Source organism: Leucopleurus acutus (assembly GCF_964270905.1).
Source record: "Leucopleurus acutus genome assembly, chromosome: 20".
Classification (NCBI taxonomy): Eukaryota; Metazoa; Chordata; class Mammalia; order Artiodactyla; family Delphinidae; genus Leucopleurus; species Leucopleurus acutus.
Genome location: NC_139162.1, coordinates 12,575,089 through 12,638,719, shown reverse-complemented (window position 1 = coordinate 12,638,719; position 63,631 = coordinate 12,575,089). Strand labels below are relative to the sequence as shown.

Here is a 63,631-nt window from a genome sequence, read left to right as displayed (position 1 = left end):
AGTAAAAATGGACTTATTAACACATGTTATGAGGGAGAAAAATAAAATTGGATCCGTATCCAAGGTAAATACCAAAGAGATAAAATATTTAAATGTAAATAAATGAAATCATAAAAGTATTAGAAGAAAACGGCCTTTTTTGAATTAATGTGTTGATCCAGTAGATTGCTAATCACAGGTATAAAATTTCTGTTATGTGAAATGAATAAATTCTAGAACTCTACTGTACAGCACTGTGCTTGTATATAAGTACACAGTGCACTTAAAAATCTGTTAAGTGGGTAGATCTCATTTTAAGTGTTCTTACATTTAAAACAATTTTTTTAATAAAAATTTTTAAAGATCTAGTAGACAAGTAAAATGATGAAAGACCCCCCTTTTTTTTTTTTAACTAAACAACAAGTATTGCTGAGGCTTCATTGCCACGTTCCTTAGAACCAGAAATGTTTGGTTGACAGTTCTCTGATTTGTGTTAATACACTTTTATTTCAAAAAGTACTTTTGTTCCTCCATTTACTACCCCACTGTATCAGTTAGCTATTGCTGTAGTTTAACAAGCACCTAAAACTCCGTGGCATAAAACAATAAACATTTATTCTTTTATTTGATCTCTTTTTTTTTAAATTGAAGTATAGTTGATTTACAATGTTGCATTAATTACTGCTATACAGCAAAGTGATTCAGTTATACATATATATACATTCTATTTTTAAACTCTTTTTTGGCTGCATTGGGTCTTCGTTGCTGGGTGTGGGCTTTCTCTAGTTGCGGTGAGCGGGGGCTACTCTTTGTTGTGGTGCGCAGGCTTCTCATTGCGGTGGCTTGTCTTGTTGCGGAGCATGGGCTCTAGGCACGCGGGCTCAGTAGTTGTGGCTCGTGGGCTTAGTAGTTGTGGCACACGGGCTTAGTTGCTCCATGGCATGTGGGATCTTCCCGAACCAGGGCTCGAACCTGTGTCCCCTGCATTGGCAGGTGGATTCTTAACCACTGTACCACCAGGGAAGCCCTCCATTTTTAAAACATTCATTTCCATTATGGTTTGTCACAGGATATTGAATATAGTTCTCTGTGCTATGCAGTAGGACCTTGTTATTTATCCATTCTATATATAAAAGTTCACATCTGCTAACCCCAACCTCCCACTCCATCCTTCCCCCAACCCCTTTTCCCTTGGCAACCACCAGTCTGTTCTCTATGTCTGTGATTCTGTTTCTGTTTCATAGATAGGTTCATTTGTGTCATATTTTAGATTCCACATATAAGTGACATCATATGGTATTTGTCTTTCTCTTTCTGACTTACTTCAGTTAGTATAATAGTCTCTAGGTGGGTCCATCCATGTTACTGCAAATAGAATTATTTCATTCTTTTTATGGCTGAGTAGTATTCCATTCTAAATATGTACCACATCTTTTTTTTCTTTAGATTTTTTAATTTTTATTTTTATTTTTATTTTTGGCTGTGTTGGGTCTTCGTTGCCATGTGTGGCCTTCTCTAGTTGCGGCGAGCGGGGCTACTCTTTGTTGAGGTGCACAGGCTTCTCACTGCAGTGGCTTCTCTTGTTATGGAGCACGGGCTCTAGGTGTGTGGGCTTCACTAGTTGTGGCAAGCGAGCTCTAGAGCACAGGCTCAGTAGTTGTGGTGCACAGGCTTAGTTGCTCTATGGTGTGTGGGATCTTCCCGGACCAGGGCTCGAACCCGTGTTCCCTGCAATGGCAGGCGGATTCTTCACCACTGAGCCACCAGGGAAGTCCCCCACATCTTCTTTATCCATCCGTCTGTCAATGGACATTTAGGTTGTTTCCATGTCTTGGCTATTGTGAATAGTGCTGCTATGAACATAGTGGTGCGTGCATCTTTTTGAATTACAGTTTTGTCTGGATATATGCCCAGGAGTGGGATTGCTGGATCATATGGCAACTCTATTTTTAGTTTTCTGAGGAATGTCCATACTGTTTTCCACAGTGGCTGCACCAATTTACATTCCCACCAACAGTGTAGGAGGGTTCCCTTTTCTCTACATCCTCTCCAGCATTTATTGTTTGTAGATTTTTTAATGATGGCCATGCTGACTGGTGTGAGGTGATACCTCATTGTAGTTTTAATTTGCATTTCCCTGATAATTAGTGATGTTGAGCATCTTTTCATGTGCTTTTTGGCCATCTGTATGTCTTCTTTGGAGAAATGTCTATTTAGATCTGCCCATTCTCTGATTGGGTTGTTTGTTTTTTTGATATAGAGCTGCATGAGCTGTTTGTATATTTTGGAAAGTAATCCCACGGATAAAGAAGATGTGGTACATGTATACAATGGAATATTACTCAGCCATAAAAAGGAACGAAATTGGGTCATTTGTAGAGATGTGGATGGGCCTAGAGACTGTCATACAGTGTGAAGTAAGTCAGAAAGAGAAAAACAGATATCGTATATTAACGCATATATGTGGAATCTAGAAAAATGGTATAGATGAACCAGTTTCCAAGGCAGAAATAGAGACACAGATGTAGCGAACAAATGTATGGACACCAAGGGGGGAAAGAAGGGGCAGGGCGGGGTGGTGGTGGGATGAACTGGGAGACTGGGATTGACATATATACACTAATATGTATAAAATAGATAACTAATAAGAACCTGCTGTATAAAAAAAATAAAATTAAAAAGAATTATAATAATTTAAAAAAAGAAAAAAAGAAAGTAGTCCCTTGTCATGTCTGTCTCTTCCTTTGCAAATATTTTCTCCCATTCTGTAGGTTGTCTTTTTGTTTTGTTTAAGGTTTCCTTTGCTTTGCAAAAGCTTGTAAGTTTGATTAGGTCCCATTTGTTTATTTTTGTTTTTATTTCTATTGCCTTGGGAGACTGACCTAAGAAAACATTGATATTATTCATGTCATTTATTCTTTTTTGTGTTTGTCTTGTTTTGTTTTTTTCTTTGGCCGCATGCGGAATTCCCCCAACCAGGGATCAAACCTGGAAGCATGGAGTCTTAACCCCCGGAAAACCAGCGAAGTCCAGTAAACATTTATTCTTGTTCATGAGCCTATAGGTCAGCTGGGTGATTCTTCTGGTCTTGGCTGGTCTCACTTGTGCATTTTTGGTTAATTTGGGGGGTTGGGTAGGCAGCTCTGCTGATCTCAATTGGAATTTCTCATATATCTGGGCGTCAGCTGGCTGTAGGCTGGTCTAGAAGGGACTCAGAAGGACAACTTGCTCTCTTCCACGTGGTTTCTCGTGTTCCAACAGCATTCTAAGAGAAAGCAGGAATCTGTGAGGGCCAATATATCATTATTTTCATAGCTTTGTAGCCAAGCAAGTCACAAAGCCAGTCTCAATTCAAGAGGCAGGGAAATAGACTGCACCTCCTGATAAGAAGACCTGCAAAGTCAAGTGGTAATTGAGGCCACTCCTTTTCCATAATGACCTCTAAATCCCACTGAGATATCAACTACTTCTGATACAGAAATAAACTTCCTTCAAGCTATTTAGCAAAATGTGACCCACGGCTGGACACAAAGAAATGATAGCTTGTGTATGAAGAACACCTCAGTGTTCTTCAGGATTGCTTTCCTGGAAAAACAAAATACAAAACCAATTTCCCATGGCATAAAAAAAGCAGTGTAGGGCCTTATGCAGTAAAGGGTTAACTTAGCAAGTGTGGGTTGTCTAAACCTTGTACCTTCCAAAGGAAGGCTTGACTGTTGCCCAGCCCTTGGGAGGTAACTTCTAACCTCTAAGCTGGTAGAATATCCTGTCTGATAAGAGTGTTTTTCTTTACCTGGAGACCTTGAACCAGCCAGATGCTTTATGCTGGGGCCCTCGGTCCACATGGTATCAGCTCGACCTGGGGAGGGGCTGGAGACTAAGGTCAGCCATGTGGGCAGTCAGACATGCCCATAGCACCAATCTGCAATAAAGACCCTGGACACCAAGGCCTGGCTGAGCTTCTGGTTAGCAATACTCCATGTGTGATGTCACATACCATTGCTGGGAGAATCAAGCGCTGTATGCATGACACCACTGAGGGAGGACAGATGGAATCTTGTGCCTGGTATCTCGAGGACCTTGGCCTTTGTGCATTTTTCCATTGCTGATTTTAATCTGTGTCCTTTCACTGCAGCAAACTGTAACCATGAGTGCAGCAGCTTGCTGAGTTCTGAGTCCTTCTAAGGAAAAATTGAACCTGAGCATGGTCTGTGGGACCCCCTAAAACAGTCATATTATCATTTTGAAGCCATAGACAGATTATCTTTTTCAGAATTAAAACTTGTTGGCTTCTCCAGGCTTTTGTTTTTCCGTTTGTAAACAGGTATTTGGACCAATAGCCTCCTGATCTATTCTATTTATGGATCTACTTATAAAATAGGGGAAGTTTTGATGCAGTTGCTTTATTTTGTAATAATACTTTGTCCAATAATACTCAAACCCACATCTTTCTGACTTGTATGAAATTATCTCTAAATTCTCTATAAAAAACAATGCACCCAGTAATAAACCTGATTCCAAATGACTATGATTTTTTTTTCCCCAAGGTGGGATAAATAGGATATTCTTTAGGTGTCTCTCCACAAGGAGGAGATATAGCAAGGAACTAGCTGGAGTTCTTTGCAGTCCCAAGACCCGGCTAGCAGGAAAGAAGAACTGAAGGAGCAGCTACCTACTTTGGTGTTATGCGGGGCCACCACCGTTCCCCTGAGGTGGGCAGCCCTGAAAAGTTGGATGGTGCTGGAAGCTACCCACTCCAGCAGGATGCAGGATGCGTAGGCAGCACTTGGTACACTCAGGTGGACAGGACTACAGAACTGCATGATACTGATAGTAGCTGGGTTTCAAGCGTCGTTACTACTTGCCTCAGTCATTCATTCATTCCTCATCTATACCAAGCACAGTGCTGGAAAGGCCTCAATAAATGAGACAGACAGTCCTTATATGCCCGGAGGATCCTTGATGAAGACTTCTAAGCCATTAACCATGTAAGATCGCTTCATTCACTGAGGTGAAAGATGCCCTTGTCAAACACTCAGTTAAGATAACTAAATTTTTCAAGGTTCAGGTTGGTTCCGTTCTCCAGAGTTAATTTATGTTAAAAACAAAGGAAAGATAGCATGAGATATTCACTTTGCTCCAAATAAGGAGAATTTTTGCAGGCTCCCTACTTTGTAATTTTGTTTTGTTTTTTAAATATTTATTTTTTATTTCACGCCAGGTTTTAGTTGCAGCACATGGGATCTTTGTTGTGGCACATGGGGTCTTTTTTTTTTTTTTTTTTTTAGTTGCGGCATGTGGGCCCTTTAGTTGTAGCATGCGGGCTCTTAGTTGCGTCATGTGGGATCTAGTTCCCTGACCAGGGATCGAACCCGGGCCCCCTGTGTTGGGAGCACAGAGTCTTAACCACTAGACCACCAGGGAAGTCTGTGTAATTTTGCCATGAAAAAAAAAAATAGAGGCCACTTCTCAGAGCCCCAAATGAGGAGGGAAAGGCTGTGATTAGATATCATTCCTTTCCATCATCTCAGGTATATAAAAGAGGGAGGCAGGTCGACTGGCTGGGAGAAATTGGTGACCAGATGGAGTGGTATTGTCAGACACTGGAAATAATACAAGGAAAGGAACATCCACTGGTAGGTGTCTGATTGTGGAGTCTTGGAATCATGGTTATAGGGATTATGGAGCCTAATACGTGATTATGGAGTCTTGGCTCAAACCTCACCTGCTGAGTAAAGTCTTCTCTAGCCATTCTACTCAAAACTGCACACACACCCCGACACTCCTGATACGACCCTCTTAGCAGTGAACTCCATCTGACATGTTCTATGTTTTACTTATTGTTTATTGCCTGTCTCCCTAAGTAGAATGTAAGCTCATAAGGGGAGAGAGCTATAGGTCGCTCACAGCTGTGCCCAAGCACAGTGCCTGCCACCAGCAGGTGCTTGACAAACGTTGATGGCAGGAATGCTGAATAAAGGAGTAGAAAATAATGATGCTTGGGGAAAAAACCTGAACCTCTCACTCAGAAAAAGAATTGTTCTAAAACCTGGCAAGGAGTAAGGAATTGCTGTTAGAATTTGGCCAAAAATTCTTCTTAAACCTTGACCTTCTCAGGTTCTGAGTCTAGATGAAGTAACAGAAAATTGATAATTAAAATTTAAGGTGATCAGGAGAATCCAGACTGTGTGGAAGTTCTTCAGAATAGACAATCCAGTGTTTTCAGCCTATAAATGGCGAAGAAAAAACAAAAAAAGATATGGAGGGGGGGACCTATGTATTAAAAGACATTAATCGTGGGATGTGGATTCATTTGGATCTTGAGTTTTTAAAATTTGAAGAAATGTTCATGGAAACAATTTGGAAATATGAACAACAACTGGACATTTGAATACTATTAAGGAAACTTCTAAAATATTTTAGGTGTGATAATGGCGCACAGTGACTGTGCTTTACAGTGTGATCCACAGGCCCCTGGGGTCTCCAAGACCCTTGCATGGGATCCAGGAGGTCAAGGCTCTTTTAATAACAACACTTCGGCATTATTTTCCTATTTCGTTGAGTTGACATTTGCACTGACGGTGCAAAAGCAGTTGGTGGGGGAGCTTGCTGGTGCCACAGCAGGATTCCAGACAGTGGCACCAAGCGGCACTGGAAGTCACTACCTATTTTTTTTCTTTTGGCAGCGCTGCGGCCTGCAAGATCTTAGCTCCCCAACCAGGGATGGAACCCATGTCCCCCTGCAGTGGAAGCATGGAGTGCTAACCACTGGACCATCAGGGAATTCCCTGGCAGTCACTGCTTTCTGCCCTCTCACGCAATTGCAGGAAAGAGGTGCCAGTTTCACTTAAGAATGACCTTAATGGAGCAGTAAAAACGATTAATTGTATTGTCTCAACCTTTGAGCGCATGTCTTTTTAATATTCTGTCTGATGAAACGGGAAGTACATACAAAGTACTTCTGTTTCACACACAGAAGCAAGACGTTGTCTCCAGGAAAACCACTTGTGCGGTTGAGTCGTGAGCTGAACTAGCTGCTTTTCTCATGAAACATTTTTACTTGAATGGCTGACAGTCAAACAAAGGCTGGGTGTTTGGCAGACATTTTCTCAAAAATGAATGAAGTGAGCTGTCATTTCCAGGAAAACAAGTGACTATATTTCTTGCCCAATGATAAAAGGAGCTTTCAAGTAAAAATTTGAATTTTGGCAAAAACCTGATTCTGCTTCCCAATACTTATTAAAGCTTTTCTGATGAGACCAGTGGTGATATTATTATGGTCATTTGATACTATTTGTAATAAAATGTATCAACATTTCAAAGATCTTTATGACTCAGTAAGCCAGTGTTTTTCAAAGACCAGGGCATGATGTTACAAAATCATGCCTGGATAAATGATCCATTCAAAGTACAAGAAAGACCAATGGATTTTAATATAACAGAGTATACAAGTTCTTTGATAAAATCATATGATCTAGGGTCTATGACCCATGGGAATGTCATCTGAGCACGTAAACAAAAATAAAATTTTTTGTCAATATCTATGAGCTAACCACACTGTTATTTATGAGGTTTGGGATATTTGCTCCACTTTAAACAGTCACTATTATAACAGTTTAAATCTCTTTACATCCAATAACAGTGCCATACAAGCATGTACTTACTGTTGGTGCCAGTGCTTGTTGGAACGGAAGTGGATATTACAACATGCTCGGAAGATCAAACAACCACTAGGACATGCTGGGTAGTTGATTGAGAAGAGAGTGAAACCTTAGTGGAAGTTCAAAAAAATTTAAAGCAACATTTAAATTAAAATATGCAATATGTTTTTTTAAAAAACATCCTCTATACTTTTCCTTTATTCCTAAGAGGAAGTTAATAGAAAATAATGTGGTTTTGAACTTTGCACGGTCTTCAGAAACAGTCCATGCACACAGTACTCTATGCTGTTATGCATAAGGCAGTAGGGAGTTTATTTTGTGTGTTTATTGGGGGAAGAGTGTATATTTCTTCTTTTTGTACATTTCAGTATTTAGTCTTTATGCATAATTTTTACAAAAATAGGATCACACTCTACATACTCTTGTGTGATCTACATTTTTTCATTTCTCAACTCATTAGACACCTCCCCCATGGAGTTAGTATACATTATCATTTTCAATGTCTCCCCAAATTCCATTTACATATCAACTTAATTATATCTATTGAAAGATTTTTAGACTGTTTCCAGTGTTTTGCAGATATAAGCTGTAATGTGAGAACATTCATGTATATACATCATGTACAAGATTAAAATCTATGATAATTAAAAATTTTTAACTTTTGATACAATGAGGACTTCAGAAAGATTTTATGTACTATAGTCCCACCAGAATTGTATAAAAAATTTTTCCAAGTTGTTCCAGTCCTGGGTCTCATTACCCTTTTAAACACTGGCCAAACTTATAGGTCAAGATGATATTACATATGTTATCATATAGCTTTTCTTTGATTTTGAGTAGAGAGAAAACATTTTTGATAAATTCTGTGTATTTCATCTTTAATTGGTTCTTCATATACTGAGCTTATTTTTCTTAATGGGGTTAAATTAACATATAAGAGGAGTTCATAAATTAAGACTACCCTTTTTCTTCATTCATGTACCATGTATATTTGCCCAGCTTATTTGTCTTTCACTTCGTTTATAGCATTTTTTTCAAAATTTGTCTCTATAGTTGAATTTGTCAGTTATTTCCTTGATGATTTCTGCCTTTGGTGTCATAGCTTCTCACCCAAATAATATAAAAAACATTCCCTTATCATTTCTTTACAACTACTTTGATACTTTCACTTTAAAATTTAAATCGTGAATCTGGCTTATACTTAATTGTCCTAATATGCAGTCTTAGGAGTCTAACATTTTTTTCCTCCAAATTGTTAATTAGTTGCCCAAGAACAATCATGGAAAATTCCAATCTTTCACAAGTGCTGTGAAAACAGACACTAAATTAGTACATACACTTGAGTCTTTTTTTTTTTTCTGGAGCCAGTACTAAAAAGTTTTCATGTTTTAGCTTTGTAATACATTTTTATATCTAATAGTTATTAGTTTCTCTTTTAAAAAAATATCCTGAGTATTCTGTTTTTCTTTCTGATGAAGTATGGAATTATTCCATCAAACAAAAAATAATCAAAAGGGTACAAACAATAAATAACAGAAATACCTTGCTGAGACTTTGAGTTTTAGTAATTTACAGAGTTATGCAACAATCACTTCAACCCAGCTTATTATTTTTTAAAATTCTGGTAAAATATATATAATATGAAATTTACCATTTTTAAGTATACAATTCAGTGGTGTTAAGCACATTCACAGTGTTCTTTATCCATCACCATCATCTCTTTTCAGAACTTTTTCATCATCCCAAATAGAAACTCCCTACCCATTAAACAGTAACTCCCATGCCTTCCCCCACTCTTGTCCCCAGCAATCTCTACTTTCTGTCTATGAATTTGCCTATTCTAGATACTTTATGTAAGCAGAATCATACAATATTTGTCCTTTTGTATGTGGCTTATTTCATTTGTATTTTCAAGGTTCATCCATGTGGTAGCATGTACCAGAACTTCATTCTTTTTTTGACTGAATAATATTCCACTATATGTGTATACCACATTTTATTTATCCATTCTTCTGTTGATGGGCACTAAGGTTGTTTCCATCTTTTTGCTGTAGTGAATAGTGCTGCTATGAACATTGATGTACAAGTAATATATCTGAGCAGAACCCTATGATAGGGTCTTCCCAGGAGAGAACTGCCCCCACCAATGTCCTCTGCCTGCCTCTTGTTTGTAGAAAACTTTAGCCTTGTAGGCCTTCCCCAAGTTCCAAAGAGCAAATTTAATCAGAGAAGTGAGAAAATACAAAAACAAAGAGAAACAGTCAAGCAAGGCAAAATAATAATTGTTAGGCCACTAAACAAACTCAAGGACCTTTAGTTCCTTCGCAAGGGCTATAGATAACATTTTGAACCATATCCTTGAGCTATTTCGCAAATCCTGAAACCTCTGCCAGGTGGAAGAAGTTAACTACATGTTGACCACAAGCATAATAGACCCCAAACTGGTTGAAACCAGAAGGTTGATGATGTTGACGCCTGATTACCTCACCACCAATCAATCATAAGGATGTCCATGAGCTGATTACTCCACACCCCATAATCCTCTCCCTCACCCTGTCTTTAAAAATCTTTCCCTAAAAGCCATTGGGGAATTCCAGTGTTTTAAGCATTATTCACCTCTACTCCTTGCTTGGCCTTGCAGTAAACCCTGCACTTTCCTTCACCACAGCCTGGTATCAATAGACTGGCTTCACTGTTTGCATACAGACCCAAGTTTGGTTCAGTAACAGTAGCTTTTTGAGACTATATGTTGTTTTAATTAAAAACTAGTTGCTACCACTACACACCTATTAGAATGGCCAAAATCCACAACACTGACAACACCAAATGCTGACAGGGGTGTGGAGCAACAGGAACTCTCATTCATTGCTGGTGGGAATGCAAAATGGTACAGTCATTTTGGAAGACAGTCTGGCAGTTTCTACAAAACTAAATATATTCTCATCATAAAATCTGACAGTTGTGTTCCTTGATATTTATACAAATGAGAAACTTACTTTATTTCCACACAAAACACTGCACAGGGATGCTTATAGCAGCTTTATTCATAATTGTCAAAACTTGGAAGCAACGAAGATGTCCTTCAATTGCTGAATGGATAAATAAGTGGTGGTACATGCATACAATGGAATATTAGTCAGTGCTAAAAAGAAATGAGCCATCAAACCATGAAAAGACATGGAGGAACTTTAAGTGCATATTACTAAGTGAAAGAAACCAATCTGAAAAGGCTACATACTGAATGGTTCCAACTATGTTACATTCTGGAAAAGGCGAAAGTGTAATAGGGAAGAAATTTCGTATTCTATTACAAGTTAATCACTAAAGGGATGTTGCCTATAAGCTTAAATTATACATAATAGACCATCTCTGGGAACCTCTGCCTCCCAGGTAATGTGTATTAAGCTAAAATACCTTTCTTCAGCTCACAGGAAACATCTTGACCAGGCCCACCTGTGAATGACTGCAGGAAGAAGAAATTAACATACCCCCTCCAGAGGCTGAGGGGAACCAGGAAGTGTTTGACCCTACTCCCTCCCTTTTTTTAGTGTAAAAGAAGTCTGAGTTCTAACTCAGGCAAGATGGTTCTTTGGGACACACATTCATCTTCTTCTCCGTCTGCTGGTTTTCTGGGTTAAGTCGCTATTTCTTGCCCCAAGAACGTCTCTTGATTTATTGGCCTGCGGTGCAGCTTGGACTTGGTAACAATCCTAGGAGTACAGTAAAAAGGTCAGTGACTTTCAGGGACTCAGGGAGAGGGAGGGAAGGATGAATAGACGGAGCACAGGGGATTTTGTGGGCAGTGAAACAATTCTGTATGATACTATGGTTGTGGATACCTGTCATCATATATTTGCCAAAGAGGTATATATTTGCCAAAACCCATAGAATGTTCAACACCCAGAGTGAACCCTAGTGTAAACTATGGACTTCAGGTGATTTGTCAGTGTACGTTCGATCGTAGCAAATGTACCACTGTGGTACTGGAGGTTGATAGTGGAGGAGGCCATGCATGTGGGGGTGCAGGTGGTATAGTGGAACTCTATGTTCCTCATAGACGAACATCTGCATCTCCTCATATTTTACTGTAAACCTAAAACTTAAAAAAAAAAAATTTGCAGCACATGGTATCTTTATGGCCGATTTTATTATTTAAAAATATCAGAAAGGTGTGAACTTAATGTTACATAGTTAGCTTTGAAAAGTGAGATTATGGGTAATATTTATTTTATACATATTTTCTAATTTAAATGCTGTTACCATAGATTACCTGTGTAATCTTTAAAAGCCAGGATTTGTATTTTGGGGTAGGTAGTGGTTATAACTCATAAACCGCTCTGGTGGAAGTGAAGTCCAGGCCAAGGGATTATCTTGGTCGGCGCTCATCCGACCGGCTAAACAAGGTGAAGACTTTCCTGAGAGTCCCTACGGTGAGGCCCTGCAGGCTTATGGGAAATGTAGTCCCGAAGTTCGATGGACCACCCCTCGGAGGACCCTGGGACGGCAAGCAGCCCCTGCATCTGCGCATGTGCAATGCTGCGAGCGCGCCGGTGGCCGCCCTTCCCCCACCTCCCGCCGCGAGTGGGTGACAGCGCTCCGGTCTCCACGCGTCTTAGCCGCCCCGCGCCGTGACCCGGCCTGGCACTGAGCCACGAGCGGAGGCTGTGCCCCTCCAGGTATGAGGGGGCCTGCCAGGCAGCTCCGCGGGGTCTGGGGGCCGAGGGGAAGGAGATGAGGGATGGGCTCGTGCCCGCGTGGGGTGGAAGCCCAAACTTCGGTGACTCGCAGGCGGCGGCGACCCTCGGGGTGGTGTCCGGGGCAGCCCGGCCCTCTCCTCGGCGCGGGACCGGCTTGGCCCGCCTGGCCGGACGTGCGGGGGCGGGAACGGCCGAAGGGGAGGGCGGTGGCGAGGGCCAGCCTTCCTCCCTTTGTCAGGCAAAGCGTCTCCGACCCGCCGCGAAGGTCTTCGGCCGCGCGGCAGCAGGTCCTGAAGCCCGGCGGGCGGGCGGGCGGGCGCAGGGCGAGGCTGGGGGCGGGGCCGGGCGCACCTGGCAGCGCCCGGATGCCGCGTGCGGCTGCCCAGGGCCTCGCGGGGTGGAGGGAGGCTTGAAGGGTTTCCCAAGTTTCCTGATGCGCAAATTGCTGAATGAGTAAGACCTGTGACCTCTTTGCAAGAGCCTTTTCAGCTGAAGTGTTCACCCAATCCTCACACCTACCCTGTGTCTTCGCTTAGTTCCTCAGTTTCAACAGAAGGAAAAGTGAAGGCTTTGGTGAAGTGATTTACCCAAGGTCACACAGCCAGCTGGTATTTTGTCATATGAATGGGAAATATTTTTTCATTTGCCTTTTAATTTTGCTCATTGGTGGTTTTTGCCATGGAGGCGTTTTGAATTTCTTTATGGTTGAATTTACTGCTCTTCCTTTTTATGACACCCAAAAGACTTCACTACTTTGAGATTATACAAGTTTTACTAATGATTCCCACTGGTACTTTAGAATAAGTTATATTTTAAAGAAATTTGTTGGGACTTTTATTTTTAAGATGTTGGAGGTAGGAGTTTATTAATTAATTTATTTTTGCTGTGTTGCGTCTTCGTTTCTGTGCAAGGGCTTTCTCTAGTTGTGGCAAGCGGGGGCCACTCTTTATCGCGGTGCGCGGGCCTCTCACTATCGCGGCCTCTCTTGTTGCGGAGCACAGGCTCCAGACGCGCAGGCTCAGTAGTTGTGGCTCACGGGCCCAGTTCCTCCGTGGCATGTGGGATCCTCCCAGACCGGGGTTCAAACCCGTGTTCCCTGCATTAGCAGGCAGATTCTCAACCACTGCGCCACCAGGGAAGCCCTGTTGGTACTTTTTTTTTTTTTTTTTTTTTTTTGCGGTACGCGGGCCTCTCACTGTTGTGGCCTCTCCCATTGCGGAGCACAGGCTCCGGACGCGCAGGCTCAGCGGCCATGGCTCACGGGCCCAGCTACTCTTCGGCATGTGGAATCTTCCCGGACCGGGGCACGAACCCGTGTCCCCTGCATCGGCAGGCGGACTGTCAACCACTGAGCCACCAGGGAAGCCCTGTTGGTACTTTTATTATGATCCAGTTAATGATTACATTTAATTAGGGGGAATGGACACCTTTATGATGTTGGATCTTACTGTAGGCCTTCCCATTTGTTCCTCTTTCATTTTTCCCTCTTGCCAGCATTTATAAGTTTTTTCGTAAAATATTCGCATTTTTATTAACTTTATTCTTATGTAGTAATTTATTGCTATTGAAGATGGAATTTTTTCCCCATTATTTCATCTTTTTTCTCTTGAGTTTGTTGATATTTCCCACTTTTCTTATTTTGTGTATTTGGGATTGCTCCTTTTTCTCCTTAATTAACATAGCTAATGTTTATCAATCTTTTTGTGAAAGAATAACTTTTTTTTTTTTTTTTTTTTTTTTTTTTTTTTGCGGCACGCGGGCCTCTCACTGTTGTGGCCTCTCCCGTTGTGGAGCACAGGCTCCGGACGCGCAGGCTCAGCGGCCATGGCTCACGGGCCCAGCCGCCCCGCGGCATGTGGGATCTTCCCGGACCGGGGCACGTACCCGTGTCCCCTGCATCGGCAGGCGGACTCTCAACCACTGCGCCACCAGGGAAGCCCCAAAGAATAACTTTTTAATGTCTGTAGCATCTGTAGTAACGTCTCAATTATTCTTGACATTGGTTTTTTTTTTTTTTGGGCTGCATTTGGTCTTCGTTGCTGCGTGCGGGTTTTCTCCAGTTGACGCGAGCAGGGGCTACTCTGACGTGCACAGGCCTCTCATTGCAGTGGCCCCCCCTTGTTGCGGAGACTGGCTCCAGGCGTGCGGGCCTCAGCAGCTGTGGCACATGGGCTCAGCAGTCGTGGCTCGTGGGCTCTAGAGCGCAGGCTCAGCGATTGTGGCACACAGGCCCAGTTGCTCTGCAGCATGTGGGATCTTCCTGGACCAGGGCTTGCACCCGTGTGTCCCCTGCATTGGCAGGAGGATTCCTAACCACTGCGCCATCAGGGAAGTCCCTTGACATTGGTTTTAATGCTATAAACGTCCTCTAAATACTGTCCTCTAAATACTGCTTTAGCTGCATTCCTCAAATTCTGGTATGTTTTGTTTTCATTTCCATTCAATTCTGTGTTTGCTTGTTTTTTAAAAACTTCCCTTGTGACTTCTTTTTTTACCCATTGGTTATTTAGAAATTTGTTATTTAATTTCCAAACATTAGGGGATTTTCTACATCTCTTTCTATTATTGATTTCTAGTTTAATTCTGTTTTGGTCAAAGAATATACTTTGTTATGTATTTCAGTTCTTTAAAACTTGAGATTTGTTTCATGGCTAAGGATATGATCTACCTTGGGGATTTTTAAAAAATATTTATTTATTTATTTGGCTGTTCCGGGTCTTCGTTGCTGCATGCAGGATCTTTTTAGTTGCGGCATGTGGGCTCTTTCTTGTGCCATGCAGGGTCTAGTTCCCTGACCAGGAATTGAATCTGGGCTCCCTGCATTGGGAGTGTGGAGTCTTAACCACTGGACCACCAGGGAAGTCCCTGGGAATGTTTTTTATGTACTTTAATGACTATTGTGCTGTGTTGGTGGTAGAGTTTTCTGTCAATGCTAAATGGGTCAGGGTGGTTGATAGTGTGGTTGAGTTCTTCTGTATCCTTACTGTTTTTTTATCTACCTCTCTTGTCACCTACTGAGAAAAGAATATTGAAGTCTCAAGTTATAATTGTGATTTATCTATTTATTCTTTCACTTTTATCAACTTTTGCTTCTTGTATTTTGAAGTTCTTTTGTGCATATACATTTAGGATTGTTATATGTTCTGGTGATTCGATACATTTATCATGTGTCATTTAGCACAGTGACATGTAATATCACACTTTATTCCTGGTAATATTTCTTATTAAGTCTACTTAGCCTGATATTAATCAGTCCAGCTTTCTTTTGATTAGTGTGTGCAAGGAATATCATTTTTTATTTTTTATTTCCTCTTATTTTGGCTTTGCCTTGCAGCATGCAGGATCTTGGTTCCCCAACCAGGGATCAAACCTGTGCCCCCTGCATTGGAAGCGTGGAGTCTTAACCCCTGGACTGCCAGGGAAGTCCCAAGGAATATCATTTTTTATCCTTTTATTTTTGATCTAGCTATTATTGAAAATTCAATTAACAATCAAGAAGGAAGAGAATTTTATTTGAGCCAGCCTGAGGATTGTAACCCAGGAGACAGACTCTAAGAAGCTCTGAGTACTGTCCTGCCTGTTAGAAGTTGAAGGCACAGTCATATACATTTTTTGAGACAAAGGATCATACATCAAAATGACCTACTGACATAAAGTTCACCAATATACAGTAGTCCAGGTAAGCACTTACAAAGTGAGCAGCAAGTCATCATGACCCCCTGACAGAGTTGAGAAAGAATGTTAACCTTTTAAGAAGTTACATTGCTAGCATCAGAAGAAAGAAAAAAGATCTTTATGGTTGAGTAGGCATTCCCATCTTTGAGAAGGTCTGGTTAATGTGTAATGCGGCTGGATGTTGCACACTAAACAGAGAGGGAGGAGGCCCAAAGGACAGAATTTTACATTTAAATTTCTTGTTCTGTCTTAAAATTTTATTTCGTCACTATGTTTTTATATTTAAAACACATTGCTTTTACTTTATTTTTAGCTGTGCTGGGTCTTCATTGCTGCGTGCGGGCTTTCTCTAGTTGCAGCAAGAAGGGGCTACTCTTCATTGCAGTGTGTGGGCTTCTCATTGCGGTGGCTTCTCTTGCTTCAGGGCACGGGCTCTAGGCATGCGGGCTTCAGTAGTTGTGGCATGTGGGCTCAATAGTTGTGGTGTGCGGACTCTAGAGCACAGGCTCAGTAGTTGTGGCACACGGGCTTAGTTGCTCCGGGACATGTGGGATCTTCCCGGACCGGGGATCGAACCCGTGTCCCCTGCATAGGCAGCCAGATTCTTAACTGCTGTGCCACCAGGGAAGTCCCAAACACATTGCTTTTTAGACAGCACGTAGTTTGGTCTTTTTTATCCAGTTTGGCAACCTTTGTCATTTAATTGGTGTGTTTGTACAATGAATTATTGACATGGTTGGGTTAAAATCTACCATCTTACTAGTTTTCTTCTACTTGGCCCATCTGGTCTTTGTTCCTATTTTCCTCTTTTTCTGACTGCTTTTGGATTTAGTGGTAGTTTTTCATGAATCCATATTTTTCTCCACTATTTGGTTATTGTTTATACCTCTAAATTTTTTTGTGGTTGCCCTAAGGTTTAAATAAACTTCTTGAGTGAATCACAGTGAACCTTTAAATATAGTCTGTTGTTTGTGTGTAATGTAAGATCCTTAAAACAATATACTGCCATCAACAATTTCATCATCTCATCTATGTGCTATTATCGTTATATATTTTACATATGCTATAAGTTCACAAAACTTGTCTACTCTTTTTGCTTTAGACAGTCAAGTATCTTTTAGATTGATTAAAAGTAAGAAAAAATGTCTTTTATATTTCTCTTCATTTTAACCATTCCCAGAGATCTTTATTTCTTTGTGTAGATCCACATTTCTGTCTGTTATCATATTCCTTCTACCTGAAGAACTTCTTTAAATATTTCTTGTAGTACAGGTCTACTGGGAATGAATTTTCTGTTTTTGTTTGTTTGAAAAGGTTTTTATTTTCACTTTTATTTTTTGAAAGATGTATTTGCTGGGTATAGAATACTGGATTGGTAGTTTTTTCTTTTTTCTTTTTTTCTTTTTCTTTTTTAAAGCACTTCAAAGATGTCACTACATTGTCTTCCAGCTTGTATAGTTTCTGATGAGAAATTCTCTGTGATTCTTTAATTCAGTTCCAGATCACTGCAATAAAGCAAGTCACATGAATATTTTGGTTTCTCAGTGCATATAAAAGTCATGTTTACCTTTACTGCAGTCTATTAAGTGTGCAATATCATTACGTCTAAAAAACAATGTGCATACCTTAATTTAAAAGTACTTTATTACTAAAAAATGCTGACCATCATCTGACAATGCAAAGTTACCACAAACCTTCAATTTGTTTAAAAAAAAAAAAGGCAATCTGTGATGAGCAATAAAATGAGGTATGTCTGTATGTAACGTGTCAGGTTTTTTTTCTGGCTGCTTTCAAGAATTTCTCTCTAACTTTGGTTTCCATTGGTTTGAATATGGTATGTCCAGGTGTGTCCATTTTATTTTGTTTTTTGATATTTATCCTTTTTGGATAAATTATCTGAGTTTCTTGGATCTGTGGTTTGATATCATTCAGTATTTTTGGAAAATCCTTGGTCATTATGTCTTCAATACTTCTTCTGTCCCATTTTCTCTTCTTTTGGGATTCCAATACATTTTTTTGAAGATTATTTATTTATTTATTTTATTTATTTTTGGCTATGTCAGGTCTTAGTTGCAGCACACGGGATCTTTCGTTGCAGCACGCGGGCACTTCGTTGCAGCACATGGGCTTCTCTCTAGCTGTGGCATGCAGGTTTTTCTCTCTCTAGTTGTGGTGCGTGTGCTGTGTCGTTTGCGGCACGCGGGCTCTCTAGTTGAGGCTTGTGAGCTCAGTAGCTGTGGTGCAAGGGCTTAATTGCCCCGCGGCATGTGGGATCTTAGCTCCCCAACCAGGGATCGAACCTGCGTTCCCTGCATTGGGAGAAAGATTCTTTACTACTGGACCACCAGGAAAGTCCCTGGGATCCCAATACATTTTTGTTAGGCCATTTGATATTGTACTACAGCCCTTGGATTCTCTGTCCTTTTTTTTCCCCCTTTGCTTTCTCTTTGTGTCTCAGTTTGGGTAATTTCTTTTGACCTATCTTCAGATTTACTGAAAATTTCCTCAACTCTGTTGTAATACCTATTGAAGGTATTCTTTCGACTCTGTTACTGTGTTTTTCTTAGCATTTCCATTTTTTTCTTGAAGTTTCCATCTCGAAATTCTCTGTTCATTCATTTTGTAAATCTTTTCCTTTAAAGCTTTAATATATGAATCATAGTTTTAAATTCCCTGTCCAATAATTTAATCAATCATGGTTTCTTTTGACTGTTTTGTCAGTTGATAGTGGGTTGTCTTTGTCTTACCTTTTCAGATATTTCATGTTTGATTGAAAGTGAGTGCTGCCAGCATGATCCTTTTTGCCCCTTCTGAACAGGCAAAAGGACTAGCTCAGGAGGTAGTATTTTCTCAGGTGATGTGTAAGGATTTCCATACAAGTCATTCTAGAAGTTCTGAGGCAGGTCAGATCTTTAATAACAATACCTTTCTTTTTCCTCTATTTCAGTTCTGCCTTCATAGTTCTCTGCCTTTACCCAAAAGCTGTAGAAAATGAACAAATCCCAGGTGAGTTGTTTGTTTATTCCCAATTTTATTTTTCTGTGCATTTGAGGAAGTTTATAAGGACCTAGAAAATGAAATAGAAAGGTATAAATGAGTAAAACTCAGGAAAACATAGTAAGAATAATCAATACCAGCAGCCAAAAAGTAAATCAAGTTAATTAAGTGTCTTGCATTGATTATGAATACCATTTCCTTGGTTCTCTAGTATTAGGTCTGAATAAATTTTATGGACCTTCATATAGATGGTGTTTTGAACAGTATCTCCAGAAAAAATAATTAAACAGCTTATTATTTTGTCTCTGGTTATTTCATATAGCATTCTTCAGGGTACTATAGTGTGTATTTTATTTTTCTGGTCAGATTAGCATGATGCTAGAGAACTCACTAAATATCCGGATGTGTATTTAAATTCTCCCCCTAATTTCCATGAGTTCCATTGTCATTACTTTCTTGAATGGCATTGCAGAATGTATTTGTACATATTTACACAAGTATAAGTACAGGTTATTATAAGATAGCATATTAATCATACTGTTCTGTTTATATGTGTTTTGTTTTACTTTTAATGAACAGACTTAATTTTTTAGAGCAGTTTTGGGCTTACGGAAAATTTAAGTGAAAAGTACAGAGTTCCCATATACTCCTTTTCTCCCTCTGCACAGTTTCCCCTGTTACTAACATCTTGCATTAATGTGGTATACCTGTTACAGTTGATGAACCAATATTGATACTTTAAGTAAAGTCCATAGTTTACATTAGGATTTGCTTTTGGTGTCATGCATTCTGTGCATTTTGACAAATACATAATGACGTGTATCCACCATTATCATATCTTACAGAATAGTTTCACTGCCCACAAAATCCCCTGTGCTCCATCTACTCCCCCACTTTCCTTGAGCACCTGGAAACCACTGATTTTTTTTTTTCTTTTACTGTCCCCCTAGTTTTGCCTTTTCTAGAACATCATACAGTTGGAATCAGTCAGTATGTAGCCTTTTCAGATTGGTTTCTTTCACTTAGTAATACACATTTAAAGTTCCTCCATGTGTTTTCATGGCTTGATAGTTCATTTCTTTTTATCACTGAATAATATTCCATTGTCTGGATGTACTACCATTTATTTACCCATTCAGCAATTGAAGGACATCTTGGTTGTTGCCAGGTTTTGACAATTATGAATTAAGCTGCTATAAACATCTCTGTGCAGTGTTTTGTGTGGATATAAGTTAATCATTTGGGTAAATGCTAAGGAACACAATTGCCAGTGTGTACAGCAAGAATATGTGTACTTTTGTGAGAAACTGCCAGACTGTCTTCCAGAGTAGCGGTAACATTTGCATTCCCACCAGCAGTGAGTGAGAGTTCCTGTTGCTCCACATCCTCGTCAGCATTTGGTGTTGTCAGTGTTGTGAGCTTTGGCCACTTTTTTTTTTTTTTTAAAGGGCTTCAAATGCTTGGCTTTTTATTTATTTATTTATTTTTGGCTGTGTTGGGTCTTCGTTTCTGTGCGAGGGCTTTCTCTAGTTGTGGCAAGCGGGGGCCACTCTTAATCGCGGTGCGCGGGCCTCTCATTATTGCGGCCTCTCTTGTTGCGGAGCACAGGCTCCAGACGCGCAGGCTCAGTAGTTGTGGCTCACGGGCCCAGTTCCTCCGTGGCATGTGGGATCCTCCCAGACCGGGGTTCAAACCCGTGTTCCCTGCATTAGCAGGCAGATTCTCAACCACTGCGCCACCAGGGAAGCCCCACTTTTTTTAAAAAAATGATTTTATATTCATTTATTTATTATTTATTTATTTAGGCTGCACCAGGTCTTAGTTGCGGCATGCGTGCGGGATCTAGTTCCCCAACTGGGGATCAAACCTGGGCCCCCTGCATTGTGAGCATGGAGTCTTACCCACTGGACCACCAGGGAAGTCCCGAACTTTGGCCACTTTAATAGGCATTTAACAGTGTTTTATTGTTGTTGTAATTTATAATTCTCTGATGATATGACATGATGTTGAGTATCTTTATGTGTGTTTATTTGCCACCTGTATATCTTCTTTAGTGAGGTGTCTGTTAAGGTCTTTGGCCCTTTTTAAAAATTTGTTTTATTGAAGTATAGTTGATTTACAATACTGTGTTAATTTCTGCTGTACAGCAAAGTTATTCAGTTATATATGCATTGTTTTTTTAAAATATTCTTTTCCATTAAGGTTTAACATAGGATATTGAATATAGTTTCCTATGCTATACAGTAGGATCTTGTTGTTTATATAATAGCTTACATCTGCTAACCCCAACCTCCCACTCCATCTCTCCCCCAACCCGTGATTCTGTTTCTGTTTCACAGAAAGGTTCATTTGTGTCATATCTTAGATTCCACATATAAGTGATATCATATGATACTTGTCTTTCTCTGAGTTATTTCATTTAGTATGATAATCTCTAGGTCCATCCATGTTGCTGCAAATGGCATTTTTCATTCTTTTTTATGGCTGAATAGTATTCCATTGTATATATGTACCATATCTTTATCCATTCCTCTGTCAGTGGACAGTTAGATTGCTTCCATGTCTTGGCTATTGTGAATAGTGCTGCTATGAACATAGGGGTGCATGTATCTTTTTGAATTATAGTTTTGTCTGGTGATATATGCCCAGGAGTGGGATTGCTGGATCATAGGTAATTCTATTTTTAGTTTTCTGAGGGACCTCCATACTGTTTTCCATACTGGCTGCACTTTGGCCCATTTTTAAATCAGGTTGTTTGTTTTCATATTGTTGAGTTTTGAGAGTTCTTTATATATTTTGGATATCAATCCTTTATCAGGTATGTGTGTTACAAAGATGTCTTTGTCTTTTCATTCTCTTGATTATGTGTGTTTTTATCACTCAATAACATATTTTTGAAGTCTTTCCATATCAGAGTATAGAGTTTCCTCATTTTTTTCTGATTTTTTTTATTGTGTAATGTAATATGTGTACAGATGAGTGTATAAAGCATTATAATACTCTTTATACATGTTATAACATGTATAAAAATATGTGTACATTAAAGAATAAATGGGCACTCACATTAAGAAATAGAACATTATCTGTTCTTTTTTAAAAATATTTATTTATTGGGGCTTCCCTGGTGGTGCAGTGGTTGAGAGTCCGCCTGCCGATGCAGGGGACACAGGTTCGTGCCCCGGTCCCGGAGGATCCCACGTGCCGCGGAGCGGCTGGGCCCGTGAGCCATGGCCGCTGGGCCTGTGTGTCTGGAGCCTGTGCTCCGCAACGGGAGAGGCCACAACAGTGAGAGGCCCACGTACAGCAAAAAAAAAAAAAAAAAAAAAAAAATTATCTATTTATTTGGTTGTGCTGGGTCTTACTTGCGAGCTGCATAGTTGTAGCAGGTAGGCTCCTTAGTTGTGGCTCGCCAACTCCTTAGTTGCGGCATGCAAACTCTTAGTTGTGGCATGCATGTGGGATTTAGTTCCCTGACCAGGGATCGAACCCGGGCCCCCTGCATATTGGGAGCATGGAATCTTAACCACTGCGTCACCAGGGAAGTCCCTATCTGTTCTTTATGATACATTCTCTGATTGAATCCTGCTAGTAGGTAGCCACTATCTTGACATTTTTGTTATTTATTCCCTTGCTTTCCTCAGAGATTTTACCATGTATGTATATATCCCTAATCAATACAAAATTCAGTCTTGAAAAACTATAACTGCGATTTATATTGTATAATTTTTTGTTTGGTGGAGTTTTTTTTCTTTTTCTAGATGTATACAGTCTAAAAGATGTCCTTTTATGTACCCATGTTTTCTTTAGCAAGACTTAAGATTTTTATCATTGTTTTTTCAAGATATATTAGCCAGTGTTAGTTATAGAGTGGTGAAACCACTCATGCATTGTTTGTGGTAGTAAAAAATGGTACAGACTTACTGGGGAGCAATGTGGCAAAACTTATCAAGCAAGCAGAAATCTAATTGTGTGTAGAAATTCTGCTACTATTGAATAAAGGCTCCTGGGAGATGAACTGAATAGAGTCTCTGAGTCATAGTCTGGCTTCAGTTTTTCTGAGAGTTTACAAAAATCTCATTTGGAGAAGTCATTGGCAAGGTCATGAAAAACATAGGAAAACATAGGGCTCACATGGTTGGACCATCTGGCAGGGTCAGAGTGTGAATCAGGTATTGAATGTCTGACAAGAATATAATTAGAGTGAGTGGGCTGCTCAGTGTTCTCTGCTTCTTAGCTCACTAGTCAACTGCCAACTCTCAGGAATAGATCAAAGCAGAGTACTTCTGTGAGATGAAATGAGTGTCCTCATGTGATCCAAGTCAGCCTGGTGTGGAGGGGAGAGAGAGATGTCATCAGGCTTGTTCAAGACAAGCCAAACCAAAGTTAAACCAACCCCAACAGATAAGAAGCTGGGCCAGGATCACTAGGGTATTCTGCCCTCAGGTTAACAAGGTGATACGATGTCACTAGGCATCACATCTTATGATGGCCCTCAAAATACCTGCTTTTGAATCACACTATTCCAATCTGTATGACAAACAATTTAGTATTAATGGAGAATCACTACCATTCTGCAATGTCCTTCAAACTCCTCCTAGGGATTTCCTTCACCTTTTCTATTGATCTTTTGTTTGCCTTTTCCCCTGTCTTTGTCTTTTTTGAATTACTATTTTATTGAAGTAGATTCTTCAGCAGCTTCTTGAGAAAGGGTATGTGAGAAATACATTTTTTTAAACTTTGCTTTTCTGAAAATGTCTTCATTCTGATACGATACTTGGTTTATGGATAATATGAATGTGAATTTGTCCATTCTTCACTTTAGTTCTGTCAGTTTTTGCTTGATGTAATTTGAAGCTGTATTGAGTTCATGTACATTTATTGAGTGCATGCACACTTAACGATTTTTCTATCTTCCAGATGGATTTACTGTTCTATCATTTTGGGATGTCCCTCTTTACCTCTGGTCATACCCCTTGTCTGATTTAAATATAGCCATACCTACCTTTTTTTCTAATTTTTATTTTATATTGGAGTATATTTGACTTACAGTGTTGTGTTTCAGGTGTACAGCAAAGTGATTTAGTTAAACATACATATATCTATTCTTTTTCAGATTCTATTCCCATATAGGTTATTAGAGTACACTGTGCTATACAGTAGATCCTTGTTGATTATCTTTTCTAAAAAAAAATTTATTTATTTATTTTGGTTGCGCCTGGTCTTAGTTGCGGCATGCAGGATCTTCGTTGCAGCACACAGGATCTTTAGTTGCGGCATGCAGACTTCTTAGTTGCAGCATGCATGTGGGATCTAGTTCCCCAACCAGGGATCGAACCCAGGCCACCTGCATTGGGAGCGCGGAGTCTTACCCACTGGACCACCAGGGAAGTCCCTGATTACCCACTTGATTTTATTTTGTTTACTTTTTTAAAATACATCTTTATGGAGTATAATTGCTTCACAATACTGTGTTTCTGTTGTACAACAAAGTTTATCAGCCATATGCATACATATATCCCCATATCCCCTCCCTCTTGAGCCTCCCTCCCACCCTCCCTATCCCACCCCTCTAGGTCATCACATAGCAGCGAGCTGATCTCCCTGTGCTATGCGGCTGCTTCCCAGTAGCTATCTGTTTCACATCTGGTAGTGTATATATGTTGATGCTGCTCTCATTTCACCCTAGCTTCCCTCTCCCCTCCCCATGTCCTCAACTCCATTCTCTGCGTCTATGTTTATTCCTGCCCTGCCGTTAGGTTCATCAATACCATTTTTTTTTTTAGATTCCATATATATGCGTTAGCATATGGTATTTGTTTTTCTCTTTCTGAGTTACTTCACTCTGTATGACAGACTCTAGGTCTATCCACCTCACTACAAGTAACTCAATTTCGTTTCTTTTTATGGCTGAGTAATATTCCATTGTATATATGTGCCACATCTTCTTTATCCATTCACCTGTTGATGGACATTTAGGTTGCTTCCATGTCCTGGCTAATGTAAATAGTGCTGCAGTAAACATTGTGGTACATGTCTCTTTTTGAATTATGGTTTTCTCAGGGTATATACCCAGTAGTGCGATAGCTGGGTCATATGGTAGTTCAATTTTTAGTTTTTTAAGGAACCTCCGTACTGTTCTCCCTAGTAGTTGTATCAATTTACATCCTCACCAACAGTGCAGCAGGGTTCCCTTTTCACCACACCCTTTCCAGCATTTATTGTGTCTAGATTTTTTGATAATGGCCTTTCTGACCAGTGTGAGGTGATACCTCATTGTAGTTTTAATTGCATTTCTCTAATAATTAGTGATGTTGACCATCTTTTCATGTGCCTCTTGGCCATCTCTTTGTCTGCTTTGGTGAAATGTCTATTTAGGTCTTCCATCCCTTTTTTAATTGGGTTGTTTGTTTTTTTGATATTGAGCTCCATGAGCAGTTTATATATTTTAGAGATTGATCCTCTGTCTGTTGTTTCACTTGCAGATATTTCCTCCCATTCTGAGGGTTGTCTTTCATCTTGTTTATGGTTTCCTTTGCTGTGCAAAAGGTTTTAAGTTTAATTAGGCCTCATTTGTTTATTTTTGTTTTTATTTTTATTACTGCAGGAGGTGGGTCAAAAAAGATCTTGCTGTCCTTTATGTCAAAAAGTGTTTAGCCGGGCTTCCCTGGTGGCGCAGTGGTTGAGAGTCCGCCTGCCGATGCAGGGGACGTGGGTTCGTGTCCCAGTCCGGGAAGATCCCACATTCCGCGGAGCGGCTGGGCCCGTGAGCCATGGCCGCTGAGCCTGCGCGTCCGGAGCCTGTGCTCCGCAGCGGGAGAGGCCACAACGGTGAGAGGCCCACCTACCGCAAAACAAACAAACAAACAAAAATGTTTTTCTCTAAGAGTTTTACAGTATCTGGTCTTAACATTTAGGTCTTTAATCCATTTTGAGTTTATTTTTGTGTATGGTGTTAGGTAGTGTTCTAGTTTCATTCTTGTACATGTAGCTGTCCAGTTTTCCCAGCACCACTTATTGAAGAGGCTGTCTTTTCTCCATTGTATATTTTTGCCTCCTTTGTCATAAATTAGGTGACTATATGTGAGTGGGTTTATTGCTGGGCCTTCTATCCTCTACCATTGGTCTATATTTCTCTTTTTGTGCCAGTACCATACTCTCTTGATTACTATAGCTTTGTAGTATAGTTTGAAGTCAGGGAGCCTGATTCCTCCAGCTCCATTTTTCTTTCTCAAGATTGCTTTAGCTATTCAGGGTCTTTTGTGTTTCCATACGAATTGTAAGATTTTTTGTTCTAATTCTGTGAAGAATGCCATTGGTAGTTTGATGGGGATTGCATTGAATCTGTAGATTGCTTTTGGTAGTGTAGTCATTTTCACAATATTGATTCTTCTAATCCAAGAACATGGTATATTTCTCCATCTGTTTATGTCATCTTTGGTTTCTTTCATCAGTGTATTACAGTTTTCAAAGAAAAAGTCTTTCCCCTCCTTAGGTAGGTTTATTCCTAGGTATTTTATTCTTTTTGTTGCAATGGTAAATGGGAGTGTTTCCTTAATTTCTCTTTCTGATTTTTCAGTGTTAGGGTATAAGAATGCCAGAGATTGCTGTGCATTAATTTTGTACCCTTACCAAATTCATTGATTAGTTCTAGTAATTTTCTGGTGGCATCTTTAGGATTTTCTGTGTATGTATCATGTCATCTGCAAACAGTGACAGTTTTACTCCTTCTTTTCCAATTTGTATTCCTTTTATTTCTTCTTCTTCTCTGATTGCCATGGCCATGACTTCCAAAACTATGTTGAATAAGAGTGGTGAGAGTGGACATCCTTGTCTTGTTCCTGATCTTAGTGGAAATGCTTTCAGTTTTTCACATTGAGTATGATGTTTGCTGTGGGTTTGTCATATATGGCCCTTATTATGTTGAAGTAGGTTTGCTCTATGCCCATTTTCTGGAGAGTTTTTATTATAAATGGGTGTTGAATTTTGTGACAAGCTTTTTCTGCATCTATTGAGATGATCCTATGGTTTTTATTCCTTAATTTGTTAATATGGTGTATCATACTGATTGATTTCTGTATGTTGTAGAATCCTTGCATCCCTGAGATAAATCCCATTTGATCATGCTGTATGATCCTTTTAATATCTTGTTGGATTCTGTTTGCTAGTATTTTCTTCAGGATTTTTGCATCTATGTTCATCAGTAATATTACTCTATAATTTTCTTTTTTTTGTGATACCTTTTTCTGGTTTTGGTATCAGCGTAAAGGTGGCTTTGTAGAATGAATTTGGGAGTGTTCTTTCCTTGCAATTTTTTGGAAGAGTATGAGAAAGATTGGTGTTAGCTCTTCTCTAAATATTTGATAGAAATCGTCTGTGAAGCCATCTGTCCTGGACTTTTGTTTGTTGGAAGATTTTTAATTACAGTTTCAATTTCATGACTTGTGGTAGGTTTGTTTATATTTTCTAATTCTTCCTGGTTCAGTCTTGAAAAATTGTACCTTTACAAGAATTTGTCCATTTCTTCGTGGTTGCCCATTTTATTGGCATATAGCTGTTTGTAGTAGTCTCTTACAATCCTTTGTATTTCTGTGGTGTCAGTTGTGATTTCTCCTTTTTCATTTTTAATTTTATTGAATTGCATCCTCTCTCTTTTTTTCTTGATGGGTCTGGGTAAGGGTTTATCAATTTTGTTTATCTTCTCAAAGAACCAGCTTTTAGTTTTATTGATCTTTGCTATTGTTTTCTGTGTTTCTGTTTCATTAATTTCTGCTCTGATCTTTATGATTTTTTTCCTTCTACTGACTTGGGGTTTTCTTTGTTCTTCTTTCTCTAGTTGTTTTAAGTGTAGAGTCAGATTATTTATTTGAGATTTTTCTTGTTTGTTGAGGTGAGATTGAATTGCTATAAACTTCCTTCTAACAGCTGCTTTTGCTGCGTCCCATAGGTTTTTGGTCGTCGTGTTTTCATTGTTATTTGTTTCTGTGTATTTTTTAATTTTTTCTTTGAGTTCTTCAGTGATCTCTTGGTTATATAGTAGCACACTGTTTAGCCTCCATGTATTTGTGGCTTTTACAGTTTTTTTCTGGTAATTGATTTCCAGTCTCATAGCATTGTGGTCAGAAAAGATGCTTGATACAATTTCAATTTTCTTAAATTTTCCAAGGCTTGATTTGTGACCCAAGATGTGATCTATCCTGGAGAATGTTCCGTGTGCACTTGAGAAAAAGTGTATTCTGCCACTTTGGGGTGGAATGTTAAATCTTTCTCATCTATTGTGTCATTTAAAGCTTGTGTTTCCTTATTTATTTTCTGTTTGGATGATCTGTCTATTTTTATAAGGGGGGTGTTAAAATCCACTACTATTATTGTGTTACTGTTGATTTTCCCTTTCATGGTTGTTAACATTTGCCTTATGTATTGAGGTGCTCCTATGTTGGGTGCATAAATATTTATAATTGTTTTATCTTCTTCTTGGATTGATCCCTTGATCATTATGTAGTGTCCTTTGTCTCTTTTATCTGATATGACTATTGCTACTCCAGCTTTCTTTTGATTTCCATTTGCATGGGATATCTTTTTCCATCCCTTCACTTTCAGTCTGTATGTGTCCCTAGGTCGGAAGTGGGTCTCTTGTAGACAGCATATATATGGGTCTTGTTTTTATATGTATTCAGCCAGTGTGTGTCTTCTGGTTGGGGCATTTAGTCCATTTACATTTAAGGTTATTATCAATATGTATGTTCCTATTACCATTTTCTTAATTGTTTTGGGTTTGTTTTTGTGGGTCTTTTTCTTCTCGCGTGTTTCCCGCCTAGAGAAGTTTCTTTAGCATTTGCTGTAAAGCTGGTTTGGTGGTGCTGAATTCCTTTAACTTTTGCTTGTCTGAAAAGCTTTTGATCTCCATCTAATCTGATCTTGCTGTGTAGAGTAATCTTGGTTGTAGGTTTTTTCTTTCATCACTTTAAGTATATTCTACCACTTCCTTCTGGCCTGCAGAGTTTCTGCTGAAAAATCAGCTGATAACCTTATGGGGATTCCTTTGTATGTTACTTTTTGTTTTTCTCTTGCTGCTTTTAATATTTTTTTAAATTACATTTTGTTAGTTTGATTAATGTGTCTTGGTATCTTTCTCCTAGGGTTTATCCTATATGGGACTCTCTGTGCTTCCTGGACTTCGGTGACTATTTCCTTTCCCATATTAGGGAAGTTTTCCACTATAAATCTCTTCAGATATTTTCTCAGACCCTTTCTTTTTCTCTTCTTCTTCTGGGACCCCTGTAATTCGAATGTTGGTGCGTTTAGTGTTGTCCCTGAGATGTCTGAGATTGTCTTCAGTTATTTTCATTCTTTTTTCTTTATTCTGCTCCTTGGCAGTTATTCCCACCATTTTGTCTTCCAGCTCACTTACTTTTTCTTCTGCCTCTTTTATTCTGTTATTGATTCCTTTTTTTTTAACTGTGATTAGCATTTAATAATTCAGAGGAAGCCTGAGGCCTTCCTGAAGAATCACCTGGAGATTGAACTTCGAACAGCCATAATGAAGAGAGAGCTACATCACAATCAGTGGTGATAATTAAATATGTAAAGTTTTCATAGAATTGAGAATAAATGAGAAATACAAGGTAAACGAACAGTAGAGTGTATAATGACTGTGATCTTGTTATAGATTCCTTTTAGTGTAGTTTTCATTTCAGTTATTGTGTTGTTCATCTCTGTTTGTTCTTTAGTTCTTCTAGATCTTTGTTAAACATTTCCTGTATTTTCTCAGTCCGTGCCTCCATTTTATTTCTGAGATTTTAAATCATCTTTACTTTCATTACTCTGATTTCTTTTTCAGGTAGATTGCGTATTTCCTCTTCATTTATTTGATCTTGTAGGTTTTTACCTTGCTTCATCTGTGACATAATTTTTTGCTCTCTTTTTGTTTTTTTTTTTTTGATTGGTGGGATTGTGTTCCTGTCTTACAGCTTGTTTGGCCTGAAGCTTCCAACACTGTAGTTTGTAGGCTGTTGGGTGGAGCTGGGTCTTGGTGCTGATATGATGACCTCCGGGCGACTTCGATGAATATTCCTTGGGGTCTGACATTCTCTGTCAGTACAGTGATTCAGACTCAGAGCTCCCACCGCAGGAGCTTCGGCCCAGCCCCCAGCTAATGAACCAAGATCCCGCAAGCCGTGCATGGTGGAAAAAAAAGAAAAAACCAATAACAAAGAGTTTAAAAAATAAATTTAGACTAGGAAACTAATAGATATGTTAGAAAGAATATAAAAATAAAAATATAGATGAAACAACAACCGGAAGGTAAAACAGAACCACAATAGTAAAAAAGAGAAGGAAAAAAAAAGTGGAAAAGGCCTTGGCTGTAGAGGGTGGGGCCTAAGCAGGGGCGGGGTTTGTGTGGTAGGCAGGGCCTATGGTTAGGACCTACAGGGCTGGAAAAGGCCCTGGGCAGTGTAGGGGGGTGGAGCTGAAGCTCAGCGGAACAGAAGGGGCCAAGGCATGCCTCTCATCTCAGAGAGTGGGGGACCCCACCTGGGAGCCCAGCAGGCTTCCTGGGCCTGAGTGGGCGGGTCCACACTTTCCACTCTTCTCCTGCTCCTCTGGTCCTGGAGGGCCTCTCCCACCTGCATTCTCCCCCCGACCTCCTGTTCTCACCCAGCTTACTTTCTATGCCCCCAGGACCCACGTGGCCTGGAGGGGGCTTTGGAGGGTGGGGGACCCGGCATGGGAGCTCAGCAGGCTTCCCGGGCCAGAGCGGGTGGGGCCAATGCCTTCCGCTCCTCTCCCGCTCCTCTGGTCCTGGAGGGCCTCTCCTTCCTGCTTCTCCTGTTCTCCCCTGGCCTGCCTCCTTGCCCCTAGGACCAATGCGGCCCAGAGGGGGCCTCTGAGGGCATAGGACTTGGCCCGAGATCCAGGCAGACTTCCCCAGCCGATTGGGCAGGGGAAATGGTGGGCGCACTCCCCGCTGCTCTGAGCCCCCAAGGGTCCTTCCAGGCACGGGAACCCCTCTCCCACTCTCAGCCACCCCTCAGGGTGCTGGTCCTGTCTGGCCTCCACTTCTCCTCCCCCCTCAGTCCCCCCACGTCCTACCGGTTTGCTTGGGCGTTCCTCCTGTCTCCTTGGGCGTCAAGGTCCCCCACCAGTGTCTGACAGGTGCCCTAGTTGTGGGGAGATGTGAACTCTGCGTCTTCCCACACTGCCATCTTGACTCCGCCCCCCTGTTATAGAGTAGTGTGTATATGTTAATCCCAACCTCCTAATTTATCCCTCTCCCCACCTTTCCACTTTGGTAACCATAAATTTGTTTGCTAAGTCTGTGAGTCTTTCTGTTTTGTAAATAAGTTCATTTGTGTCATTTTTTTAGATTTTACATGTGTGATATCATATATTTTTCTTTCTCTGACTTACTTCACTTAGTATGATAATCTCTGGATCCATCTATGTTGCTTCAAATGGCATTATTTCATTATTTTTTATGGCTGAGTAATATTCCTGTGTGTGTGTGTGTGTGTGTGTGTGTGTGTGTACCACGTCTTCTTTATCAGTTCCTTTGTTGATGGATACTTAGGTTGCTTCCATGTCTTGGCTATTGTAAATAGTGCTGCAGTGAACATTGGGGTGCATGTATCTTTTTGAAGTATGCTTTTCTTTGGATATATGCCAAGGAGTGGGATTGCTGAGTCATGTAGTAGCTCTATTTTTAGTTTTTTAAGGAACCTCTGTGCTGTTCTCCATAGTGGCAGTACCAATTTAAAATTCCCACCAGCAGTGTAGGAGGGTTCTCTTTTCTCCACATACTCTCCAGCATTTGTTGTTTGTAGACTTTTTGATGATGGCCATTCTCACTGTTCTGAGGTGATACTTTGTTGTAGATTTGATTTGCATTTCTTTAATAATTAGCAATGTTGAGCATTTTTTCATGTGCTTTTTGGCATTTTATATGTCTTCTTTGGAAAAATCTCTGTTTAGCTCTTCTGCCCATTCTTTGATTGGGTTGTTGTTTTGCTGTTGAGCTGCATGAGCTGTTTGTATATTTTGGAGATTAATCCCTTGTTGGTTGCTTTGTTTGCAAATATGTTCTCCCATTCTGTGGGTTGCCTTTTTGTTTATGGTTTCCTTTGATGTGCAAAAGCTTTTAACTTTAATTAGGTCCCATTTGTTTATTGTTGTTTTATTTTCATTCCTGTAGGCGGTGGATCAAAAAAGATACTGCTGCCATTTATATCAGAGTGTTCTGCCTGTTTTCCTCCAAGAGTTTTATGGTATCTGACCTCACATTTAGCTCTTCAATCCGTTTTGAGTTTGTTTTTGTGTATGTTGTTAGAGAATGTTCTAATGTCATTCTTTTACGTGTAGCTGTCCAATTTTCCCAGCACCATTTGTTGAAGAGACTGTCTTTTCTCCTTTGTATGTTTTTGCCTCCTTTGTCATAGATTTAATTGACCATAGGTGCATGGGTTTATCTCTGGGTTTTGTATCCTGTTGCACTGATCTATATTTCTGTTTTTGTACCAGTACCATACTGGTTTGATTACTGTAGCTTTGTAGTATAGTCTGAAGTCAGGCAGCCTGATTCCTCCAGCTCTGTTTTCCTTTCTCCGGATTGTTTTGGCTATTCTGGGTCTTTTTTTGTGTGTGTGGTACACAGGCCTCTCACTGTTGTGGCCTCTCCCATTGTGGAGCACAGGCTCCGGAGGCGCAGGCTTAGTGGCCATGGCTCACGGGCCCAGCCGCTCCACGGCATGTGGGATCTTCCCAGACCGGGGCACAAACCTGTGTCCCCTGCATCGGCAGGCGGACGCTCAACCACTGCGCCACCAGGGAAGCCCTATTCTGGGTCTTTTTGTGTTTCCGTACAAATTTAAAAAAATTTTTTCCTACTTCTGTGAAAAAATGCCATTGGTCTTTTGATAAGGATTGTGTTGAATCTGTAGATTGCTTTAGGTAGTATGGTCATTTTGACAGTATTGATTCTTCCACTCCAAGACCATGGTATATCTCTCCATATGTGTCATCTTTGATTCCTTTCATCAGTATCTTACAGTTTTCTCAATACAGGTCTTTTGCCTCCTTAGGTAGGTTTATTCCTAGGTATTTTATTCTTTTTGATGAGATGGTAAATGGAATTGTTTCCTTAATTTCTCTTTGTGATCTTTCGTTTTTAGTGTATAGGAATGCAATAGATTTCTGTGTATCAATTTTGTATCCTGCAACTTTACCAGATTCATTGATGAGCTCTGGTAGTTTTCCAGTAGCATTTTTAGGATTTTCTAAGTATAGTATAATGTCATCTGCAAACAGTGACAGTTTTACTTCTTGTTTTCCAATGTGGATTCCTTTTATTTATTTTTATTCTCCTATTTCTGGGACTAGGACTTCCAAAACTATGTTGAATAATAGTGGCGAGAGTGGACATCCTTGTCTTGTTCCTGATCTTAGAAGAAATGCTTTCAGTTTTTCACCATTGAGAATGATGTTAGCTGTGGGTGTGTCGTATATGGCCTTTATTATGTTGAGGTAGGTTCCCTCTATGCCCATTTTCTGGAGAGATTTTTATCATAAATGGGTGTTGAATTTTGTCAAAAGCTTTTTCTGCATCTATTTTTTTTTCAGCTTGTTTTTTGTTTGGTTTTTTTTTAATGTGGACCATTTTTAAAGTCTTCATTGAATTTGTTACAATATTGCTTCTGTATTTTATGTTTTTTGTTTGTTTTGTGGCCACAAAGCATGTAGGATCTTAGCTCCCCAACCAGGGATTGAACCTGCACCCCCTGCATTGGAAGGCAAAGTCTTAACATCTAGACCACCAGGGAAGTCCCTTTTTCTGCATCTATTGAGATAATGTGGTTTTTATTCTTCAAGTTGTTAATGTGGCATATTCTTCAGGTTGTTAATTCAGTGGTTTGCAGATATTGAAAAATCCTTGCATCCCTGGGATAAATCCCACTTGATCATGATCCTTTTAATGTATTGTTGGATTTGGTTTGCTACTGTTTTGTTGAATTTTTGCATCTATGTTCATGAGTGATACTGGCCTGTAGTTTTCTTTTTTTTGTGGTATCTTTGTCTGGTTTTGGTATCAGGGTGATGGTGGCCTTGTAGAATGAGCTTGGGAGTGTTCCTTCCTCTGCAATTTTTTGGAAGAGTTTCAGAAGGATAGATGTTAACTCTTAATGTTTGATAGAATTTGCCTGTGCAACCATCTGGTTCTGAACTTTTGTTTATTGGAATTTTTTAAATCACAGTTTCAATTTCAGTACTTGTGATTGGTCTATTCATGTTTTGTATTTCTTCCTGGTTCAGTCTTGAAAGTTGTACCTTTCTAAGAGTTTGTCCATTTCTTCTAGGTTGTCCATTTTATTGGCATATAGTTGCTTGCAATAGTCTCTTATGAGCCTTTGTATTTTTGTGGTGTCTGTTGTAACTTTTTCATTTCTAATTTTATTGATTTGAGCACTCTCCCTTTTTTTTCTTGATGAATCTGGCTAAAGGTTTATCAATTTTGTTTACCTTTTCAGAGAAACAGCTTTTAGTTTCATTGATCTTTTCTTTAATTTTCTTTGTCTCTATTGCATTTATTTTGCTCTGATCTTTATGATTTCTTTCCTTCTGCTAATTCTGTGTTTTGTTTGTTGTTTTTTCTCTAGTTTCTTTAGGTGTAAGGTTAGGTTGTTTTTGTGAGATTTCTCTTGTTTCTTGAGGTGAGAATGCTTTGCTATAAACTTCCTTCTTAGAACTGCTTTTGTTTTGTCCCATAGGTTTTGGATTGTCATGCTTTTGTCTTAATTTGTCTCTGGGTTTTTCTTGATTTCCTCTTTGATTTCTTCAGTGATCCATTTGTTGTTCAGTAGCATATTGTTTAGCCTCCACGTGTTTGTGTTTTTTACAGTTTTTTTCTTGTAGTTGATTTCTAATCTTATAGTGTTGTGTTCAGAAAAGATGTTTGATATGATTTCAATTTTCTTAAATTTACTGAGGCTCGCTTTGCCTCCAGCATGTGATCTATCCTGGAGAATGTTCAACATGCACTTAAGAAGAAAGTGTATTCTGCTACTTTTGGATGGAATGCTCTATAAATATCAATAAGTCCATGTGGTCTAATGTGTCATTTAAGGTCTGTGTTTCCTTATGGATTTTGTCTGGATGATCTGTCCATTGATGTAAGTGGGGTGTTCAAGTCCTTCACTATTACTGTGTTACTGTTGATTTCTCCTTTTATGGCTGTTAGTAATTTGCTGTATATATTGAGGTGCTTCTAGGTTGGATGCATATGTGTTTGCAATTGTTATATCTTCTTTTTGGATTGATCTCTTGATCATTATGTACGTCCTTCTTTGTCTCTTGTAACATTCTTTATTTTAAAGTCTAGTTTGTCTGATATAAGTATTGCTACTCCAGCTTTCTTTTGATTTTCATTTGCATGGAATACTTTTTTGCATCCCCTCACTTATAGTCTGTATGTGTCCCTACATCTGAAGTGGGTCTCTTGTAGACAGCATATATACATGTCTTGTTTTTGTAGCTATTCAGCCAGTCTGTGTCTTTTGGTTGGAGCGTTTAATTCATTTAAATTTAAGATAATTACTGATATGTATGTCCTTATTGCCTTTTTGTTGTTTTGGGGTTGTTTTCTTAGGTCTTTTTTCTTCTCTTCCTCTTTTGTGCTCTTCTCTTGTGATTTGGTGACTATTTTTAGTGTTGTGTTTGGATTCTTTTTTGTGTGTATATCTATTGTAGATTTTTGGTTTGTGGGTACAAAAGATTTTGATGTATCAGTCTATATGTATACAAAATTGTTTTTAAGTTGCTGGTCTTTTAATTTCAAGTATATTCCCAATACGCTACATTTGTGCTTCTCTTCTAACTGTTGCTGGTTTTGATAGCATATTTTTGTGTGGATGATTTCCTACCTTTATGTTTGCCTTTACTGGTGAGCTTTGCCATTTGTAATTTTCTGGTTTCTAGGTGTGGGTTTTTCTTTCCCGCCTAGAGAAGTTCCTTTAGCATTTGTTGTGAAGACCTTTTGGTGGTGCTGAATTCTCTTAGCTTTTGCCTGCTGTAAAGCTTTCAATTTCTCCATTGAATCTGAATGAGATCCTTACTGGGTATAGTATTTCTGGTTCTAGGTTTTTCCCTTTCATCACTTTAAATGTATCATGCCACTCCCTTCTGGGCTGCAGAGTTTCAGCTGGAAAATCAGCTGATAACTTTATGGGGATTCCCTTGTATGTAATTTGTTACTTTTCCCTTGTTGCTTTTAATATTTTCTCTTTGCCTTCAATTTTTGCCAGTTCGATTAGTATGTGTCTTGGCATGTTCCTCCTTGGGTTTATCCTGCCTGGGACTCTCTGTGCTTCCTAGACTTGGGTGAATGCTTCCTCTCCCATGTAAGGGAAGTTTTCAGCTATTATTTCAAATACTTTCTAGGCCCTTTCTCTCCTCTCCTTCTGGAACCCCTATAATGTGAATGTTGGTGCATTTAATGTTGTCCCTAGATGTGTCTTAAACTGTTGTCAGTTTTTTTTCATTTTTTTCTTTATTGTGTTCCATGACAGTGATTTCCACCATTCTGTCTTCCAGGTTACTTATCTGTTCTTCTGCCTCATTTATTCTGCTATTGATTCCTTCTAGTGTGTTTTTCATTTCTCTTATTGTATTGTTCATCTCTGTTTTTTAAATTTTCTAGCTTTTTGTTAAGCACTTCTTGTATCTTTTCAGTCTATGTCTCAATTCTCTTTCCCATATCTTGGATCATCTTTACTGTCATTACCCTGAATTCTTTTTCAGGTAGATTGCCTGTCTCCACTTCACTTAGTTGTTCTTTTTTATCTTGTTCCTTCTTCTGGAACATATTTCTCTGCCATCTTGTTTTCTTTAACTTTCTATTTTTGCATTGCACAGCCTGCAGGATTGTAGCTCCTCTTGTTTCTGATGTCTGCCCCCTGGTGGATGAGGCTGGTCTAAGAGGCTTGTGCAGGCTTCCTGTTGGGAGGGTCTGGTGCCTTCCCACTGGTGGGTGGGGCTGGGTCTTATCTATCTGGTGGGCAGGGCCATGTCAAGGGGCATGCCTATAGGCGGCTGTGGGTTTAGAAGACTTTAAGTAGCCTGACTGCTGATGGATGGGGCTGTGTTCCCACCCTGTTGGTTGGTTGTCCTGTGGTGTCCCAGCACTGGAGCCTTTGGGCTATCTGGTGGGGCCAGGTCTTGGTGTCAAAATGTTGGCCTCCAAGACAGCTCACGCCAATGAATACTCCTCAGTTTCTTCACCACCAGTGTCCTTGTCCTTGCAGTGAGCCACAGCTGCCCCCCACCTCCCCAGGAGACTCTCCAAGACCAGCAAGTAGGTCTCTGAGGCTCTTATGAAGTCACTGCTTTTTCCCCAGGTCCTGGTGTGCACACGAAACCTTGTGTGAGCCATCCAAGAGTGATATTTCTGTTTCCCCCAGTCCTGTGGATTTCCAGCAATCAAGCCCCACTGGCCTTCAAAGCCAGATGCTCTCAGGGCTCCTCCTCCCAATCCAGACCCCCAGACCGGGGACCCTGTCATGGGACTCAGAACTCTCACTCCTGTGGGAGAATCTTTGTGAATATATTTTCCAATTTGTGGGTTGCCCACCTGGCAGCTATGGGATTTGATTGTATCAGGAATGCACCCCCCCTACTGTCTCGTTGCAGCTTCTTCTTTGTCTTTGGAAGTAGAATATCTTTTTTGGTAGGTTCCAGTCCTTTTTTGTCAGTGGTTGTTCAGCAGTTAGTTGTGATTTTGGTGTTTCCGTGAAAGGAGGTGAGGTCAGGTCCTTCTACTCCACCATCTTGTCCAGGCATCCCTGCCTCTAGAGTCACAGGCTGTATATCTACCTTTTTATGATTAGCATTTTCATGGTATATCTTTTCCATTTTTTTTTGCTTCAACCTATTTGTGTTCTTATATTTATAGTGTGTTTCTTACCTCTAAGTAACATATAGTTGGGTCATAGTTTTTATCCAGCCTGACCGTCTTTTAATTGACTTATTATTCTGTCTGTAATTAAGTTCATTATACAGTTGGATTTAAGTCGGTCATCTTGCTGTTTGTTTTTCATCTGTCCTATATGTGTCTTTTTTCCTTTGTGTGTTTCTTTTTTTAAGAAAATGGTTTCTCTAGGGATTACAGTTTCTATACTGTAGTAATCGCCTCAAATTAGGATTATACCACCTCACTACAATCCAAGAGCAGAAATCAGTATACTGCAGTGAATTCTTAAAGCTTTTGTTTATCTGTGTATGCCTTTATTTTGAAAAGTATTTTCCCTGGGCATAGAATTCTAGGGTTAATTTTTGTTTCAGTACTTTAAACATGAATTCCATTTCTGTCTCACATGTGTGGTTTCCATTAAGAAATAATTCTTCATTTTTATTGCTCTTCCCTAAAGGAGGTGCGTCTTTTTTTTCTTCTTTCTTTTGGCCACACTGTGCAGCATGCAGGATGTTAGTTCCCTGGCCAGAGATCGAACCTGCACCCCCCTGCAGTGGAAGCACAGAGTCTTAACCACTGGACTGCCAGGGAAGTCCCCCTCTGGCTTCTTTTAAGATATTCTTTCTCTGACACTCAGCAGTTTGAATGTGATGTATTTAGGTATAATTTTCTTTGTATTTATTCTGCTTGGGCTTTACTGAGTTTCTTAGATTTGTGGTCATTGCCTTTTATCAAATTTGGAATATTCTCAGCTATTATTTCTTCAAATATTGTTTCTGTCCCATTCTTTTTTCCTCTTCTTCTGGGACTACACATTATCCTTTTTTGTTTTTCCTTTTAGCATTTTAAGGAATGGTGCATTAGACTTTTATGGCCATGCTTCACATCTTGTTAATGCTTTGTCTTTCCCCCCATTTTTTTCTCTTCTGCTTCAGTTTGAATATCTTCTATTTACCTGTCTTCAAATTCACAATTCTTATCTTCTGCTGGGTCTAGTCTACTCTTAAGACTATACAATGAGTTTTTAATTTCAGTTAAAAACTACATTTTGCAGTTCTACAATGTCCATTTGCTTTCTTTTTGTAGATTCCAGTTTTTTGTTGAAATATTTCCATATTTTCACTGCATTGTTTATCTTTTTTCTATATTTTTAACATATTACTGTACAGTTAATCTGAACTCTTTGTATGCTAACTCTAATACATGAATTATCGCTATGTCTGTTCTTGACTATTTCTTGGTTTTTTGTCTTTTAATTGCTTTTTGATTTTTTTGCATGTCTAGTAATTTTTGTGTGTTGGACATGTTGTATGGTGCATAATTCCCTCTAAAGAATGTAAAGTTTTATTCTGCCAATAACTTAATTATCTGGTGGAACAAAACTGCTATACTCTGCTAGTTCTCCTGGAGGCTTGCCTTCCACCTGCACACGTTAGGAGCCAGCCAAAGATCTGAGGTGAATTTTTTTTTTTTCTTTTGCGGTACGCGGGCCTCTCATTGTTGTGGCCTCTTCCGTTGCAGAGCACAGGCTCCGGATGCGCAGGCTCTGTGGCCATGGCTCACGGGCCCAGCCGCTCTGCGGCATGTGGGATCTTCCCGGACCGGGGCTCGAACCCGTGTCCCCTGCATCAGCAGGCGGACTCTCAACCACTGCACCACCAGGGAAGCCCTGAGGTGAATTTTTATGCAGAATTTTAGAGCCCCTTCTCTATGGCTTCCTATCTCCATTACTCTGCCCCCAAATCCCAGTTGTTTTGCAGACCCAAATCCAATTTTTATTTATTCCATGTAGCAATACTGTCACTTTCTGTTTGATTTCTATTTCTCTGTGCCATAGTCTAGAAAATATCTTTAGGGACATTTTGCTGGATATAAAACTCAAGATTGATCATTTTTGCCTTTCAGCACTTTTATCATTGGTGTGAATGTTTAGTTCCCTTCATGCTCACCCATCTTTTCAATAATTGTAGCCCTGCAATGGTTGCTTTCCAGTACCTGCAAACTGTTTTATTTATTTGCCCAGCTTTTGTTGTTTTCTTCTTTCAGAATTTTGAAGTCATTGCTTTTTGGTGTTGTATTTCAACAAGTACAAAGTCCTGTCTATTTATCAGAATGTGACCTGTTCAGTTCTCTCCTGAAACTTATAGGCTTTTCTCCTTTTTCCCAGGGTTCTAAATTTTTCTGATTTCTCTTCCTGTTTGCCTAGTAATTCATAAAATATTTTTATTTTTCTTTCTTTTTACTGTTTTTTATTTTTTCTTACCATTTTCTTTGGGTTGAGCTCCAAGGAAGTTTGTCACTTACCTGTGTTTGGTTTGATTCTGTTAAGTATGAAAATGCACAGAAATACAGATAAAAGCATATTAGGTTGAGCTATATGAAATTACCATTTTTGTATGTCCAAATAGTTGAATGTCATCACTTGCAAAACAGTTCATTCTAATAACTATCAACCAGTTACACCATCCAGTAGTCAGTATTTATCATCTTGGCTTATTTGCCTCCACACATAATATGTTTTTTCCTGTTTGTTACACGATTCATACATGAATTCTGTCTCTTACTCTCTCTCACTATATCATTGTTCTGCCCTCCCAGCGTGCTGTCACTGCTGGTATTAGGTCACCTCACTCAATGCTAAAATCTTTTTGACTATTAAATCCAGTCTCCTCACTTTAGAGGTAGCCAGTTCTCTTTTCTGATATTTTTATATTCATTAAGTAGAATTTGAGGATCATGGTATATACATATTTTTAGAATTTTGTTTTAACTAATTAGTGATGTTCCTGGGCTAGCCGTTACAATGCCTTTTATTTTCAAGCTTTGTGTTATTTAAGTTTGTCTCTTGTAAAAAGTATGTTGTGGTTTTTGTTGTTGTTTTTAAACTTCTCTGAAGGTCTTAATCTTTTATGAAATGTTTTCAAATCTCAGTGTCCCTAGATCAAGTTTTATTGGAACACAGCCATGTCCATTTGTTTACATATTGTCTGTGCCTACTTTCGTGGTAAAACAGCCAACTTGATTAGTTGTAGTTGAGGCTACATACTGTCTACAAAACCTAAAATATTTACTAATTGGCCCTGTATAGAAAATATTTGCCAACTCACATTCTAGTATTATGAGCGCTTTGAGGGTATTCTGTTACTTTCTGGCTTCCAGTGTTTGTATTGAAACAACAGAAAACAATGTATTTTTTTTCTCCTGAGATTGTTAGTTTTTTTATGATGTGCCTAAATGTGGTTTTCTTTATATTTATTCCTGGGGTTAGAGGTATTCTATAGTCTGATGTGAGCCCTTACAGAAAATTCTCAGCCATTATCTCTTCAAATATGTTTCTGTTGCATCTTGCTTCTCTTACTGGGGCTCCAGTTGCAAGTATATTAGACCTTTACTTTGTGCCACGTATCTCTTAGGCATTTTGATGTGTTTTCCATCCTTTGTTCTTTTTCTATTTCAGTCTGGATATTTCTCACTGATCTATCATCAGGTTTACTAATCATCTCTTCAGTTGAATCTAACCTGCTGTTAAATCCAATTATATATATTTTCTAAGATTTTTTTTTTCTACTCAGTTTTACGGCTGTGCTGTTCCTTTCTTTTGTGAAAGGTTATTTAGCCCATGACTTATGCCTCTGTGATGATGAGTCACATTGTGTCTCTACTTACATTGTACTGACAATGTAGTGATGATTTTACTTATACTTACTCCATGAATAGAGTGACCATATCCTGGATGCTGAAGAGCTAAATTACCACTAATAAGACCAATACCAAAAGGCAAATAAATTGTCAAGAACAAGTTCAGCCAGAATTGATCTGGGAATCAATTGTATTCCCAATTGTTATTATTGTTTGTAATGTAGATTACAAACAATAAAAAGCATTTTTAATGAAGAGACAAGCATACTAGGGCATGCATGACATCTCAGGAAAATAAGCCACATTTTAGGATTTACCAGATAGTACCAAATTTTTTTGTATAATCTGAGTACAGTTCAGATGCTATATTATTTTAGCTAGCTAGTTAGGATATTGCTATAGGAATTGTGTGGCATGGCTCTTCAGGAAGCAAGAAAATAGTGGGAGAAAAATTTGAATACTGAGCACCATTCAGTTAGCATTGTTTTTTGTTTTTTATAAGTTTATTTGTTTATTTTTGGCTGTGTTGGGTCTTTGTTGCTACACGCAGGCTTTCTCTAGTTGCAGTGAGCGGGGGCTGTTCTTTGTTGTGGTATGCAGGCTTCTCGTTGCGGTGGCTTCTCTTGTTGCAGAGCACAGGCTCTAGGCACGCGGGCTTCAGTAGTTGTGACACGCGGGCTCAGTATTTGTGGCTCACAGGCTCTAGAGCGCAGGCTTAGTAGTTATGGTACTCAGGCTTAGTTGCTCCACAGCATGTGGGATCTTCCCGGACCAGGGCTCGAACCCGTGTCCCCTGCACTGGCAGGCGGATTCTTAACCACTGCGCCAGCAGGGAAGTCCCCAATTAGAATTCTTTTTGTTTTATTTTATTTTATTTGAGTCCCTAACTTGTACTCATGTATTTTGTGCTAACAGAAATACAGAGATACAATTTCTGGTCTAAAAAATCATAACATCTAATGGGGAGAGTAAAAGAAATAGGGCACATTTTTTAAAAAAGGAAAGAAAAAAGAAAGCAGAGTGAAATATATGCCACAAGAGACATACAAATAAAGTACTCCAGGTTTAAAAGAGAGTAGGGACTCAAATTATGGAAGATCACATCTAAGTGATCTGTGATGTGTCCTAAGTGGGAGGATCTGTGCATAGAGGGGGAGTCAGGGGAGAGAGGGATGGAAGAGGAATTTGAATGGTGTTGAATGCTAGGCAGTCATAGTTTATTTCAAGACATAATGGATGATGTTTCTAATAAGGTAATTGTATGAGTAGAGCTATACTTTAGAAAAATCACGTTAGCTTTATAATGTGGAGTAGATGAGAATGAGAGGAGACAGGAAATAAGAGTTAGGAAGCTTTTGTAATAGCTGGGGTGGCAGTGGAAAGAGGAAGCAAAGATAAGACTTGAGGGGTTCTATAGCTTGCCTATAAGGGTGAAGAGTGGTCTTGGGTCTTGTGTCCTTAGTACTTAATTTAGTCCCTGGGAAATTTCCTAGTGTTCCTATTTTTAAAGCTATAATTTCAGAAGTGATCTGAAAGTGGGAATAAATATTTACTACTGGGAAAATCTTGACTCCATGATTGTTGACCTCAATATCATTGATCTCAGGCATAGATGAGCCACCACTGGCATTCTCTGCTCCCATGCCATGTGGCTAAAGATTCCTATAAGATGTCATAAAATAATACTATTGGGTTACCTGAAAATTTGTGCAATATAACTAGGTCATTTGTAGTGCTCAGACCTTTATCTCATTTTTTTCTTACTTTCTGTGACTTTTCCTGAGGCTACGAGTTATGAGTGGGAGATGGTGGAAAGTCACTGGGGCATGTATTTTAAAGATGGTGACAAGCGTAATGTAGATTTTGAAGGTATTTGGAAAAAGGAGCGGTTAAGGAACTGGAGGTCATAACTGAAGAGGACAGTTACATGGATTCAGTAGACAGGGAGTGTGAATAGGTTAAAGAGGATTCTTGTACTCAGAAGTAAATTCGTAGGTGAAGATTTTAGACGTTTAACAGTTTGAAGTGTTGAGGTCTGCTCTGGGTGTCAAATACACTAAATACACCTCTACTCGTGGCCATAGGATTTGTGCTCCAAACACCAAATTGATTCCACATCAAAACTGCATCTGGGGCTTCCCTGGTGGCGCAGTGGTTGAGAGTCTGCCTGCCGATGCAGGGGACACAGGTTCGTGCCCCGGTCCGGGAGGATCCCACATGCCGCGGAGCGGCTGGGCCCGTGAGCCATGGCCGCTGAGCCTGTGCGTCCGGAGCCTGTGCTCCGCAATGGGAGAGGCCACAACAGTGAGAGGTCCGCATACCGCAAAAAAAAAAAAAAAAACAAAACTGCATCTGTCATTGACAAAAGTAATTCTTTGAGGACAGTCATGTTTGACATCCCTTTTAGTCCTATACTATCAGAATTGTGTTTTATCTCTAATTTTTGGAAGTTTTTTGTTTGTATAGAGTATGGAAAACAGCATTGTGAGAAAAAATACAAAACATTTTTATATTTGATGGTAGAGTCATTTCTAAATCATTGTAACTTGAGCCAGAATGGTGTGCCACAGGTTTATTAACCCTTGTTGGTCTGACAGCGATGCAAAAGTTCTTATTATACTTATCCTGTGGCCAAGTGGATGTAGATGATTTTTGAAAGTTATCAAATGGTCTTCAGGTTTTCTCCTTATAACTCTTCTTGGTTTTCATTACAGTCTTGGTTTTCTAGCTCATGACTCTTCATGTTTATATGCTTCAGCATGTCTTTTGTTCCATGCGGATTGTTTACTGTAGTGAAAAGTGTCATATATACATTCAGACCAAGAAATAAAAATTAGCCAGCATTCTTGAAACCCTTGTGAAATCTTCCCTCTGTAGCTGGAATTCGTTCCTTTTCATTGCTTTATAGTACTGATTGTTTTAATGTACCACGACAGATTAATCTATTGATGAATGTTTGTTTTTCCAGTTTAGGGCTCTTATGTAAACTGCTGCTGTGGATATTTTTTTATTAAAAGTAATAGACTTAACTTTTAATTATTTTTTATTGAGGTATAATTGACATAACATTTTTAGTTTCAGTTGTACATTATTTGATATTTGTGTGTACTGTGAAGTGATCACCACAGTAAGTCTAGTTAACATCCATCATCACCAGTTATAATTTTTTTTATGATAAGAACTTTCAAGATCTGTTAGCAACTTTCAAATCTGCAATACAGTATTATTAACTACAGTCCTCATACTGTACATTACATGACTTACTTTGTAACTATAAGTTTGTACCTTATGACCCCTTTCATGCATTTCTCCTACCTCCACTCTCCAGCCTCTGGCAACCACCAATCTGTTCTCTGTATCTATGTGCTTGTTTTTCTTTTTTTAGATTCTACATAGAATTGAGATCATACGGTTTTTGTCTTTCTCCGTCTGACTTATTTCATATAGCATAATTCCCTCAAGGTCCATCCATGTTGTTGCAAATAGCAAGACTCCCTTCTTTTTTATGGCTGAATATTCCATCCGTGGATACTTAGGTTGTTTCCGTATGTGACTTTTGTAAATAATGCTGAAATGAACATGGGGATAGTCATCCTTCAGTATCCTAGGGGCGTTGGTTCCAGGGCCCCCCATGGATACCAAAATATGCAGATACTCAAGTCCCTTACATAAAAGGCATAGTATTTGCATATAACCCATATACATCCTCCCTTATACTTTAAATTATCTCTAGATTACTTAAAGTACCTAGTACAATATAAGTGATGTGTAAATAGTTGTAAATGTCTTTTTTTTATAATAGCCTTTCTTACAGGTGTGGTGATATTATTTCACTGTGGTTTTGATTTGTATTTCCCTGGTAATTAGTGATTTTGAACACCTCCTGTACCTGTTGGCCATTTGTATGTCTTCTTGGGAAAAAATGTCTATTTATCTCCTCTGCCTTTTTTTTTTTTTTTTTTTTTTTGCAGTACGCGGGCCTCTCACTGCTGTGGCCTCTCCTGATATGGAGCACAGGCTCCGGACACACAGGCTCGGCCATGGCTCACGGGCCCAGCCGCTCCGTGGCATGTGGGGTCTTCCCGGCCCGGGGCACGAACCCCTGTCCCCTGCATCGGCAGGCGGACTCTCAACCACTGCACCACCAGGGAAGCCCTCCTCTGCCCATTTTTTAATTGGATTGGGTTTTATTTTTTTCTTTGCTATATATTAACCCCTTAGCAGATACATGATTTGCAAATATTTTCTCCCATTTGGTGGGTTTTGCCTTTTCACTGTGTTGATTGTTTCCTTTGCTGTGCAAAAGCTTTTTAGTTTGATGTAGTCTCACTTGTTTGTTTTTGCTTTTCTACCCTTTTTGTGGCTTGGATATGGTAGAGCGATCTTTATTTATGCCTGATATTTTATCTTATAATTGGGATTTCATCTTCTGCCTTTAAATATTCAAAGCTTTAATTAACTCTTTAATATTGTCTAGTTTGAGACCACAAAAATAATACCTATATGAGCATCATCACTAACTGGTAACATTAAATACTGCAATAATAATGTTTATGTAACTGTCTTCATATGTACATCTTCAGAGGAGAAACAGTGTTTTAGTAATCTTAAATACCTGCTTAATATGACAGCACCAGAGATTCAGAGGAATCTGAATAAATGCTTTAACTATTTATAAAAATATTTTTTGGAGACATGACAAAACAGTTGGTATCACATGTAAGTTTTTTTAAATGAATGATTCTTTTACAACATGGTAAGAGTAAGTTTTCTTATGTCCTTTCTGCATCACCAAATGCTGATCATTTCAGAATGAATAGCAATATGCCATTTCAGGGATCAGTGTCATTTACGGATGTGACTGTGGACTTCACCCAGGAGGAATGGGAGCAACTGGACCCCTCCCAGAGGATCCTCTACATGGACGTGATGCTGGAGAATTACAGCAACTTACTATCAGTGGGTAAGGACAGCTTTCAGGTGTAGTTCGTAGTTCAGTGTTGCCTAGTAGTGTTTAGGTCCTTTCTCAGTTACCAAAAATTATAAGATTCTGAATTGCTAAATGGTTTTGGTGTCAAGCTTCATGTATTTAAGCTGAGAGAGAGTGCAGACTCTGAAGTTCTACCTTCTTTATTTTCAGGCTTTCTGAAGTCCAAGCAGTTAGGAGCTGTGTTCCATTATCAAGTTCTCTGATATTATCAAACCAGATTTTCATGTTGGATCAGTGAGAAGAGTTATGGATACCAGAGTTAGAATTTCCAGTTCACAACTTTCTAGGGAAGATGTGGAAGGTCGGAAGGAGAATCAGATAGAAGCCAGTGGAAGTAATATCCTAGAGATTATGAATGGGTTGGTATCTTTGAAATATTTTTTAGGAATCTATTTTTCAAATCCCTAAACCTTTAGAGGTAGCTGAGAACAGATGACTTGTGCACCTCATATCCTGAGTCATACCTCCAGATACCAGTCTCTTGCTGCTTAACGTTTTTCCTGTTTAATTTCTATAGCTTTTCACCTCTCACACTCAAGCCTTGATTCTTGCCTAACATGTTTTAAACCTTTGTTCTGTGATTAGTTCCTCTTTCATTAGTATTCTCATTTAGCCAGAATGGTGACTTCTATATTTTAGGTCATGGGAATTGGTTTAGTAGCCTCAAGGAAAATACAAACTTTTCAGTACAAGAGTGATGCAAATGGCAGCAGGATCACAAGAGTCAGGAATAACCAGTAATACAGAGATCAGAGTAAAGGTTCTTAAAGCATAGCTTGAGGCCAGGTAAATTTGATCCTTAAGATTCCTTCAAATAAAAGCAGGGACGAGATTGGTTTGAGGAAGAAATTAAACACATGAAAAGGAGAAATACAGGATACAGTGATGGAAACACTTTCCAACAACTTCGATAGAAAAAGTAGTGCAACCCGCAGTAGCAGTGAGCAATTCTGTCAAAAATATCTTAGATCCATTTTGTATTTCCTACAGAATCTATGAATTTCTGGATTTTGCCTTCCACTTGGAAAAGTCCTACTTGGGAGATTTGGAGCTCTGCATAGGGTTCTCTCTGCAAACCTGTGAGAAAGGTTGCCTTTAGGATGTTATTGGTGCAGATGAAAGAAGGAGAGAAAAGGGGAAGGAGCCTCGAGCATGTAGGTGAGGTGGCCATCCGACCACAGTAATTCAGAGTCTCAGTGTTGGCTGCTCAACTTAGACCTGCCTGGGTTTTTTCCCTTAACATCTCCTTATTTTCTTGGTCTGTACCAACTGGTGTCCTTGAGGACACCAAATAGACTTTGTCTCTGGAATTGCCAGCCTTCTTACATCATTTGTTTTTATTTATTTCCCTTCACCCACTTTTAAGGCCGTTTTGTAATCTGGCAGTGCTATTTGTGCCCATTTTGCCACAGGCTTTGTCTTTTTCTTTCAGAGTTTAAGAGCTAGGAGCACTTGGAACTGGGGACTTTTTTATACTGGAAGACTGGGTCCCAAACTAAAGAGGTAGCCCTACAATGGAACATTTGTGGAGTCTTCACATTCCGTAACATTGTGGTGAAAGGGTTGACAGATATTTCATGTGCTCTTTCCTAGAGGTATGGAAGGCTGATGACCAGATGGAGAGGGACCACAGAAACCCAGACGAGCAGGCAAGGCCATTTATAATCTTTAAGAACCAAACCCCAATTGAAGAAAGAGATAATCTCTTTGGAAAAACATTTAATCTTAGCACAGACTTTGTTTCTTTAAGACAAGTACCCTATAAATATGACTTATATGAAAAAACTTTGAGATATAATTCAGACTTACTTACTAGCGATAGAAGCTATATAAGAAAGAAAGACGACGACTGTAATGGATTTGGAAAAGCACTCCTCTATCTGAAGCAAGAGAAAACCCATACTGGAGTGGAATACTCTGACTATAATAGAAGTGGAGAAGCCTTCAGCCATAAAGAAGGCATTTTTAAACACCAGAAAATCAGAAATTTGGTGCAACCTTTTATCTGTAATTATTGTGACAAGGCGTTCTCATTTAAATCACTCCTTATTAGTCATAAGAGAATACATACTGGAGAAAAACCTTATGAATGTAACGTGTGTAAGAAAACCTTCTCCCATAAGGCAAACCTCATTAAACATCAGAGAATCCATACTGGGGAGAAACCCTTTGAATGTCTTGAATGTGGAAAAGCTTTCACCCACCAGTCAAACCTCATTGTACACCAGCGAGCACATATGGAGAAGAAGCCCTACGAATGCAGTGAATGTGGCAAGACCTTTGCCCAGAAATTTGAACTTACTACACACCAGAGAATTCATACTGGAGAACGACCCTATGAGTGTAATGAATGCGCCAAAACCTTCTTCAAGAAATCAAACCTCATTATACACCAGAAAATTCACACAGGGGAGAAACGCTATGAGTGCAGTGAATGTGGAAAATCCTTTATCCAGAACTCACAACTCATTATACATATGAGAACTCATACCGGAGAAAAACCCTATGAATGTACTGAATGCGGCAAAACATTCAGCCAGAGGTCAACTCTTAGATTACATTTGCGAATCCACACAGGAGAGAAACCATATGAGTGTTCTGAATGTGGGAAGGCCTTCAGCAGGAAGTCCCGACTCAGTGTCCATCAGAGGGTTCATACTGGGGATAAACCCTGAGACTGCAGCCAGGTTGTACTGTGAGAACCCTTCCAATAGGGAGAAACCTTGCAAAGGTGCTGAAGGAACATGGGAACTCATACTGAGATACAATCTGTCAACTCAAAGTGTGTAAAAATGAGGTCCCCTAAGAACAATATTGTACTGATAGTTAGGTATATGATACCCAACTAAAGAATACATATCAGAATGTATCCAATTGTAAATAGACGTACTTGGCTGTATTACAGTGAGTTTTTTAAAATCTTGAATAATTCATTCAATAATGAAATATTCTGGGCAGCAAGCAGCATAAAGGAGCTAGAGACAGTACCCTAGGAATTCAGTGGTTATGTGTGAGAATATGCCACCAAAAAAAACTATATTTTAGACCTGCACATGTAAATTTAACAGACACTAAGAGTTTGGAATTCTTGTCTTGATAATCAAATTAGGACACATCAAACATGATTTTCCATACTGAACATGTGTTTTTCAGTACCTTTACAATCCTGTCTGCATTCCAGATGAAACACATAACAGATTTCCATAGCATGTAGCATATGTTTTCTCCTCCTCCTTGCTGGCATATATAAGTTGGTATGACCATTGTTATTGAGCTGCCTCTTCAGTCAACAGAAGACAATGTTGTTGAAGTTTTAACCTGGGTTTGCTGAAGATTTCCTAGAAGTATTATTGACATAAATATGCAAGTGTGAGATAATTAAGAGAGACTGAAGAGAGTGAAAGGCAGCAGATGTGGGTTCTATCACTCAGTGTGCACCAGGGAATAAATGGGCTGTGTAAAGCATAGCCACACCCATCATGCTCTTGTTATTTTCCACTGGGATATTTACATACAAATGCAAATGCATGTCTTTTACCAAAATATTGTATAACCCAGAAACTACATGTATTTTTGGGTGTTTCGCTATTTCCCTTAATATTTTATAAATTGTCTTGCAAAAAATAGGATGCATATGTAGTTCAAGTGTTACATTTCAGAGACTTTAGAGGAAAAATAATTTAAGAAACTGTCAATAAATGTCTTATATTGCTTTTTAAATTTTCCATGTGCTTAGTCCACTTTAGAAATAAATTTTTGCAGAATTCTGTTTAAAGGAGGCATTTCTTCCATGAATTTCACTATCATCAACCAAAAGCATTTCCCTTTGGAACCTGACTTAGTGTAAGTTACAACTTTGCTTTAAAGGCTCACAAACACTTCATAAATTAGACTTTAGTGATCTCCCCATATATTGATTATTAACCTTAAAAAATTTCTTATTTTTGCATAACTCAAAGATTCCATTTTAGGCTTGATTTCAAATTCACCAGTTCCTGTCCTTATCCATAACAAATCATGCATTAGAATTGTAAATGGCCGCTGTAACTGGCCTGTTTTTCTTTTGTTTTTGAAGATTATTGATGTGCTATGACTGTATATGAATGTGAATGATTTTTCTGAACAAATTTATCAGAATATCCATAGTCCAGTAAGTCTTTGTCTTTCTAAATTGTCATCTTATCTATAGTAATGGCAAGGAAGCAAGGGAAGAGGTTAACTTCCTACACTGCTGTTAGAAATGCAAATTGTGACAACCTCCTTGGAAATAACTGACTGTCTTCTAATGTTAAGAACACACATGCAGTTGGCTCTTGAACAGCACCAGTTTAATATGCGCAGGTCTGCTTATACACGGATTGTTTTCAGTAAATGCTACAGTCCTACACAATCCATGGTTGGTTGAATCTGTAGATGCAGAACCTTGGATACGGAGGACTGACTTTATACTTGGGTTTTCGACTACACTGAAGATCCGTGCCTTTAACCCCTATGTTATTCAAGGGTCAACTGTACTCTTCAGCCCAGCAGACTCACTTCTGGGAATCCATCACTAAGAAAAAAAATAACGTGCCAGTACCTAAGACTATGTGTTTATCAATGTATATTGTAGTTTTTGGTAAGGACAAAAAAGGAAACAATGTGAATGACCATCAGTAAGGGAATGATTGAATAAACTGTGGTAAAGATATACCACAGCTGGACAGTATTCCATAGGAAAGAGCGTTTAGGGGCAAATGCCACCAAGACAGATAGGGGGAGGGGGGAGAGAAAAAGTGTGTGTGTGCGCCTGTGTGTGTGTGTGTGTGTGTGTACACCAAATTTTATAAAATAAAAATCTAAAAAGGTTGTGTTTATGTGTATTTGTATACAATTTTATGGGCCTGGAGAGTAGAATTCTCCAAAGTCAAAAATATAATTAACATTAATTTCAATGGAAAATTTTTCATGCATTCCTTAGTCTCTAACATTTGTTTATTCTGGAATACCAACATAACCCATTTAAGTGGACACAGTTAACTAACATGAGTTAACATAGCATGACATAAAGCAGTTCCCTTACTCTGTACGGTGGCCGGCTGCTGTGTTCTGCTCCAGCTTTCATGGCTGTGTTGTAGTCTTGAGCCTGGGTTCTCAACTAAAACACATATTTGACATTCCTTGTTGACATGATGGAACCTTTAATACAAAAAAAAAAAGACTAGTAAAGACAGAAAAACCAATGAAAAAATGCAGGGAATGCCAAGGTTATCATTACTCTAAATTAGCAAATAACAAATGCTTTGAGAAAATTCAGCATAAACACCTTTACAATTAAACAAATGACCATAGGGGTGACTGTCCTTTCATGAGCTGTTTGCTCCCAAGGCCTTAGAAATCCAGATCAGAACTCATAATTTTTTTAAAAAGTGCCTTGTAATCCTCATATACAGAAGTGGTCTTAGAGGAGGAGACTCCTGAAGACGAGTTCTTATAGCCTGGACATATGACTTTATTTCACCAACCTTACAGCAAGCTAGAAGGCAAGTTGTCATTTCACTGGTGAGGTGCAGGCCAAGAGGCGGGACAGTTTGCACAACAAATTCTACCTGTCTGACTCCAAAACCCATGCCCACTGCACTTGACCCCATGACATCTTCACTCCACTGATTTTTTTTTTTAATGTATTTATTTTTGGCTGTGTTGGGTCTTCGTTGCTGCACACGGGCTTTCTCTAGTTGCTGCGAGCGGGGGCTACTCTTTGTTGCTGTGTACGGGCTTCTCATTGCAGTGGCTTCTCTTGTTGCGGAGCATGGGCTCTAGGTGCGCAGGCTCAGTGGTTGTGGCTCACAGGCTTAGTTGCTCTGCAGCATGTGGGATCTTCCCGGCCCAGGGCTTGAATCCATGTCCCCTGCATTGGCAGGCGGATTCTTAACCACTGCGCCACCAGGGAAGTCCCCACTCCACTGATTTTAATTAGACATTTTCTTTCCATTTCCATAGATATCTTTTTCATAACTAGAGTGCTTAAGTATTTTAACTTTTCCACATTGTTTTATGCTCTATAAATCTAAAGTTGGGAACATCTTCTTGGTATAAAGCCAGTGTGGCTAAATGGAATTGGTGTCACTCTACTGTTGGTAAGTATCAGGACTAGTCAAATAGGGCATAAGGTGACAGCACCATAGGCAGGAGGCACAAAGCTCGCAAAGACGTGGAAATGTGAGACACTGGGTCCTCCTCAGGAGGTGGGGGCTTTGTGGGGTGCTGCTGGAGGTTTAGTCCCAGCCACCCCTGCTGTCTCCCCTGTCACATTCACTACTCTCGCCCACAGTCCATCTTCATCTCTTCAGCTGAGTGACCTACATAGAGCCCTGTGCCATCCCCAGGCCGTGTGTGGCTCAACCCCTTACCTGATTGTCACAGCAAATCCTGCTGGCCAAAGTACAGTGGACTCTTGGGACCTGGTCTCCACTCAACAGTCTGGCGACTTCATCCGGTCTGTTCTCTGGTGTTTGGAGAAGGAAACTCCATAGCTCATCCTGCTGAGCACAGTCAGGGAACCACGGCTGGGATCCCTCTGCTTTATTTTCCAGACCTCAGCTGGATGTTAGTGACCATCTTCTCCTCAGATCTTAGCTCTCCTCCTGCCCCCAGAGAGAGGCTGCCCTTCTGCCTCAGACACACACATTGAATCATTTCATGTATGACACATGTTTTAGTAATGTAGAACCCACCTTCCTCGGTAGTATAAGGACTGTCAGAATGTTAAACAAAATGCAACTAACAAGCCAAAACATATAAAAATGTTAGGGACTCGTGTGAAAGAACCCAGAGATGGGTACTGAAGAACCTAAGGGAGCATAAAACCCCATGAGACATCCGGACCATGGCTACTGACACCAATCATGGCCGCAGATGAGGAGACACTCATTCATTCCAAAAAGACACTGTAAGCACCAACAAGGGAGCAGGCACTGTGGGCTTCTGGGGATATGCTGGTGAACAAGATAATACTATGACAGAGGGCTCCTGCCCTTGGGGCATTTACATATGAGCAGCGCATCCCAGGAGCAGACAGACAACCCAGGCAGAGGATAGGTTCCCTGAAGCTGGAAATGCAGGTATGGGTTGGGCCTGTCCCTGTGAGAAAAATGAGAAGCCATAGTAGGGTCTTAAATAAGAAGTAGCATCATCTGCTTTTTAAAAAGTAAATGAGCTTGATACTAACTAGGAGGAGAATTTGGGTAGAGCTGCCCAGAAGCAGAAACCCCCCTCTCAGGAAGAGAAGCCTAAGAGATGGCGTTCTGCCAATTCATAGCTCCCATCTGACTGCTTTCAACAAAACTCCTTCAGAGAGTAAGCAGTGTTTCCTCCTGTTACTGACTGTTGGCAATTAGTGAGAAACCATCTAGCAAGGATCCAGGTTCACTTCCTTCCGCCTTCCTAGATCTGTTCCTAGTGTCTTCTGGTGTTTTCCCTATTCCTCCTGCCTCCAGCCTATCCAGACCCCTGAGGATTACCTATGCCCACCTCCGAACTGTGGAATTCCATGCCCTGAAAAACATTTACAGTAGTTCATGCAGGTTGTTTGGGGGTGGGGCTGACATGAGCACTTTTCCTTTGTCTGGTTGATGCTGAATGTGGGAGGAGGAAGTTATTCTGTGTCCCTGCAGGTTGCTGAGGCCACTACTGAGAGAAAACTTGGGGCAACAGGTGGGGCTTGATACCTCTTAGGGAGACAAAGAGACACCAGGGCTGAGCAGAGACTGCCCCCTGAGATACGGGGAGTCCTGTCATGCGGGAAGTATGCACTTGAAGATAGCAGGAGGCCTGTGGGACTGTGGCCTCAGATTATTTTGCTCAGAGCAACAGACGGTGTAATGCTGAAAACAAGCCGGGCTTTGTCTGTGATGAGGACCTACGGGCGGGCCTGGCTCTGATCAGCTGATTTGGCTCTCCTGGGTACAAGAGCAGCCTGAAGGGTAGGCACCGGACGGCTGAGCCTGAGTAAGGAAGAGGCAGCTGCGGGTTGCCCTGCTGAGACAAAAACTTTCATCGATGGAGCAGGCCACCTAGAGGAGCGGGTGGAAAAACGTGACCTCAAGGGGGTCGAGCTGGTGAGGATGTCAGTATGGCTCCCCTGTGGCCTCAGGAGGTCAAACAACAATAGCGACTACCACCAGACCAGTAGTCGTAGTGGTCATAATAGTGAGACAAGCTGGGACCTGGGACCCTGGGCTGCAGTGCTTACACCTGGACAAACGTCTCCTGGAGCAACAAAATACAAAGAAATTATAAGGGACTAAAAACCCTGTGCTCGCACAGTTGGGGCAAATTATGGACAACAAGATACAAAAAGACAAAACCAAACCAAACCCAACTGCCACTTCTGAAGAGCGGGGAGCAAAAACAGGGTGTCGGGAGCAAAAGCAGGGTCCTGCGCATGCCCCCTGCGCTCACCACCACCAGAGGGGGGGCAGACCAGCTAAGCCACCCCTCCAGCGTGACCCCTGGACACACCCCTACCCTCACCTCATATAAGGAACCAGCTCACCGCCCCCCCTTTATGGAGCGAGAAGGGGAACCTGTTACTTTTTCTCGCTCCCTCCTGCTGCAGCAGGGGCCCCAGTAGAGCCTTGCCTGAATTTCTTGTCTGGCCCCTATTGATTGGGGAAGGCCAAGAACCCTGTTCTGTATCAGACTTAGTGGCAACCATCGTGGGGCACTTGTCCCCAGGGAGAGCATCTGGGCACCTCCAGGACCACCGAATGCAGCTTCCCTGTGGGTGGCAAGTGGCCACCTGAACGTCTTGTGTCAGCATCACCACATTTGGTAAGTCTGCCTTCCTGGCCCCTGGGGGCCTCAGTACCCTCATTCAGGCAACGCTTTCCCCTCCCCTTTGTCCCTTTCCCTCTCCTGAAATCTCTCTACTTCTCCTTTCTCCATCCTCTCCTACTTCTGTCCTGTGGTTCCGAGAGAGTGGATGTTGGGCAGCTACAGCATCACTCCTCCCAGCTTCTGAGACCTGCTCCCTCTGGCCGGCAGTGGCTCACCTTGATAGGTGACAAGCAGAGGTGGGAGAGGCTCGCCCCACACCATGCCGACACTGGTCCAGCAGGCTCTTCTTGATGGGAGATTTATGAACGATAGAGGTTCAAACCTCATATTGTGTACTGGCTGGAAGTCCTATCGTCCCGGTATTCCCACCTTTATTACTGTCTCTTTCTCTTTTTCAGTCTTTTCTGTTCCTCCTCCCTTTACTTCTCCATTGATCCTTATACCCGCACTCCCATCCCCTTTATCCTGAAAACTTCTTGTTTGTGTCTTTAAGCTTTTGTCATTGGTGTCTTTGTTTCATGTAGTTTTGTCTGTCCAGCTGCTCCTGCAAGTCTCTGCTGAAATTGTGGGCACGATGGAGCATTTAAGCCTTGAAATACAAATACAGCCCACATTACCTGAGACTCCAGCCTTGGGTTACTTGGTGGGATTTTAAAGAGCAAAAAAGAAAAGAGAGGCGCTTGCATTTCTCTCCTCCGCCTTTGCAATGTAGCTATTCTGCCTGGGCTCTCAGGAACTACGTGATCCATCTGTAGTCCCCCAGACTGAGGGAAAAAAGAGAGGCCTTTTTAAATTCAAGCGGGAAAACCATGAGGTCTCTGGTTCTGTCTGTCTTTATGTAAGAACTAACTTGTAAATGAGTTGTATTTAATTGGCTTAACAGAAAGTAAGCACTTAAATACATTCTCAGAAATAATTTTTAAAAAACTCAACAGAATACTTTTCAGGTTCATGGGATCTGGGAAATATTCAATATTGAATTAATATCTGGTATTAAAGCTAGCTTAAGTTTGTGGGTTTAATTAATACAGACCTGTCTTTAGAGTCATCAACATTACATATAATACTTCTATTGTCCTAGGGTTACTGGAAGTGCACATTGTTATGAAATTTGTCAACAGGGAAAGTAACCTGATACGATTAAACTTTTAAGTAAATGTAACTGAGATAAGAGCTTTTTGGTAAACTCTATAGGAATAATTATGTTTTGGAAATGTCCATCTAAAATAGTCCCCCCAAATTTTGGTAACTTGAAACTAAATTAAGCTAAATGATAGGAATTCACTGAATATCCAGGCCATTTCAAATAAGAAAAGGGAAAAACTTAAACTCTACCATAACACTGCCTGGCCTTTAAATAAGTTGGGGGGATGGAGAAAAATGGTCTGAAATGGGTCTCTAAATTATAATACCATCTTGCAATTGGATTTTTACTGTCGCAAGATGGGAAAATGGACTGAGGTTCCCTGTGTTCAAGCCTTCATGATCCTTTACCAAAATCCTGCTCTGTGCAGCTCCTATAATCAAAAGCCTGCGGAATCAGAAAGCACTCCTGACATTTCAGACGATCCCCTTTTAACCTTCCCCAGCTCTCAGGGGGGAACCAAGTCTCCCCTTCTTTTCCGGAACCACCTGCCTCTCCGGAGCCACCTATTTCCCCAGATCCCTCTGACCGGTCCCCAACTCCACCTCCCTGTGTCCCTTTATACCCTCCGTTACCCCAGAAAGAAGAGACTAGTCCCTCTGGGGTAACTTTTAGTGGAACTTCCTATCACCCAGGATCACGAAAATATGCCCTCTTAGGGTGAAGCGGTGAAGCGCTTCACCACCGCAAACGGTGAAGCGACAATCAGAGTACATGTGCCCTTCTCTATAACCAATTTAGCCCATTGCAAACAGAGACTGGGCCAATTTTCTGAAGACCCTAGTAAGTTTGCTGGAGGGTTTCAGGCCCTAACTCTGACCTTTGATTTAACTTGGAAGGATGTCCAGATAGTCATATCCAGCTTGCCAGGGACCAACCCATACATTTTGGTATGGGTGGGGAGACAGTCCCAAATCAGGAGCCCTGCTGGAATTATAATTCCCAGGATGGAACAGAAACCAGGAAGCAAATGATCCAATGTGTATTAGAAGGGATGAGAAAGTATATCAGAAAGCCAATTAACTATGAAAAGGTTAAAGGAGTGACCCAAGAAGGCCAAGAAAATCCAGCTCTCTTTCAGGGACAGCTTGTGGAGGCTTTTAGAGCACTTACTGATCCATCTACTCCCGAGGGCCAGTCCCTACTTGGACAACTTCTTATCAGCAGTCTGCCCCCGGCAAAAGCTCCAAACGTTACAATTAGGCACACGAACCCTGATGCCCAACTCCTAGAGGTGGCCTTCGGGGTATTTCATAATTGAGACCAAGCTGAGGAGGAATAGAGAACTTAGTGTGAAAACAGGCAGACCAGGGCTCCTGCTAAACCAATGGCCATAGCTGTCAGCCACGCCTTATGACCTCAGGGCAACCCAAGGGGGCCAAGGAAGTTTAACCATCCACCTGGAGACAAAACCAGCAAGGGGAAATGCTTCAAATGTAAGTCAACCGACCACTGGGCCCAAAACTGCCAAAAAGAGCCCCTGGTCCATGCCCAGTCTGCAAACAAACAGCTCATTGGAAATGGGACTGTCCCCAGTTCCGAAGGGGAAGGGAGGTTCCCGCTCCCGAGACGGCCATGCTAGACGACTGAGGAGGCCCAGGGACTCTGGCGGCTCCCTTTCATGAGACGTCTGTCTCTATCGAGTAGCCCCAGGTGGTCCTTGACATGGCAGGTAAGAAAACCAGTTTTATAATTGATCCAGGAGCCGCTTACTCTGTCTTGATCTCTCATGCTGGGCCTCTTTCCTCCACAAGCTGTACAGTGACTGGTGTCGATGGAAATTCTCACACCTGTTATTTTACTGGGCCTCTCACTTGCCAATGTGAACAGCATTTAATTTCACATGTCTTTTAAGGTGTGCCTGAGTGTCCTACCCCACTAGAGGAAAGAGACTTTCTAGGCTCCCTTGGAGCCATATGACGATTAGGAGGCGCTGAGCAGCCCCTCTTCTTGACTCGAAGACAAACCAGCTGGAAGAACAAAGCCCTATTCCCAGCCATAGTCTACACAGAGTAATCCCTGCAGTTTGGGACAAAGGAATCCCTAAGAAGGCTATAAACGTCCAACCTGTAAAAATCAGCCTTAAGCCAGAAGTCACTTATCCTCACGAGACAGTATCCCATAAAGTTGAAGCAAGAAAGGGTTTGCAACTGCTCAGAGGTAAATTCCTAAAGCCTGGCCTCTGAGTGCCCTGGTCTCTGTGCATTACCCCTCTTTTGCCAGTTGTTAAGCCAAATGGGGAATATCAAATGGTCCAGGACCTTAGAGCAGTAAATGATGTAGGGATCCCTATACATCCCCTTATGGCTAATCCTTATATCAGCCCAGATTCCTGGAGATGCCAAATGGTTTACGGTCCTTGACCTCAAGGATGGATTCTTTTGCATCACAGCTCATCCCTCATCTCAGTATCTGTGCCTTTGAGTGGACTAACCCCCACTCACGCCAAATGCAACAATATACCTGGACAGTATTGCCTCAGGGGTTTCAGGACAGCCCACTTGTTTGCCCAGGCCCTAGGAAAAGAACTAAGGGAAATACACCTAAAAGAAGGGGCTGTCCTACAGTATGTAGATGACATATTAACACGTAGCTCCACCGTGGAGGCCTCAGATCAGAATACCATTGAAGTCCTTAATTTCCTTGGGGCCCGGGGCTGCAGGATCTCCCAGATAAAAGCACAAATCTCAAAGCAACAAGTTAGGGCTTCCCTGGTGGCGCAGTTGTTGGGAATCTGCCTGCCAACGCAGGGGACATGGGTTCGAGCCCTGGTCTAGGAAGATCCCACATGCCGCGGAGCAACTAAGCCCGTGAGCCACAACTACTGAGCCTGCACGTCTGGAGCCTGTGCTCTGCAACGGGACAGGCCGCGACAGTGAGAGGCCCGCACACCGCGATGAAGAGTGGCCCCCACTCGCCGCAACTGGAGAAAGCCCTCGCACAGAAACGAAGACCCAACACAGCCAAAAATAAATAAATAAATTTATAATTAAAAAAATAAAGCAACAAGTTAAATATCTGGGATATATTGGGCTTCCCTGGTGGTGCAAGTGGTTGAGAGTCCGCCTGCCAATGCAGGGTACACGGGTTCGTGCCCCGGTCTGGGAAGATCCCACATGCCACGGAGAGGCTGGGCCCGTGAGCCATGGCCGCTGAGCCTGCGCGTCCGAAGCCTGCCACAACAGTGAGAGGCCCGCATACCACAAAAAAAAAAAAAAGAAAAAAATCTGGTATATATTATAAACCCTGGAAGTAGACAGTTGTCTCCAGATAGAAAGCAAGCTATATTAGGCCTCAGTGCCCCAAAGACAAAAAAAAAAAAAGAACAAAAACTTCGTACTTTCTTAGGCATGGCAGGATTTTGCAGAATTTGAATTCCAGGATTCTGACTAATGGCTAAGCCTCTGTATGAAGCCACGAAAGGCCCAGAAACAGAAGCATTACTTTGGGGAACAAGAAAAGGCTTTTAATAATATCAAACAGGCCCAGCTGAAAATCAGGGGACAGCTCTGGGGGTCCTTGTACAAAAGCTAGGAGAAGTTCCTCAGCCTAGGCTATTTTTCCAAACACCTAGATTCCATGGCCCGAGGCTGGCCTGGCTGCCTCCAGGTGGTAACTGCCACTGCTTTATCAGTGGAAGAAGCTGACAAGCTTACCTTTGGACAGCCACTGGAAGTCCAGACCCCTCATCAAGGACAAGGGATTCTGGAGATTAAAGGCCACCATTGGTTAACTGGAGGTTGCCTTACTAAGTACTGGGCTTTACTCCTTGACTCCCCGGAGGTAACCTCAAAACGTGCCACATCCTTAACCCAGCTACACTGATGCCCACTGAAAGCCCAAAGCTAACACATTCCTGCCTCGAAAACTGTGCCCAGGTTTATGCCCGTAGGCCCGATTTAACAGACCAGGCCGTAGAAAACCCTGAGGGAGAATGGTTTACTAATGGCAGTAGTTTTGTTAAAGACGGAGTCAGGAGGGCAGATTATGCTATTGTGAGCGCTCATAGTGTTATAGAAGCAAAACCTTTGCTCCCTAACAAGCCCAGAGGGCTGAGCTAATAGCCCTAACTTGAGCCTTAACGTTAGGGAAAGAAAAAGTATAAATATATACACAGGCTCAAAATACGCCTGCCTTGTTTTACACGCCCATGATATCTGGAAAGAAAGAGGACTTTTAAATGCAAAAAATTCCCCTGTAAAATACGGGGCTGAGATTTTACATCTCACAGAAACGGTTCAAAAACCAAAACAAGGGCTTCCCTGGTGGCGCAGTGGTTGAGAGTCCGCCGGCCGATGCAGGGGACACGGGTTCGTGTCCCAGTCCGGGAAGATCCCACATGCCGCGGAGCGGCTGGGCCCGTGAGCCACGGCCGCTGAGCCTGCACGTCCGGAGCCTGTGCTCCGCAACGGGAGAGGCCACAACAGTGAGAGGCCCGTCTAGATTCCCTGGCCAAGGTGTTACTTGACAAACAACTGACCCTCGATTATCTACTGGCAGAACAAGGAGGGGTATGTGCAATTGCCAGTACTTCTTGTTGCACATACATCAACACCTCTTCCCAGTTAGAAACCAACATTGAGAAAATTCGACAAGCCACCTAGCTTCAGTGGACAATGAATCACCAATCCTTGCTATTCAACATGGGCGGGGACATTGAAAACTGGTTCTCTAGTTTGTTCTCTTCGATCCCACAGGGTATAAAAAATTTTCTGGCAGGAGGTTTTCATTTTCTCATAATCCTTTTCAGTCATGCTGATTTATGCTATATTTCACCTAGAGCTCCATTGTCTTCGCTACTGCTGTAAACCTGTGACTAAGACTTTTCAGTCCAAGAAGGAGACCAGGGACCACTAGGTCCAGACCTTCCATTCTAAAAATAGAGAATCATGTTAAACTTTAACCCTGAGATTAACAAAAATATACACCCAAGCAGAATGGCTTCTTGGCAGGGGTGACATCACCTCCCCTGTCTGGTCAACAGTTAAGGAAGCCCTCCCAAAGTTACCCTGGTTCCTTCCCTTTCTAGGCCCTTTAATGGCTACTGGTGTTCTTCTCCTTTTTAGCCCTTGTTTAACCTTTTGGTTAAGTTTGTGTCTTCTGGGCTCCAGCAATTTGAAGTAAGGCTTGTGATGGTTCAAGAAATTCAACCCATATCAGCGCAGAGTGGCCCGGGTCCCTACAGGTCCTTGGAATAGTCAGAGAGGGACTTCTACACCTCTAGGGTAGGCTAGGGTCTGCGGCCCCTGTCCAGCAGGAAGGAGTTTCAGAAGAAGAGCTCTTTGGCTCCTTACCCCTTAAGGGTAAGGGTGTAGAGTCTCTCGGGGGGAATGAGACAGGCTGGGACCTGGGACTTTTTGCTGCAGTGCTTACACCTGGACAAATATCTCCTTGAGCAACAAAATACGAAGAAACTATAAGGGACTAAAAATAACTGCATGTGGGCTTCCCTGGTGGCACAGTGGTTGAGAGTCCGCCTGCCGATGCAGGGGACACGGGTTCGTGCCCTGGTCTGGGAAGATCCCACATGCCGCGGAGCGGCTGGGCCCGTGAGCCATGGCCTCTGAGCCTGCGCATCCGGAGCCTGTGCTCCGCAACGGGAGAGGCCACAACAGTGAGAGGCCCGCGTACCGCAAAAAGAAAGAAAAAAATAATAATAATAACTGCATGCATGTGCAGCTGGGGCAAATTATGGACAAAAGATACAAAAAGACAAAAAAGAAAAAAAAAAACAACCCAACTGCCACTTCTGAAGAGCTGGGAGCAAAAACAGGGTGTTGGGAGCAAAAGCAGAGTACTGCACATGCCCCCTGCACTCACCACCACCAAACACCTAAGCCACCCCTCCGGCCTGACCCCTGGACACACCCCACCCTCACCCCACACAGAACCAGCTCGCCCCCAATCAGGGAGTGAGCAAGGGAACCTGTTACTAGTTTTCGCTGCCCCCTGCTGCAGCAGGGGCCCCAATAAAGCCTTGCCTGAATTTCTTGTCTGGCCTCTAGTCAATTTCTATTGATTAGGGAAGGCTAAGAACCCTGGTTGGTATCAATAATAACAACAGCACTGTTGTTATTGATGACGGTACAAAGGTATTTCCTTGCTTATTCTGCTCTTGAAAGCATACTATCTGCTTCATATGTGTTAGCTCGTTCAAAAGTCAAATAACCCATGACACAAGTTGTTTATTCTTGTTTATAAAGGAAACTGAGGTTCAGAGAGGCTAAGGAATTAGCTCAAGTTACATGACGTGATACAACACTAAGACCATGAAAAGTTCAGGTATATTGTAGTATAGAGCAACCACTGAAAAAATTATGGAAAGAAGTATATCTAAAAAGCTAACAGATAAATTAAAATGGAACTCTTAAGAACATTTTTAACCCAAAAAGAAGGCAAGAAAGAAGAAAGGAACAAAAAGGGGGGGAGGAACAAACAAAACAAGTAGTATGATGGTAGACCTAAAGTTCAATCATATTAATGAAAGGCAGAAATTGTCTAATGGATAAAAAAAAAGCAAGGCCAAACTATATGTTCTATAAAAATCATGCTTTTAATGTAAAGACAGATGGAAAAGTAAGTGGATGGAAAAAATATTTCACAACTAGTAAACACAAGAAACTTGGAGGGTACTATTACTATCAGATAAAACAGACTTCAGGACAGAGTATTACTAAAGGGTAATCATAATGGGGTTAATTCGGGGAAACAAATATGTATGTGCCTAGTAACAGAGCTTCCAAATAGACAAAGCAAAAATGGACACATTTAAAAAAAAAAAATGGACACATTTAAAGAAAGACAATAAAGATGAAAAAAAAAAAAAAAGGCAAACCCACAAGCATAGTTGAAGATTTTAACATCTTCTCTCAGCAATTGATTGAATTAGACAAAAATTCAATCAAGATATATAAAATATGAACACCACTATTAACTACCTTGATCTGACATTGATAGAACATTTCACCAGGACTTCCCTGGCAGTCCAGTGGTTAACACTCCACACTCCCAGTGTATGGGACACGGGTTTGATCCCTGGTTAGGGAACTAAGATCCCACACACCACACAGCACA

The 63,631-nt window shown here is 40.8% G+C and overlaps 1 protein-coding gene across 1 annotated transcript; it reads left to right on the top strand.

Annotated features, from left to right (window-relative positions):
* Positions 1-12,243: 12,243 nt before the first annotated feature.
* On the top strand, positions 12,244-50,361 carry ZFP1 (ZFP1 zinc finger protein). Its single transcript, XM_082862546.1, has 4 exons — positions 12,244-12,316; positions 18,960-19,018; positions 46,440-46,583; positions 48,187-50,361. The coding sequence occupies exons 2-4, from the start codon at positions 19,004-19,006 to the stop codon at positions 48,256-48,258; spliced, it is 231 nt and encodes a 76-aa protein (XP_082718672.1). The 5' UTR covers positions 12,244-12,316; positions 18,960-19,003; the 3' UTR covers positions 48,259-50,361.
* Positions 50,362-63,631: the final 13,270 nt, after the last annotated feature.

Coding starts and splice junctions, on each gene's coding strand:
- ZFP1 (XM_082862546.1), top strand. Junction 46,584..48,186: donor TGGGTAAGGACAGCTTTCAG/GTGTAGTTCGTA, acceptor GCTCTTTCCTAG/AGGTATGGAAGGCTGATGAC.